Genomic DNA, 72,089 nt, shown 5'->3' on the forward strand with positions numbered 1-72,089 from the left:
GAAGAAAATTAAACTCCACTTACAAGTGATGATGGGATTGAAAAGAATCCAGTGCACAATCTTAAAAATATTCATTCCAAGTATGATATTGAATTTATAATGGCTTTCCATGGTTAGGTTATCAGTTAATGGAACCGTCCATAGTGACAGATTCATAACAAAATAAATCTCTAGACCAACTTTAAATTGTCATACCTTTTTTAAGTCATTCCACAAAACAAGTGGATCTTTGACTGTGAGATATTCTATTTTCAATCTTTTATCAAGGTGATGGCGCAAGAAAATCAAGGCCTTAACACAGTCTTGGGTGGATGCTTTAGTTTTGTCTTTAATGGCGTCTCTAAGACCCATTGCATCTAAATGGATTTCAGCATCCAATACCCATGTCATATAGTTCTAGCCCGAAATTTCAAGGGCAACGAACTTTCTTTTCATAATATCAGACATTTTAAAAAAAATACAAATTTGAGAAAAATTATACCTTAATTTTCTTAAAGATCTTCTTGAGATGGTAGAGCCTCGTGTTGATAACGTGTTATAAAATATAACCCAAAATAACAATATAGAACAAGCAAAACAAACTAAGAGATATAGATAGAAAGAGAGGAAGAGAGATCCTTATTTCTTCTTCAATTGTGTGTATTTTCCTATCTATTACAAGGTCTTTATATAGGCATAAAAAGTGAAAAAAATATGTCATGGAATATGTCATTGAACATACAAAATATGTCATTGAACATACAAAATATGTCATTGAATATGTCATTAAGCATTTGAGATGAATATCATGGGAGAAGAGTAGACATCCACCATAATGTGATATTTATCGTAACAAAAGAGAAGTTGTTGTAGAATCATCATTTTAATTTTATGGGCCTAGCGTAAAGCATCTAGTGCCAGGTGGTAGAAGCTTTAAATTAACGGGTACCAATAAAGTTGCTTCCTTTAACATAGTTACATAAATACCCTATGGGCCCAGGTTACAAAATACAAAGTCAGCATATAATAATTGGTATTTTAACTAGATTCTGGTTTTTTTGTCATTAGGACACAAGCAGCCATGTTGACCCGAAGCTCCTTAAACTGTGCCTTATTAATAGTAGGAATTTCGTTAGATGTATTATTTTCAATCCATTCAAAAAAATTAATCTCTTAATATTAAAATCCTTAAAAGTAATTTTTACAAACATATGATTATGTGATATTATTATCTTAAATTAAATTTATACTATCTAGATGGGATTTTTTTTACTTTTAAGCAAATACATAATTTTAACCAGTGATTGTTATTTGACAAAAATACTCACTAAATTTTCTTCTCTTAACCAACAAGTCCAACAAATAGTGTTGTGATCTTGAGGCTTTAATTTGTGTATAATGTTCAACTTTTACATAACATGGCTCAAATTCACTCTCATATTCTGCATCTTTAAAAAAAATAAAAAAAAATGGAACAGAATGTAAGTGATGAAAAAGTCTTAGGTACTATAGAGTTTCAGAAACTAAATACCAAATCGATGCATAGTACTAATATTCAACACTACATTTAGGCCATCTACCAATGACATTGGTTCAGGAGAGATTAAGGGGGTTGGCCAGAACTACTCTGTGAAATTTTATATAGATCGTGTTTGAGAAAGCTGAATTTTGAAATTTACATCACAATTAACGATAATCACTTGCAGAAAAATTAAAAGGTGCATCTGCAGCTATCCGGGTTGAAATCTACAAAAATCTTGAAGATACAAATCAAAGCAACAGAAACTCTTCATTTCCATAGTTCTTCCATAGGAATCCCACGGTCTTGAGCAACTTCACTAAATTGCCTCATTTGCTGAACAGCTACAACAGTGGCTCTTGCATTGTTGAGGGCATTGTTACTCCCAAGTTGCTTACCCAAGGCATTCTCAACCCCAGCCATTTCGAGAACAATCCGCACAGCACCACCAGCAATAACTCCGGTACCAGGGGCTGCTGGTCTAAGCATCACCCTTGCTGCTCCAAAGTCTCCCTCGGATCTGCAATTAAGTTGTTCAGCAATATTAGATCCCTAACAATAACAAGATGATTCTCTCTTTTCGGATTACGATGGTGCCCAAGCCAAGTTGCTTGCATCTCAAGAGTTACATGCTACCTCCAATTAGTACATCTACCAACAAAGATTTAGGCAGATAAAAAGACATCAAACGTTTTGTCTCTGTTGGAATTTGAACCTCGGACTTCGGTTTTCACCAACTTCATGGACTGGCTAGATCACACTCGGGTGCCTATAGCGAAATAATTCCTTCACGATGAGCTGTGTAATTCTATTAACGTTTTCGGAACTACATACTTGTCAAGGCAAATACTACCATAAGATTTCCTCGAGGCAAGATATGGTGGAACCTTTCGACAAATCAGTTTTTTCCTCACTAGGATGACAATCAATTAAGGAGGAACAGAAAATAAATGACTTTATCTATCATATTCAATCCTCTCAAGGCCTACCATTTCGTTCCTCCAGATTTAGCAACAGATGTGCTGGGATAATCAGGACAAGAAACCACAGCTTCAGTACACATCCTAACATATATAGCCAGTCTTCAAAAGTATTAAACATAGCAGTACTGCTAAGTCATTAATATGTTTCTCAATTCCTCAGGAAAAAGGAATTTCCAAAAACAAACACCACCTAAACAAAAGGTAAAAGATTTGAAAGAAAGAAACTCCACAGCCCCCTCCACTCCAACAAAAGAAACTGATAAATGACAATGGCAGCTAACGGCGCGAGCAGGGATTAAAAGTGAGGATAGATCAGATTAATCTCTTTCAGATGCATAAGCTAGAATCTGGAGAATCTCACATATTATAAAAAGGGCAGCCCGGTGCATTAAGCTCCTGCTATGCGCGGGGTCCGGCGAAGGGCCGGACCACAAGGGTTTATTGTACACAGCCTTACCCTACATATTTCTGCAAAAGGTTGTTTTCACAGCTCGAACCCGTGACCTCCTAGCCACATGACAGCAAATTTACCAATTTCGCCAAGGCTCTCCCTTAGACACATGAAATATTGGGTTACATTTAGATTTCTTGTTATCTATTAAATCAATGAAAACAAACACATAGACACAAAGACACAAATTTGTGCATATGTCCATTTGAATTACATAGTCAACAAAATAAGAGGTTCATTACGACACAAATACATTAGATTAAGTTCAGATGCTTAAATAGAACTTATTAAGTATGCCATTCTACAGGCCACGGTGTTGCCTAGTGGGTGAAAACCACGAGAGACCAAGGTTCAAATCCTCTCAAAGACAAAAAAATGCTAGATGATTTCTTTTCATCTGCCTAAACCTTGCTAGTCAGAGTTACCCGGTGCCTATGCTAGTAGGATGTTACAGGTATCCAATGAAATAGTCTAGGTATGCACAAAGTGGCCCCCCATGAAGGGGAAGTGAGATTCCAAAAGTGTTTGTCTATGGATAAATTCATCAAAGGAAAGGTTGAACCACACAAACTTAACTTTCTATTAAATTCTTTGCCTATGTTGCTCGAATCCTCCATAAACGTTGCCGGGTGTATGCCAGATTCTCCAAAAGTAATGCATTTTTCGAGGATCTAAAAGGGGTGTGGTGGCATCTTTTAAGGATACGAGCAACATAGCTCTTTGCACAGAGGAAACACCAATCAAGTATATCCATGACAAGCACCACATACTACTGATCTTTACACTTCCAGTTATAGGTATGTTTAAGGTCAAGGGGCACAACTAAAATTGGTGACTTTATCTTAGTAAAAGCCTGTGGCCATGTCAATTTATAATTACATAGGTTTATGGCACAATGACCAATCTATGCAAAAATCATTTCTCATGTATTACTGCAGAACCAGCACCAAGAAATCTGTTGTTTCCAGCTATGAAACTCAATATAATGTCCCCCCTCTACCCCTCTATCCTTGTCCACCTAAATACCTGCTTGGTTCAGTTTTGCATTACAAATACCAGACTTGGATTACCAGCACGATTCATATTTGTCCCGCAGTATACTACCTAAGCCCTGAGGCTGGAAGCAGAACTATTAGCAACAATTTGATCCTCAGAAGCAACTCAAATGGCAAAGGAAGCAGATAAGAAATTGATACACCACATCCTCAACCTTAGAGGGGTGAGAAGTTGCTTATACTGTATTATAGCAATGCAGGACTTCAGTAGGTCTCTCTGCCCTTGTCGAATTCCAAAAATGCATAAAATAGACCTCAAATATTTTTTTAAAGACAGTGGGACTTAGGTATGCAATTCCTGCACCTCAACTAATTCATTGGCACCTGCTACAGCCCACAAACACAAGTTCCAGTAATTATGCCTACGAAGGCTAGAGAAGATGGGCTCACGCTGAGTGTTATAAATGGTATGCAAACATGAGATCTCTATGTTATTAGTCTATGTCTCAACCATCCACTCATCATCTTGGAGAACCCAAACGTCATGATTTTATCCATAGGAAGTTTCGGAGAACCCAGTGCCACTATTGCTTCAAAAATAACCATTAACAGAAGCCATCTCAACCAATATCCTCAAGGTGCCAGAACTAAAACACATTTCGTTTAGGTTAACAATTATTACTTAGGGGAACGAAAAAGGGACAATCAAAATCGAACTCATTCCTATTGTATAAAAAACTCCCGCTGATACCACTAGACTATAAGATTTGGTGGTAAAATGCATTGAATAGACACTTGTGATCTGTTTCTACAGTAATAACCAGAATCTACAAACCAAAATTCGCACAATCTAGCTGAATTTAGGATGGAGTTTCAAGCCTTCAAACTAGCTGAAAACTACACAAGATTCTATATTTGTGTCAAAACCCAACATTTACTAGTGAAACCACATACATATTTAAAAGTTAGCAAAATTTACCTGTGGGGAAAAGTCAAGTACTTAGTCATAGGGACAGTAATGATATTCCTCCTAGCATTAACAGCAGACTTTTGGACAGCAGCAATCACCTCTTTAGCCTTACCAACTCCAACACCCACTTGCCCTTTCTTGTCACCCACAACCACAATTGCCCTAAAATGCAATTGCTTCCCACCTTTAACAACCTTAGTAACTCTCCTCACTTGCACCACTCTCTCATCAAACCCATCTTTGGCCTTCTCTTTCTTTGTTTTCCCAAACCCAGTTGTCTTTTTCACCTTAGAGTCCATTGTATAAATGTCATTCCCAAGAAAAGTCTCTCCACTGTAAGCTGGCCCATAAAGCTCTTCATAAGCTTTTGCAATGTCGTCTTCGGATTCTAAGGGGCCATCGTCGAAAGAGGGTGGTTCTATAAAGTCTTCAGGGCGTTCTGGAGGGTCAAAAGTGGAAATTTCTTCTGGGTCTGTGTTGTCAAAGAAAGTGGTTTCGACGGTTGTGGAATTGACTGTTATGGGCTTGAGTTTTGGTGGGTGGATGGGTTTAGGGAGGAAGAATGATTGAGATTGAAACGGAGAAAAGCGAGAAGGGGTTGTGTGTAGAGAGAGGGAAGAGAAGGTGGAGAGCGAAGCAGATGCTGCTGCCATTGTCTCTTGTTTTGTGTCAATGGCGAAGTACAGTGGAAGAAATGTAATCTTCTTATCTTTAACTTCCAAGTGGTAATATGGGCCTGAGTTGAGATAGGATTTGTTGACTACACTTTGGGCCTAATTTTGGGCCTCGTGTAATGAGTGGTATGTAGAAATGACACCAGATAGCCACTCTAAAGGGCTGCTATTTAGGAGTTAGCCAGTGCCTCCTGAACTTTAGTTTTTTCAGGACAAAAATATCCTTAATTGTCGCAACGATAAGATTTTTAATTTAAAATTTTAGGACAAAATAAGTACAAACTAATTCCTAAATAGCATCCCTGAAAATGACTATCTGTGCACTTGCCCCTGTAATCTTATGCTCATCTTTCAAGTGAGTTTCTGGTTTTGGATAAAAAATGAAAGATGGAGTTGACAGTGGCTAATGTCTCTCGAAAAGTTTTGGTAATTTGGGGGTCACTAGTCCATTAGCTTTCACGACATCCTACATGAATTTTTTGTTGCTGCAATGGACTTGTATAATGTCTCCAATCTCGCTCGGCTCGAGGCGATCACTTGAACAGGGTGAGATTGATCGATCCACATAAAAAATTCTAGCTTCCCTTCTTATGAGTGCATATACAAAATAAAGAGAGCACGAGCCACACTCCTACTATACAAGGGCCTTTAGCTTTCACTGAGAAGAAAAAATTACTTCCAACTAGATAATTGAAAACGAATTCACTTTCAGTAATCGGAGACAGGTTAGGGGCTGGCGGGCACACCCCCAACTTTCTTCTCCCAGCCTAGTAGTTCCGCAACTACTATCGTTGTTGTTGCCAACGGGGATCCCCCATTCCGAAAGGTTACTAGGCCGGATGTTAGGTCCAGAGTTGTATACCATTGTTACGGTGCCGATAGATTCACCGCTTCAGTGCCGTTATCGGACATTGCAGGCCGGGCATCTATTTCTCATATATCGTTCTAGAGCGTTTTTTAGGAATGTTGGCGCCTGATGTCTAAACCGAAGACATCACATCGGAATGCATCTCCCACCACAGACAAGAATCCGAACTGGGAAAATTCAAAAAAGAACTCGGCCCGAGAAAGCACTGGCAACAACAGAAAGGAAGGGGTCCATGTAGCTGCTGTGTCCGCCCCCTTCTTAGTCAATGGGGCATCGCAGGTTCGGCATCTACTACAAAAGAGAATCCACTTCAGATAAGCACGTCTCTGCTAGGCAGCGTGTGGATGACAGAGAGAGAACCTTTTTGGATATATAATCCAAGTCGAGAGTAGAGTTACAGGAAAAGACGTCTGATGGAAAACTACTTTCACGTTTGATTCAGAGAGCACTTTTTTCGTTGAGAATTCCTCGTTCCCTTTCGTGTGAATTTTCCAGCGGCGAATTCAAAAATTGTGGGGGAACCTGTAGGAAAGGGGGCCAACTTGAAGTCTTGATTTTAAAATCTCTCTCTACCTTCACAAAACTTCTTGCGCCTTTCTCGTAGTTTTGACTTGCTCTTAGGCTACCGTTGACCGGCTTCACGAGACCATTTCGGACTACACACATGGATCATATGCTAATTTTACATATATTATACAAATGTCAACTACTTTTTTGGGTAGGGGCTATATTATAGCTAAGTCATCAATTGAGATAAGGAGACGATAAATAAAAATATGTGTCATATGTTCATTGAATTGGTCTAAATATTGGGTGCAGTTAAAGTTTTACCGTCCGGTTCTTATGGACTAACAGCAAAGGTACGAAATCCAAATCCATATTTATTGTCTGAAAGGCTTCCGATCATCTAGCTTGAACTTAACTAAGTGAAATTCATGTTTGAATCAATGAAATGGGTGAATGCAGCACTAAACTTGAGGCCTTTTTCGACAAGGCATTGCGAGCGTTGACAGAGTTCCTACAAGAATTCTGAATTATTTTCTTTCTTGAAAACTTCAATTTTAATATACAAAATCTTAGCTCTCTATATATAAGAAGAAAACTTCAACAAAAAGGAGAAATGTCCACACTAATTGTACGTGGAAGCCAAGAAAGTTGAAATGAAACATCACTCCGACATAATAATAATTGCATATCATTTTTGCTTTATGTTGAGTTCTTGGCTCTTTGGTGTGTTATTCAACTTATATAACATGCAAAAGAGTGTATACAGCTCTAGTTTTATTATGATTGATGTAATTTCCAGCATTTTATGGATAGGATAAGTTTAAATCTAGGCATGCAAAGTGAATTGCATTGCATTGAAAATACCTTTCTAATATAGTATAAAAAGATATTTGAGAGTATTGCCGCTGGCGGACTATAACAATTAATGACAAATAAACTGATTCCCATAACGAAGGAAGCATCTCTTTATGAAATGTAAATGGCCAAGGTATCATATAAAAATCCTCCAATAAGAAGAGAAAGAAACAAGTTTGATTGTTGTATCTTGATCCACGAAGAAAAAGGCATCACTGCCATATCTTGATATACTGGTCATGACTCACTGAGGCTATGGTTCCAGTCGGAGGTGAATCTGCAAATGAAGAAATTATACCATCATGAGCTTGGTGTGGCCAAGTTCTGTGGCTCTGGTACATTGGATTCCACAGCTCCAGTAACTGTAAAAACACTTGACATGTTACTTTCCTTCATGAAATATCAAAAGAATCTAGGATCATCTAAAAAGTTATCTGAAACACGTTTTGAGATGGTTACATGTGATTCATGTGAGTAATCCTAGGTTACATTTGTTGTTGTGCAACTAATCAAGCCAAGTCTACAAAGAACAAATCATCTATGAGCTCAAAGCTTCAGCAGAAATTCTGTTAAGCATACCTCATGAGAACCAATCGCCAAGAGTTGAGCGCGGTCGGGGTGGAAAGTGCATGACTGGAACTTATTGCCACTGGAACGCAGTTCATGTAAACACTTTCTTCCGCTAACACACCATATCCGTGCACTATCCTCGCTCACGGATGCCAGGAAATTCCCGCTCATATCCCAACAGATAGAACGGACATCTCCGACATGTCCCTGTATATCAGAGAAAAGGAGACCGCATTGATAGGATACAGTAATGCTGCAGATAAGAAATTTAAGCCAAGCTTGATTTGGAATAAAACATCTTACTTGTAACTGTTGTTGGATGCTGTTAGTCTCCACATCAAATATATTTATAATATTTCCTGTAGAACATGCCAAAAGGTTCCCAAATCGAGGTTGGAATCTAACCTGTCTACTACCTCCCTGCGTTTGTACCAAGAGCAAATCAATAGTATCTTTCGTGAATTGAGAATCTAACTCTCTAGAAAGTCACTTTAGCACTGTACTTTCCCTTGCTGAATGTGATACCTATATCTGTCAAATAATACTATGAAACTCAACCCATTTATATCCTAAATGGCCTATTTGAATGTGTATTCACATGGTGACGACCTATTGATCTCAAAAACCTTGAAATTCCTTGCAACAACAAGAAATATTACTACAACCCAATCCCAACTCCCAAGCTAGTTGGGATCGGCTTTTCCTACATGCTAATTGCAGGAATTCATGAGCAAAACAGATACAACAATGACTTAGAATAGGTAGACAAGTAAAATTTGAAATGGAAACAGAAAAGCAGGTAAATATCAAATGGAGGAGGCTTTCCTATGTCAAGTAGAGACACTCTCTTCATCAACATTACAAAAAGAAGCGGAGACACCAACCTTAAAAATGAGTTTGCAATCACCCTCACTGACATCCCACAGTCTAATCTCGTCATTGCTATCACAAGAACTGAGAAGACCCACCTTTGTTGGATGAAAGTCTAGGGACATCACGTGATCAGCATGCCCCAAAAGTTTTTGGAAAGGGTTGCTTGGCTGGATTAAGACAAGATGGTGAAATAGGTAAGGTATCATGGTTGTAATAGACAAGAAAAATGAAGTAACTTAAGAGATTAAACAGTTATCATTATCAGAAACGTCCTGATAGCCATAGGAAAAATAAAAAGATTACCTACGTTTGACCAGTAGGTGTAAAAACAGCATAAGATGTTTTAGCAACACCGTAGATCCTCAAATATTGACTCAAATGAAATTTATTATGGAAAATAGGGGTAGTACCTTGGCTGCATCCCATATCATCACAGTTCTGTCAAAAGAAGATGTTGCAAACACCGTTGAATTTGGTTTAAAACGGATATCTGTAACGAGATGAGCATGACCTTCTCCAGTGTTAACATCATTATTTTCCAAGTCCCAAATCACAACCTAAACATAGATCACAGTACGAGTTCGTTAACAGGAGAAATTGAGGTAAGCCCTCCCATTTGACCAACAAGAATCCTGTAGAAGATTAATATGACAAACCTCGTGTCCAGCAGCAGCCAACAACTTCCCTTGTGAATGGAAGTGGCAACATAGGAGCTCGCTGTGTGTTGCGTGAAGACTTCCAATCTCTTTAATAGAGATGCCTGCAAAGTAAAAAGAACTCAATTATCCTTTGTGCTGATAACTAGCAGCTACAGAGCTTGATCTCAAATCCTAGATGCAAATTTCACAAGATATCTACAGATAACACCATCTATTAGCCACCATGAGAAGCTGCCAGATCACTACGTGCTTTTGAGCAAAGAGGTTCATGATAAAGTACAATTATCATACATCAACTATACACCTTCAGATATGCGCAATGAATCTTCCAGTAGTCCCTAAAACACTAGTGGCAACTGGAAGAATAAAGCAGTGAATAATATGGAGATAACACTATCACCCTTAGTTCCTGATGGAATTATGTACTGCTAAATACTAGTTATTTACTGGTCCTTGACAAAAGTAAGAACCCCTGATGGGATAATGTATTGCAAGATAGACATTTTCCCTCTTTTACATCACTGTTAACTGTTAGCTTGTTGTAACCTACCTTTCCATTCAGATTGAGTGAGAGCAGCAAAACTTCTCCTCAATGCAAACTAATGGTTGTCAATTATCTAATTACTACCTTTCTAATATTGAACGTTTTTTTTAACCATTAAGCTTGTTGTAACCTACCTTTCCGGTCAGATTCAATGCAAGCAGCAATACTTTTCCCCAATGCAGAGATCGAATTAAATGCACCAATCAGACCAGCATCTCCCTGGGAGAAGTAGCTGTTAATATTGCCACTCGAAATACCATCGGTAGTAGCTTTCTCTTTCCCAACCTATAGCACAGAAATATATTAAACCATACTCATTCATCCAAATGACTATAAAGGTTGACAGAGACAAGAAAAAATTAATAAAGGAAAGTCCAATCCCCAATAAGATGCAGATGACAGCGGTAGAGTGAAACGAAAACACCAGCACATGAAGGGATTTAAGAAGTAGATGCACAAAAATTATCTTACAGCTGCCAGAGAACTCAGTGAAGCTTTCCTCTTTCTGCCCCTCTGATTCAAAATACATGTAAATAAATCAGTGGTCAAACAGGGAAGATGCACGTCTCCATCAACTCTTGTACTGCTAAAATATTGCTGAAATTTGAAGATGTTCAAATAAAATCAGTTACTTTCTTAATGATCTAAGGCCAACCTTATTTGAAGACTGCAGTCTCAGCTGGTTCACTTGCTCCTGCACTGCAATTTGCTTTCCTCCTGTAGGAGCTAATATTTGCTGGTCAACTGGTAAATTTTCCAGGGTTCTTTTATTTTTATCGCCAAGTATCTGTTCAATACCAGAAGAAGACAAATAGAAGAATAGTAAGGCAGGACAAAATATCTGTGTCACATCAACATAGTAGGATAGTCTTTATTTTGTCCTCAATCTGGTTATTGCGTTGCAAATACTTTGAAGTTTTTTCCTCTTTTTCTTTCTGCTACATAGGCTCTTTCTTTTTATATTTACTGCTCTTATTTTGACAATTGATAACTTGATGTACAAAGTTTTACAAAGCGATTTCACAGAACATAAAATCCTGAATAGCAACCCATGGTCTATTTCGCGGCTAAAATAATTGCTACATGCTACAATCAATAGGAGCGACATGATTAGCTGAGTAATCAACTTACTCCTGCATGTTTGCCACTCGAGCCAGCTTGAATGAGCATACGATTGAAATCACCAGAACTTGAAGGGGCAGGAAAGTTGAGCTCATCCAATGTTTGAACTGCCACTTCTGGTAAAACATCCTGTTGAGGAGAGAATTTAGTTCTCAAAAATTGTTCCTTTTGAGTTGGTACTATTACACTAGGATGTACAAATTGATGGTTAATGACAGGGGGAACTGGGTCAACTCCCTGGGTTGAATATAAAAGGAATGAATCAACTTAAAGTTGGAACCAAACTGAAACACCATAATGGACTACACATTTCGATTGATGCAAAAGTTCAAGACACTCACAACTAAAGGACATCCTTGATGAGATGCTTGTTGGAGAGATCTGTTGTTCCCTGCAGGTACAGTGGAAGAAAGATCAAAAGAATATTTTAAAAAGAAAAGGATGAGGAGGCCTAAAAGTGCATAAAAGTACCAACATAAATATTAAAGAAAATAAAGTGGCTAATCTACTAGCCTACATTGTAAAATTTATCAACAACAACTAAGCCTCAACTATATGATGGATGGGATCATTGTAAAATCTATCTTTAGAAGTTATTTAAAACGTTGTCTATATGGTCACTGCAAGAGCATCTCATGGTGATTCTTCTGAAGAGAACATGCAAGTGCTAAGCACTCATAAAACTGATTATTTTGCTGAATGTAAGTTTAAAAGTTGTCTGCTTCCATGTTAGTTTTGCCTAGTGTCCATCAATATCAAGACTTCTAATTGATAATGAATCTAATCATCGAAGAAATGAAACTGGACCAGGAACAAAGAAACAAAGTAATTAGAGCTTGTTCAGCAAGCCAGTGGAAATTAATTCCTACATACAGCGTATCATCTTCAAAAACCAAAAGATAAAAAGAAGCAAATGAGAAGTGCATCATATCAAAATTCTATTTTAAGAACTTCATTGAATGCGGGTGCCACATTTTTTCTTTGGTATCTTAATCCCAAGCTGCCTTATGTTTATCCTTTTCTTACTTCAACCTGCAGCATGCATCTTTGTCCACATGGGAAGGAATGTCCTATATCATCTTAGTTGTGTAGATTTTACTAAAACAAATGCCTTGCTAGCCATTTGCATAATCACTAAGGAAATGAGAGCCATCCATAGATGGAAATTGGATCAAGCCGAGCTTAGTCGTTCATCCTTGAGCTCAGCTCAAGTATTATACTAGTCAACTTCAAACTCAAGCTCAAATATCAAACTAGCTTCAAGTTGGAGTTCTCACCTCGAACAAATGTAGACAAGTTCAAACACGACTCAATGTAGCAACAATCTAATTAACAACCTCAAAGTCAAGACAACCTTGAATTACACACAGTATAATAAATCTCTATCTTAGACTCAAAATGGGAGCCATTTTTAGTATACAACAACAACAAACCCGAAATCCTACAAGTGGGGCCTGAGGAAGGTAATGTATACGCAGACCTTACCCCTACCTTGTGGAAGCAAAGAGGCTGATTCCGATAGCTCCTCGGCTCAAGGAGACATTTTTAGTATAAACAATTTAAATCTCAGAATCATATTGGGAAATATTTTCACAATAATAACTTCTTTTTTTTTGATAATATAAATGTATTATTGAAGAAAATCTAAGAAAAATTTATACAAAAACAACCATGTAGTAGTTGATACTTGATACTAATGTTAACACCTCGATTTATACTTATGTCAAATAATATGTTCCAGAACTATTGATCGCAGGGTTCCACATGCCTGAATAGTAAAATATACAAGCTAAGGTAGAGCGAGTGGAAGTTGAACAACCATGTATTATTTGATAACTAAGTAATAAGTGCCACCTTAGGCCCATGTGAGCCACATTTATTAAACTACAACAACCGTCCTTCCCATCCCAGGTGGTGCCGCTAGACCACCTTAGGCCCATGTGAGCCTCATTTATAAATCTAAAACACCTGCCATTCCCATCTCAATTCGTGCCTATGTGGCTTGACCAGGTCGGGAATAGATTCACATAGAAACAACTGCTGGCCTAAAATCGTTTTCTATGTTAGCTAGCGAGACAGCCAAAATCTTAGTATATGAGTTATTCCCTTTAAGCTTGACAATGAAGCCTATCGAGAAATAGTATTTTGATGTTTATGGTAGACACATATTAATCCAAACGAAAAGGGATTTACAACTGCTACAAATTAAGACTGAGCCAGTGCTATTCGATGTATGCAATTTGTCATTCTAATGGATTTTAGTGCTAAAAGTCTTTTGCAGATAATCACAATGCACGTCGAGTTGACTTAGGAGTAAAAGTTAAATGACTGTCCACACATCCAACAATATCAATGCCAAAGACAAAAGATTCTATAAACTACATGCATAATATTTTAAGCCAAGATACAAACAAACCCGCATCAGAATGTTCTGGCCATGGAGGCAAATAAAGATTTGGTTCCATCTGCATAGGTCCTTCCAAGTTTATACCACGTCTGTCGCCCTGGAAAGAATAAAAGCTTGTCAATTATTTACAAATAACTACTAAAAAGCTTACAAATATGTTTGGGGAAAATGTAAACATACTCTGCCCTCCCACTGTGGAAGAACCGTTGGAATTTGGTGCATTGGATAGCTGAAAGACATGGACATGCATCATGGAAAATTAGAAGATTCTGATTCAATAACTTCAACAAGCAAGTAATGCTTTCACATACAAAACATGCTTGGAATATCAAGATAATGTGACAAGACTATCTCATAGTACTGGCTAAGTAGTAGGTTCCGCTTACTAGACTAAAGAGCACATCTTAATAGCCATGTTTTGCTAGAAACTATTGATATTTAATATATCAGAAACTCATAATAGCAATACAAAGACAGAATAATAACGTGATTTTGGCTAATTTTCTTTACGTTGCCTTAGCAGCTTAAGACAATAATATCAGACCAAGCGAAACAAAACCACAGAGCATCAAGTGCTCAACCTTTATCCTCGTTGAAGCGACAAAGGAAGCATTGTAAAATAGATCAAAATGTGATGAGAATGATCAGTTTAGCAATAAATATAGCATGCTATTACCCAGAGTTGCTTGCAGATGGAAGCACGCCATCCATTTTATTAATCTCAAGAAACTTTAAAATCGATGTCACGTCTCTTGGAGGAGTCATATTCTGGGCTTGCTCTTGCATTCTTCCGGGTAGCAGATCTAACGATGGTTGCCCTTGCACCATCCGAATATTTGGTCCAACAGAAAATTGAGTGAAACTGGGCTGAATATACCCTGTCCTTGGCATGATTGAACTGCCATTCTGAAGGACATCTCCCCCTGTTGGCATCATTTCGGGAGTAATAGATGCCATTGGAGGAGATAAATTTGGCAACAAGCTGGGACAAATGGATGACAACAAATCTGAAATATAGGGGTCCATAAGATCAGGACCGCTGGATGCCATCACAGGAGAGGATGCCATCAAATGAGGGGACGGCATCATAGGAGAGGATGTCGTCACAGTAGAGATGTTTTCTCCTGTATGATTAGGAGCATAGATTGAACTTACAGGACCGATATTCGACACAACGTTCTCCACTGTCTGTGAGACCTGAGAATTAAGAAATTAGTTCGCAATTATGTCATATCAGTTAACCATGAACATAACTTAGAAAAGTTCAATGGGTAACACCTTATCAAAGGATTCGGCCGCGAATAGAGCAACCTCAGGGAACCTAGAGCTGAATGCTTCATAAAATATATTCCACCACTCTTGCAGATATCCTTCAGGAGAATTGATAGCTGAAACAATATCACAAGTATCACATATCATTACTCCAAAGCTCTGTATCATGTTAACATATAACTTCAACCTAAGTTGTTCCGACAGGGCAGTTTAGGTGTCGCACCCGTATCGACGCGACACTAGAATGGGTGTGGGTATGCGATCCGTACCTGATTTGGTCAAACAAATTCGGGTACTTTGACCATGACGGACCAAAAAATTCGAGACAAGATACAATTTGATTCCCGAAATCAGAACCAAAACTAGGGTAAATTTGAAGAAAATAGCATACGTTATCTAGGAAACAATCCCTTACGTATCTACAACTTGAGAATAAAAAAGAAATCCACACTATACAAGCTATACGTAAGTATTCCCACAAACTTTCTCATAATTTAGAGATATTTTTATATTTTTGAATTATTTTTAGCCGGATCCCCGCACCCGTATCCATAATAGGATCTGTATCCCCTAATCTTAGAATTTACATCTCAAAGGATCCGACCTCTAGATCCGCACCCGTGTTGGATACCCGCACCCATGTCCAAGCAACTTAGACTTCAACTCCATTATACACGTCTCTCTAAATTACTGAAGGACGGTTAATACAGTACTTTCAAAAATCCAACAGTAGATAACTAGAATGTACCGCATAAATCAAAAAGAATGACCTCAACTTATTAGCAAATTTTCAAGAACAACACGATCAGCAATCTACCATATGGTCATATCACATATGTAAGAATTACAAAACTAAGAATGAGAATTTTACAACCCTTTCAGGTAAATAACAATCATTACTAAAACACATATCTTAATTCATTAGAGGATCAGTGTTTAGCATCTGATAAAAGAATAGAAATCTTTTTTTTCTCACCAAAAGAATAAAATTCATTAAAAGGAGTTACTTACCAACATGATTTGGATTAGCATTAATTTCTCTGGCGAATACCTCACAAGTCTGATGGAAACCTCTCTTAACCATGTAATTAAGAATGACAACTTCAAGCCTGAAAAACACAAACAAATAAAAGAAAAGCATGACTAAAACCAGTCAAACAAAGGGGAAAAATCACATACACCCAAAATCAAATGAAAAGTAGACAAGCACAGATTATCAAGAGTATCAATCATTAAAAATGTAAGCATAAAACAATTGAGACATAGTAGTTTTTGCTATAAAATAATTGGCAAACACATAAAAACTTACAAGTGTCGAGCCTCCAAACTAGCCATGATCACCAAAAACAAAGCGTTACTTAATCACAGAAAGGGGAAGGGAAAGAAGGTTTGAGCAAGAACAACTGGGAAAGATGAAGAAAGAGTCTCAAGAACCAAAATCCCACTTCGATTACAGACAGAAGAATGCAGAGAGAGAGAGAGAAATGGTGACTGTACCATGCAAAAGTGTAGGGAAAAAAAAGAGCAAAACACTTGACTTAAATAGAGAAATGGTGGCCCCTAGTATAGTGGTAAAAATGACAATGACACAGTTTTATCCTTTGACCATTTTACCTTTTATAAAGTATTCTTTTTGATTGAAAATACCATAAAAAAAAAAACAAATAAAGACGTGTTAATGCAGCTCAGAAGCAAAGTTACAATAGAAGTCAATTCTAAGAAGGAGGCACGGTAAAAGAAGATGAACGAATTGTTTGTCCGAGCCTGCGTTTTTAGGTGATAAATAGACAACAACTTTTACTCCAATATTTAACCCTAACGCTTCGAACCAAAAGAGGTCACAAAAAAGATAGTGAACCTTCTTAAATTTGAGCTAATCTAATAGACTTTTTCACAATTAGACAATCACTCGTTAATTTTGACCATTTCGGTTTCTAAGCAATTTTTGAGCTGAATTCCATGCAAGATAGTTAAAACTCGTAAATACCCCAAGAAGAAACAGCTTCTCACCCCCGGTTTTTTCTTCTTCTTTTTTCCCATTTTGATTTAACACATCCGAATTGAAAGTATAAAAATAATTTATACTGTCAGTGTAGTTTAATTTATTAACCATATTATCTACAATCTTTTTATGCAACATTGTCAAGCTTGTAGGCTATCTGTTACATGTTATAAAGTATCGTGATAGTGTAAAAACAATATTTTCACGGTAGTGTAAAGAGTAACAATTAGGGAGTAATCAATCAATTTAGAGAAGTATAAGGGTATTGAATAATTTTGAAATACTTGAGATTATATGACAACGAAAATTGAGATTAAAAGGTATGATCTAATTTAGATATGATTTAATTGTTGCTAACCACTTACACTTTTTGAAGGTCATACATTCTTTTATTTTATCCCACTAATTAATTTCGAAAGCTAGTTACCAAAAAATGGTAGTCAAGTAATTTATATCAATAAAAGTCATGCCATTGTGATTATGCAAACTCTTATTACATAATCTGAGACAAAAAAGATTGATAAGATGGTATAACTTAAGTAAGAAATTAAATTATTGTTAAATATATGTTATTTTTATTTAAGTAATCGGATTGGACAGCCAAGGGGTATTCTTGGCTATGGTGGGATGGATGGGATCCTCCCCTTAGCCAGAGCTAGCGGGTTCGAGCCCCCGGAATGAAGAAATCCTTGATATCGAGTATTTTCCCTTTAAATGGCCCTACGTTGTGTGAATCTGGACTAGTCAGCTAATAGGTTCCGAATGCCATATGGTTATACTGAAAAGAAGGCATTGGATTGCCTATTAAGATTTATCCCGTGGTTTTTAATAGAAACCATAACTAAATGTCTTCATATTTGTTAAAATGTTCAGTTGGGCCGCATATTACGATAAAGGAAGACTTTCATTAGCTCCAAACATGCATGTATGAACTCTTACAAATGTGGTAACTTAATAATAACATCTATATATTATGCAAAGATTAACATCATATTTCCATTTAAGGAGCATTTAATCATCTAGTGCTATTACAAGACATCATTTCGTCGCTTAAAGCAATGAGGCTATGCAAAGAAATGGGTTATTGCTTCATAGGTGAAGCCATGCACTTCATAGATGTGTGTGCTTCATACAATACCACGCAAAGTGACAAACGGTCAATTCTTTGAATCTCAACTTCGAGCTGGATTTGTATCGACATTATTGTTTGTTGAATGTTGAATGTTGAAAGTAGTTTTTTTAATTACAGTTTGATCATTATAATACTAAATTCATATATATTTGCTATTTTCTAATTTCGGAATAGTGCACTTCATTCCAAACAACTATGTACTTTATTTCTCGCTCTTCGATTCACGTCCCATGGACCTTATTGCGTTTTCGCTCTTTCGCTTTTAAAGACACTGGTTCTAGGTGATAAATTGTGTAACTCATTTCATCTAAATGGTTAAACTACTAAAGGAGTATACTTTTATTTACTTAATTGTGTTTCAAATAGCTCCCTCACGTACAGGTCTGAGTATTTTTTTGTAAATCAACTAGTGAATTTTTTCTTTCTTTTTACAATAAGAGATGGTGAGACTTGAACTTAGGACCTCTATCTGCTATGTTACCATGTTAGATTGTATCAACAATAAAAATCATGTTAGATTGCGTAACCATCTCGTTTAAAAACTTAATTTGTTACAGAGAATAGACTTTTATCGACTTTACTATGTCTTCAACACTACTTCCTAGGAAAGAATATGCCGTATTTGAGAAATTGTGATTCCAAAGCAAGGCAGTTTCAACCCCCATTTGACATATCGGAAAGGCTTGAGATAGGCACCAAAACAACGTAAAGTTTGATTCTTGCATGATTGAAAATGATTAAAAATCGATAAAATATGATAACTGCATTTACCATAAGTCTTAAAATCGATAAAACATGATAAGTGCATTTATCATAAGTATTAGAATTAAGTCAAATGTTATTATTTGCCCCTATGTTGATGTTAATGATTTGTCCATTTTTAGCTCTAGCATAATGTTATTTAAGAGAAAAAATATTTTCAGTAACTATTTCGACATAAAAAGATTTTAGTAAGGTAAATTCATCTCAGAATGAAGATTAACAAAGTGTATGTTATATTCCTCGATTAATCACATGATGGTGACAATATCTTGGAAAAATAGACGATAGGTACTAATTGTTTTTTATTTAGGGTGGTGATACGATGGAAACATTTTCCAAACGTTCTTCAAATATTTTCTGAATTCTTTTAGATTATAGATTGATAATAATGTTAGTGAATCAGATAGTTTTTTTATGAAATTTTTGAATACTAAAGATTGGTTATAATGTCTAAGTGTTGGTTGGAGAATAGATATGAAATTAAGAGTTGAGATAACTTCTACCCAAGAGTGAGGGAAGTCATTTTTAGACCATGTCAACTGACAAATGATGTTTACTTTGTCTGCAATACTCTTTGACTTTATCCAGTTTATATTTCCAGGAAAATGAAATATGTGTGTCTCTGCAGCTGGTAGAGAAGATGATGCGCAAAGGGAATGGAACACCTTAAGGATGATCATTAGTCCTAATGAGTCTAGGAAAACCCTTCTTTGTCCGAGATATTAACTTTATTTTCCAAAGAAATAATCCAACAAATGCTGTCAACTAGTTATATGATCTTGTAATTCAGACATTTTATCACTTATTCCAAGTACTACACAAAATCAAAGATTTGAAGTGGGAATCTATTCCTCCAAAGTAAGGATTATTTACTTATTTTATCCAAACCGATTAATCCAATTATACAAAGCTTACTTGACAGTTTTCAAGTACATTAACATGTAGGCAAAAATAACTATACACTAATGCAAATCAAGTCTACAACATTGAATAAACGAAAGCTGAAACATACCTGCTAAGAAGAAGAAAAGTACTTGACGAAAAAGCCAAGTCCAATATAACAGCAAGACACAAACCCAGCATTAAAAATGCAACTCTTTAGCGTATTCCTTGTAGGACCCTGAACCCAAAAACGAAAAATCAACTACAACAGAGGAATTTAAAGTTTAAAAACATCATATTTGCGAAGAACGGGGGAAACTATACGGACGTTGATTCCAGGAGCCAAAGCTCCAACCTGTACTGCTTTTGCCGATGATACTTCTTCTCTTCTACTCGATTCTTTCAACTCCATTTTTTTAGTGATTTGTGAGTGCTGGGGTTTTGATTGGGATTATTAACCTCCAAAAGCAGTAAGAGAACAATGAGGAAGATTTTGGGATTTGTACTGGGAATACCCAGTAAATTGAATCGGCTCAATCAGGTTATTAAATTGATTATTTGATCCTATTTCTGTTACATCAAAAGTTGATAATCGTATAATTATAAGTAGCAATTTTTTTTAAAAAAAAATAAAACAATCCCAAATCAAACCTAATAAATACTCCTCCCTAAAATGTATGAGATATAATTATATTCAAAAGTAAGTCAAATAAAATATCATTTTAACTAATAATAATATTTTTACAAACTTTCCAATTTAAGAATTTAAGTACATTAATTATTCAATTTTAAACTTTGATGTGATATTGTACTTTATCCATAGACAAAAAATTTATATTAGGTATTTCATAGACAATTCTAATTAACATTTTAAATTCAATTTCCAAACAATAAAATAGGGCAGAAGAGTACAATGTCAAGATTAAATAGAGTCTGAAACTATGAATCAAAGTTTGCGACTGTTTCTGTAGTGATTCAGCCATTCAAATAACTCATTCCAGGGAAATGGTGTGTATCCCTCAACAAAATCAAGAATACTGTCTTCTTGCTTTGTCCCAAGTAAAAGTCTTAAACCAAGAAGCATCAGTAAATTAATAATGGAAGCTGAGAGCATGGGGTATAGCCGCAGAAACTGGCATGCAACAAAGTATCACTGCCATATCTTGATATACTGGTCATGACTCACTGAGGCTATGGTTCCTGTCGGAGGTGAATCTGCAAATGAAGAAATTATATCATCATGTGCTCGGTGTGGCCAAGTTCTGTGGCTCTGGTACATTGGATTCCACAGCTCCAGTAACTGCAACAACACTCGACAGGTTACTTCCCCCTCATGAAATATTAAAAGTATCTAAGATCATCGAAGTTATCTGAAACATGTTTTGAGATGGTTACATGTGATTCATGTGAATAATCCTAGGTTACATTTGTTGTTGTGCAACTATATAGAGACATTAATCAAGCCAAGTCTACAAAGAACTTAATCTATGAGCTCAAAGCTTCTGCAGAAATTCTGTTAAGCATACCTCATGAGAACCAATCACCAAGAGTTGAGCGCGGTCAGGGTGGAAAGTGCATGACTGGAACTTATTGCCACTGGAGCAAAGTTCATGTAAACACTTTCCTCCGCTAACACACCATATCCGTGCACTATCCTCGCTCACGGATGCCAGGAAATTCCCACTCATATCCCAACAGATTGAACGGACATCTCTGACATGACCCTATATATCAAAGAAAAGGAGACCACTTTGATATGATACAGTATTGCAGCATAGTAGAAATTTAAAACAAGCTTGACCGGGAATAGACAATCTTACTTCGAACTTTTGTTGGATGCTGTTAGTCTCCACATCAAATATATTTATAACATTTCCTGTAGAACTTGCCAATAAGTTCCCAAATCGAGGTTGAAATCTAACTTGTCTACTACCTCCCTGCATTTGTACCAAGAGCAAGTTAACCAACATTTAGTGAATGGATAATAGCTAATTCTCTAGAACGTCACTTAGTTTAGACACTGTACTTTCCCCCGCTGAACGTGATTATGGATGTTGGTTCAAATAATATTATGAAACTCAACCCTTTTATTTCCTAAACTATCGCATGTGCATGTACATGTTGAGGCCTACTGATCATGAAAACTTTGAAATTGCTCGCAGGCAAGAAGAACAATAAGAAAAACATTTCCCACAATCTAAATGCAGGAATTCAGGAGAACCGACTTGAAGATGGCTTAGATCAGGTAGATATGTAAGCTCAAAATTGAAATAGAACAGAAAAACAGGTAATACCAAATTATGGAGGCCCTTCCTATGTCAAGTAGAGGCACCTCTTCATCAACGTTTTAAAAACAAAGAAGTAGAGATACCAACCTTAAAAATGAGTTTGCAATCGCCCTCATCGACATCCCACAGTCTAATCTCATCATTGCTATCACAAGAGCTGAGGAGACCGGCCTTTGTTGGATGAAAATCTGTGGACATCACATGCTCAGCGTGCCCGACAAGGCTTTTGAAAGGGTTGCTTGGCTGGATTAAGACAAAATGGTGAAATAGGTACAGTATCATGGTTGTAATAGACACAGAAGAAAAAGGGAAGAAACTCAAGATATTAGACAGTTATCATTATTAGAAAAGTCCTGATAACCATAAGAAGAAGAAAAAGATATTCTGAAGGTCTAGAGACTGCAAAAGATGTTTTGGTAACAACAAGTTCCTCAAATATTGATAGCCTGTTTGGCCAAGCTTCTTTTTGGCCAAAAGTGCTTTTTTTTTGTTGCCAAAAGCACTTTTGGCCAAAAATTGAGGTGTTTGGCCAAGCTTTTGGAAGGAAAAAAAGTGCTTTTGAGGAGAAGCAGAAGTAGTTTTGGAGAAGCAGAAAAAAGTAGCTTCTCTCCAAAAGAACTTTTTTGAGAAGCACTTTTGAGAAAAATACACTTAGAAGCAGTTTTTTAAAACTTGGCCAAACACTAATTGCTGCTCATAAGTGTTTTTCAAACTAATTAGCCAAACACAAACTGCTTCTCACCAAAAGTACTTTTGAAAAAAAGCACTTCTCAAAATAAGCTGATTTTTGCAGCTTGGCCAAACGAGCTATGAGTCAAATGAAATGTGTTGGACAGAACAAGATGATGATTCTGTACATATTAGTGATAAATCTTTTATCCTCTGAGCAGAGATAATGAATGTGGCAGTAAACGCCAATTGACAATAGTCTGAGCAGCTGCTTGCTAAAATAAGAATATATCTTCTCATCTAAGTAAAAGGAAAATAATCAGGATAATAATAGCACAGAAATTAGAAGAAATAATGTTAACCAAGAACGACGAAATCGTAGAAGTTACAACTAGTGAATACATATCCTGGTTGATTTGACTATGCTGACTGCTATTTCTAAGGTGGATGGAACTTGTAAAAGACTCATTTGCCAAGAACTTGGTATGGAAAATAGAGGTAGTACCTTAGCTGCATCCCATAACATCACAGTTCTGTCAAAAGAGGATGTTGCAAACACCATTGAGTTTGGCCTAAAACGGATATCTGTAATTAGATGAGCATGACCTTCTCCACATTTAACATCACTATGTTCCACGTCCCAAATTACAACCTAAACATAGATCGTACAAGTTCATTAACAGGAGAAATTGACATAAGCGCTCTCCCATTAAAAATCCTTTTATAAGCAAGACAAACCTTCCTCTCGTGACCAGCAGTAGCTAACAATTTTCCTTGTGAATGGAAGTGGCAACATAGGAGCTTGCTCTTTGTTGCGTGAAGGCTTCCAATCTCTTTAATAGTGATGCCTGCAAAGCAATATGAAGTCAATTATCCTTTGTGCTGATAACCAGCAATTTATCCATCAGGGTAAGAGCCTCAAAAAGTCAGAAGCTACAGTGCTTGATCTCAAACCCTAAATGTGACACCACACATTCTTTTCATTTTTTTCCCGTTTTAAGATACAATTATACTGAAGCAATATAAAATCGTGCAAATTTCACAAGAGAAACTTACAGATGACACCATCTATTTGCCACCATGAGCAGCTGCCACATCACTATTTGCTTTTAAGCAAAGAGGTTCATGACAAAGCACAAATATCATACATTAAGTATACACCTTCAGATATGTGCAATGAATCTTCCACTAGTCCCCTAAAACACTAGTGGCTTCTGGAAGAACGAAGCAGGGTATAATGCTAATAAAACCAGCACGATTGGGTTTGCTTGGGATAATGTTATTTCCTGAACATAAGAGAATTAGACGCACGACCTAGCTGGGTGAGGTTAGAACCTAACAAAAAAGGTGAGACTGGTTATGTACAGTTCAAAATCAGAGCCTAAATCTAAACTTGTTAAAATGATTCATGGAGTCCTAATGGAGGATTAATTTCTGTTGACTGTCAATTATCTAAATTAATATTTTTTTAATATTAATTTTTTTTTGACCCATTAAGCTTGTTGTAACCTACCTTTCCGGTCAGATTCAATGGAAGCAGCAATACTTTTCCTCAATGCAGCGAGTGAATTACTTGCAGCAATCAGACCAGCATCTCCCCGGGATAAGTAGCTGTCGCTATTGCCAATCATAATACAATCTGTAGTAGCTTTCTCTTTCCCAACCTACATCCCGGGAATATATTAAATGAGCAAGAATAAAGTTGACGAAGACTATATAGACATGTCATATTCGTCCAAGTGACTATAAAGGTGACAGAGACAAGAATAAACTAAGAAAGGGAAGTCCAATCCCCAAAAAAAGATGCAAACGTCAGCGGCAGAGTGAAATGGAAACACCAGTACATGAAGGGCTTTAAGAAGTAGATGCAGAAAATGATCTTACAGCTGACAGAGAAATCAATGAAGTTTTCCTCTTTCTGCCACTCTGATTCAAAACACATGTAAATAAATTAGTCGCCAAATAGGGGAAGAGGCACATGTCTCCATTAAGTCTTGTACTGCTAAAATATTGCTGAAATTTGAAGATATTCAAATCAAAACGAGTTACTTGCTTTATGATCTAAGACCAACCTTATTTGAAGACTGCAATCTCAGCTGGTTCGCTTGCTCCTGCACTGCAATTTGCTTCCCCGAATCTTTCATTTGCTTTCCTCCTATAGGAGCTAATATTTGCTTGTCAACTGGTAAGTTCTTCGGGGTTCTTTTATTTTTATCACCAAGCATCTGTTCAATACCGGAAGAAGACAAAAAGAAGAATTAGTGAGGCAGGAAAAAGATCTCAATCACAGAACATAAAATCCTGAAAACCAATCCATGGTCTATTTCACGGCTAAAATAATTGTAGCATGCTACAATCACTAGGAGCGACAGGATTAGTTGAGAATTCAACTTACTCCTACATCTTTTCCACTCGATCCAGCTTGAATGAGCACACGATTGAAATCACCCGAACTTGCAGGGGCAGGAACGTGGAGCTTATCAAACGTTTGAACTGCCACTTCTGGTAATGCATCCTGTTGAGGAGAGAATTTAGTTCTCAAAAACTGTTCCTTTTGAGTTGGTACTATTACACTAGGATGTACTACTTGATGGCTAATGACAGGGGGAACTGGGCCAACTCCCTGGGTTGAATATAAAAGGAATGAATCAACTTAAATTTGAACCCGAACTAAAACACCATAATGGACTATACATTTCTATTGATGCAAAAGTTCAAGACACTCACAGCTAACGGCCATCCTTGATGAGATGATTGTTGGAAAAACCTGTAGTTCCCTGCAGGTACAATGCAAAAAAAAGATCACAGGAAATTTGAAAATTAAAAAAGAGCAAGATAAGGAGATCTAAAAGTGCATAAAATGCCAACAGAAATATTAAAGGGAATAAATTGGCAAATCTACTAACATGATGGCACATTGTACAATCTATAAACAACAACAACTAAGCCTTAATTCCAAGCTAGTTGGGAACATTGTGCAACCTATCGTTAAAAAGTATTTGAAATGTCATCTATGTGATCACTGCAAGAACTTCTCCTGGTGGTTATTCTGAAGAGAACATGCAAGTGCAAAGCACTCATCACACGGATTATTTTGCTGAATTTAAGTCTTAAGATAGTCTGTTTATTCATACTTCCTTCCGTGTCAGTTTGCCTAATGTGTTTTTCTATGACAACTTCCAGTGATAATGAATTGAATCTTCAAAGTGAAACTGGAACTAGAACAAAGAAACATAGTAGTAAAAGCTTGGTCAGCAAACCAACGGAAATCAATTGCATACACAGAGCATCATCTTCAAAAATCAAAAGTTAAAAAGATGCAAAAGGAAAGTGCATTGAATCAGAGTTCTATTTTCAGAACTTTATTGAATGCCCCACTGTATATTTGTTCTGGTGGATCTTATTCCTAAGCTGTCATATGTTCATCCTTTTATTACTTAAACCTGCAACATGCATCTTTGTCCAAATGGGGAAGTGTGTCATATATAATCTTAGTTGTAAAGATGTTACTGAAGTTAATGCCTCACTAGCCATTGGCATAATCACTAAGGAAATGAGAGTCATCAAATAGCTACCTCAGCTAATCTGATTAAGCTGACCTCAGTTTTTCATCCTTGAGCTTTACAAGTCGAGTTCAAACATCGAACTAGCTTCAAATTGGAGTAGAGCTCAACAACAACTATGCCTCAGTCGCAAACAAGTTGGGGTCGGCTATATGAATCCTCACTTCTTTCTCTAAATTAGAGTAGAGCTCAACTCAAATATATTAGACAAGTTCAAGCATGACTTAATATAGTAACAAGCTAATTAATAACCTCGAACTCGACTTCAAGCTCAAATTACATCCCCCCCCCCCACACACACGGATAGTATAATAGATTTACATCTTAGAATCAAATCGGAAAATATTTTCACATTAATATCTATATAATCTTTTTATTCGCTATGAATGTAACATTAGAGAAAACTCTTAATGGGGTTTACTCCTAAGTTGCTCCGACACGGCAGTTTAGGTGCACCCGTGTCAACACGACACTGGTGTGGGTGTGGGTGTGAGTATGGGATTCGTACGGGATCTGGTCAAACGGTTTTGGGTACTTTTACCACGGCGGACGAAAAATTGGAGACAAGATACAATTTGATTCCCGAAATCAGAAACAAAACTAAGGTAAATTTGAAGAAAATGACAATACCTTATCTAGAAAATCAATTGTTTACTTTCTGCTTCTCCTCTTGATCGGGCAGAAAGAGTGGCAGAGAGCAACAATTGAGAATGGGGAAGACGGAGCCTTGGAGAATTTGGGAAAGCTTGACAGACACTAACTCTAATTTATATATTAATAATTAGAGATCTAATCTAAATTATAAAAATTAACATTTTAGTTTTAAATGAAAGATAACTATAAAATAGTTAACTTGTAGGAGAATCCGAGAATGGAAGAAAATCAAGAAATCATGCCTACAACTTGAGAATAATTAAGAAATTCACATTTGACAAGTTATAGGTAAGTTTTCCACAAAAATTTCTCATAATTTAGAGATATTTTTATATTTTTTAAATTATTTTTAGCCAGATCCTCGCACCTATATCCGTACTAGGATCCATATTCCCGAATCTTAGAATTTACGTCTCGAAGGATCCGACCTCTAGATCCGCACACATGTCGGACACCTGCACCCGTGTCCGAGCAACTTAGGTTTACACTAATGTCAAAATAATTATTTTCATGAACATAAGTTGACCTTAAAGTTACACATGCTTGAATTGTTAAAAAGACAAGCTAAGATTAAGCCAGTTAAGTTGTATTTCCGAACAATGTGGCTCACTTAATAGCCCTAACTAATTGAACAAAGCCACCTTAGGCCCATGCAAGCCACATTTATAAATCTATGACACGTAGTTCCTATCCTAATTGGTGTCCATGTGGCTTGGCTAGGTCAAGAAGAGATTCACATAGAGACAACTGCTATTCGAGAATCTATTTCTATGTTAGCTAGTTGGGCAACCTTTCCCATGTTAGTCCTCGTTCTGGCCATCTTGATTTGAAGATACTTGTATGTAGCAGGTCATGATAGCTCTATATGAGGGTCTTTCAAAGGCTAAAACAGCCCTCATCAATCCCTCGTCCTCTTTTTTACTCTTTTATGTGAACTTGAACAATGGCAATTTACAAGTTGTAAGAGGTCATCACTTCTTTGAGGAGAGGTAAACACCGTTACTTGTCTCATATTAGGCAAGTAGGTGCCGCATAAGTGAGATAGAAGAACTTGCTTAAAGAACCGTAGTGAATATCATACTAGCCATTCATCGTATTGGACTAGTGCCAAAGGTTAAGAAACTCAATTTGGAAACTTAGGGTGGTCAGAAAATAGATGGAAAACGATCAAGCTCTTATTGCATATAGTCCGGGTAATATTTTTATCAAGGTGGCATGACTCACCAATATATTTAGGCACATTCAAGTTGAAGCTATATATTTCAGTTCGAAAATGACTCGAGCGTGATTAGTAAAGTTAAAATACTTGAATGATTACCATATTAAGACTAGTAGAAGAAAACCTTTTGAAATGTGAAAAAGCATTTAAAAATAATATGAAACGCTATTACTGTACTTCAATTTTATGGGATCAAGATATCACTTTACATGTAAGGAAATAGGTCCAAGGTCATTAGGAACAAGCTAAAGTAGAAAGTAAGACACTTTTATTAAGATTGGTGGTGTAGATTGTAGGATAGATGATCTCTTAGGATGAACGAGAAAGTCCTATGAACCTACAAAGTGAGTGCCGATGTTCAGGATCTTTAGTTCTGAGCAAGGACATGTTGAGGAGGACTTTTTCTGCTGCATCTAATAGTCATATCGCCTGTGATGATACTCTTTATTTATGACAACTCCTCTGCAACTTCGACAAGATCGGATTTCATCAAGAAGAGTATGATTAGGAGATTCGTGAACAAATTTGGTGCGTCACAATTAATCCAAATGAATACCACAAGGGAGCATAGGGCATGCATGTCGAAGAAAAGTTTATTTTATTCCCATATTCTGTAAAATATGACTCCGGTCATGCTAATCACAGCTAAGATTGGTCAAATCGCACATGATGGGACCCTTTATTTATGACTACTCTGCAGTCTCGAAAAGATCGAATTTCATCAAAAAAGAATGATTGGAGATTCATGAACATATTCGGTGTGTCACAGTTAATCCAAATGAATACCACAAGGGAGCATAGGGCTATATGCATGTCAAAGAAAAGTTTGTTTTATGCCCATGTTCTTTAAAATACGATCCCGAGCATGCTAATCACAGCTAATGTCACTTTGAAATTCATTATCTCTTTATTGATCCAATAAAGTGGTTGAGGCAAGATTCGTAGGAGAAGGCGCCACCATATTTGCATAACAAAATATTTATATTTATGCTTATATTGGCTGGGCACATTTATTATGACTTGTATAAAAGGAAAATATACAAGCTTTCCGCTTTGGTATATACTCCTTTGCTTTTCCACACCTTTTTAAATGGTTAAAAGGGAAAGAGAAAGAATTCCTAACTGGAGGTTTTATGTATTTCTCCACCCCAACAAGTAGTAGTCATAGATGTACTTTGAGTTTCTAATTAAACCTTGCCGAAATTAGAATAATCTAAGATTAAATGATTTTAGACACTCGCAAATGAGTAAACTCTGAAATAGGTTCCCTTGACTGGAGGATACCTGAGAAGATGTAGTACTTGATCAACGTTAAGGACAATGGATTTAGACACTTTAAGATGGCTTCAAGCTGAGCCTCATTATCTGAGCTTGTTTGGAAGAGAGATCAGCTACATGACAAGATATGAAGGAAGAATTTTGTGACAGGAGTTTCCATTTGGATCGTTTCTAGCTCAATGACATAAATGTCAGGTCCCAATTTGAGAAGTCTTCTGCAGTCACAAGAAATTCCATTTGGATCGTTTCTAGCTCAACGACACAAAAGTCAGGTCCCAAGTTGAGAAGTCTTTGGCAGCTCTTAAGCCATTCTTGCTGCTCTATGAGATATCATGCGACTGCGCGAAAGACCTTAAAAGGTCAAGCTTCCCAATTAGGTGGATCCTTTACTTTTCTCTTTGCTGATAAGGTCTTGCTGGTTCTGTACCAGTGACTAACAGGCAGTGAAGTAAGAATGGAGCAGCTATCAGTGTGAACACTTCATTATGTGTGTTCGATCTTTGTTTTCAGAGCTTCAAGTAGAAAAGACTGGTAACCTATATGGAATTCAAGGGAACTGAATTCTGATCTTTTTTCCCTTTTACCAACTTAGGGAACTCTCTTCCTGTCTTCCACTTATAGTCTCCCTCCTATCCACCTTAAGATGTCAAACAGGCTACAAGGAAGTATTCCCCGTCCTTTGAAAAATAATACTCCCATTTTCCCTTTATTCTTACCTTCAACTGAATCTTGAATTTCTGAATCTTCCTCAATCATATGCATGCTACTCCAGGACACAGCTCATCTTTTTCGAGTCTGTTTCTGATTCTTCCTACCTTGAATCTAGGTTTCCCCAGTACTAATACAAGGAAGGAGGATATTCAAAAAAATCAAACAAGACTTCCCACCTTCCAAAAAGATCTAAGACAAACCACTTTCCTGAATAAACATCCACTATAGGAACGAAAGATATAGTCTTTTGCTTGGTTTTAATATTCATCTGGTTACCCCAAGAAATGCTTATTCACTAACCAACAAAGACTGTTATTATTTAATAAGCCTATAAAAGGTGGAAAGCTAATCCCGTCTGTGAAAGGTTAGTCCAAGCCACAATGGTCAATTTTCCTAATATGACCACCAATAGGAATCTTAGTCTCTCGAAATTTAACTAAGAGATCGACCATGCATTTCTCCAGCTTCATATATTCTATAAAGCAATACTACAAACTTCCAATAGAAGCATTATTACTTGATACGGATCACTATCACAACTTCTGTCTCTTCTGCGTTCCTCCATGTGGATTTACCTTCATAATCACCCATAAAAGACTACCTTCAAGAGTTCAATCTGATTTGTTGTACAACACAACAAGGACCAATTGCATTGTTGCAATATTATCACCATCAGCGCTATAACTTCAATCATACATCGTTCTAGATGTAACTATATCGTCTCAAACCTAAGCTTCAAGCCCCTGATCCTGAATCTACCAATGTACCATTACTTTACGGGTAAAAGCTAGATACTCAAGACCAAATCTACATGGTCATGGTAAGGTTACAATAGTATTGCATCCTTTTTTCTGCTAATAGCAAAAGCAATAAGAAACTTCCTGAAGAGCTTTTTCTCCCAAATCTCTATTTGATTCAGAAAATAGCAATAAATATTTAATAATTGGGAGAAAGCAGCCACTATCATTTAATGCTTAATACCTTTTGAAATGTTTGAATTGGAAGTTATTCAACACAAAAAAACTAAGGGGGTAGTCACTGGTAAAGCTGGTATTACAAGGGAGTCAAATGCTCAATATTATGAAGAATTAACAAATTGTTCATGGCACTTCATCATTTTCAAAGATGATAGGTGGTCCCTCTCTCATCGCATGACTTTCTTTCTTAAATATAGCAACTAACTAAGTAGCAGCTTTCTCAAAATATCAACTTCTCCATCCCATGCTTATAGGAAGATAGTAATCAAACAATCTTCATTTGACTAAAAGGATTTGATGCAGAGCCTGATAGCAAGAGCAGCAGAGCGTTTGTTATTAGTTTCCCACTAAAACAGAGAAATGTTTAATTTGTCCTGGAAGGACTGATAACTAACAAGTACATTAGCAAAACCTAGTTATGGTAGACATATAATAATCCAAAATAAAAAGGATTTATTATTTGCTACACATTAAAAGTGAGCCAGTCCTCTTCGATATATGTGCATTTATCCTTCTAATGGATTTGTTCTTAATGCATGTTGAGTGAATTGTAAGAGAAAAATCAATCAACTGTCACATGTCCAACATTATCAATGCTAAAGACAAAAGATTCTATAAAGTAAATGTGAAATATATTCAAAGCCAAAATATAAACAAACCCGCATCAGAAGCTCCTGGCAAAGGAGGCAAAGCATTTGCAGGGGCACGAATATTTGGTTCCAGTTGTGTAGCTCCTCCAAAGTTTATACCAGTCTTGCCATCCTGAGAAGAATAAAACCTTTTCAATTATTTTCAACTAATTATTAAAAATCTTGCAAATGTTGAGGAAGGTAAACATACTCTTGCATTCCACTGTGGAGGAACAGTTGGAATTTGCTGCAATGGATAGCTGAAGGACATGAACATACATCATAGAAATTAGAAGATTCTGATACACAAACTTCAACAAGTAATGTTTCACATACAAAACATGCATGTATTATCAAGATAATGTGAAAAGTCTATCTCATATTACCGGCTAAGACAGTTGGTTCTAGTACTAGAATAAAGAGCATGTCTTGATAGCCAAGTTTTGCAAGAAACTCTTGGCATTTAATATATCAGAAGGTCATAATAGCAATACACAGATAGAACAAGAACGTGATTTTAGTCAATCTTCTTTTGTTGCCTTGGTGGCTTAAGACGATGACATCAGACCAAGGAGAACATAGCCTCAACTCAAGCACTCAACCTTTATCCTCGTTGAAGCGACTTGGCAGACATTGTAAAATAGATTAAAATATGGAAAAATGGTCAGTTTAGCAATAAACATAACATGCTATTACCCGGAATTGCTTGCAAATGGAAGCATGCCATCCATTTCACTCATCTCAAGAAACTGTGAGCTTGATGGCATGTCTCTTGGAGGAGATAAATTTGGTAATTCACAAATGGATGACAATAAATCTGAAATCTTAGCATCCATAAGATCAGGACTGCCGGATGCTATCAAATGAGGGGGCGGAATTATAGGAGAGGATGCCATCACATTAGAGATGTCTGCTCCTGTATGGTTAGAAGCATAGGATGGATTTGCAGGACCACTATTAGACACAATGCTCTTCACTGTCTGTGCAACCTGAGAATTTAGAAATCAAGCATTTAGTTAGCAAGAATTATTTCACATCAGTTAAACATGAACATGGTATAGAAAGTTCCACGGGTAACACCTTTTCAAAGGATTCGGTAGCTAGTACAGCAGCCTCAGGGAACCTAGAGCTGAAAGCTTCAAAAAACATATTCCACCACTCTTGCAGAAATCCTTCAGGAGAATTGATAGCTGAAACAATATCACAAAATCAAAAATTATTACTCCAAAGAACTGTATCACATTAACACATCACGTCAACTCCGTTATACATCTCTCCTCTCTCTCTAAATTACTGAAGGGCAGTTAATACAGTACTTTCAGTACTTTCAAAACACAGGTGGCTCGACTATAAGGCCAGTAAAGCAATCGTTGGGCCCCAACTTTTTTGGGGGCCCGTTTTTTCCTTAAAGATGTGTTGTATATGTATTATTAAAAACAATCTGTGTACATTTAAATTTAAAAAGAATTTTTGGAGCGAAAGTAAGATAACTTTAATATGAGGATCGTTGTAATAATTAGAGAATGAAATATTTTTTTATGAATTGTTTCTTTACATGGGTAGGGTAGTTATTTTTTTGCCTCATTTATATCCTAGCAATATGCGGGCCCACATTATTATTTATATACTTACATTTTTCATTCTCTCTTTTACTATTTTTATTCTCAATATTGAAAAGTCTCTCAATCGGCAACTTACCACGGTTTACAAGTTGTCTTCTTCAAAATATCAAGTATTACAACAACCAATCATTATATTGAAGCAACGCAACAGTTTTCGATATAATTATATCAACTTATCTTGTTCAATAGTTTCTTACTCTTTGATTTCTACTACTATCTATTATTTCTTGTGCTTCGATTATCTTATTTATATGTGATAGCTACTGCTCCTTTGTAGACTACTTTATCATGACTTATTCGCTTTCGTTACTTTCATTTTCATACTGCATTAAATTGATTGTCCTTATCTAACCTGTTTTTTGTCATGCTTTCTCTTGAGCTAAAGGTCTTTGGGAAACAACCTCTCTACCTCCCAAGATAGAGAAAAGTTCATCGTACACTCTACCTCCCCAGACCACACTTTGTGGGTTTTTACTGGATATGTTGTTGTATATCAACTTATCAAATTCTTGAGCCGATTTTATAATTCTACCTTTATTTTATATTTTTTCATTGAAAATTTGTCGTTGATATTCTTACTTAGGGCCTCTCTCTGAAATTTGGCTTTATACCCCCAATCTTGTTGAGACGACCCTGTTTCAAAAACATCCAACATCAGGTAATCAAATTGTACCACATGCATCAAAGAGAGCGACCTCAACTTATTATCAAAATTTTCAAGAACAACATGATCAGTAATCTACCTATGGTCATATATAAGAATTACTAAACTAGGCATGAGAATTTTACGACCCTCTCAGGTAAAGAACAATCGTTACTAGAGCACATATCTTAATTCATCATAGGATCAGCTTTTAGCATCTGATTAAAAGAATAGAATTCATTAAAAGGAGATACTTACCAACAGGAACTGGATTAGCAAGAATTTCTGTGGCGAATACCTCACGACTCTGGCGGAAACCTCTCTTAGTCATGTAATCAAGAATGACAAGTTCAAGTCTGAAAAACACAAACAAATAAAAGAAAAGCATGACAAAAAACAGTCAAACAAAGGGAAAAGAATCACATACACCAAAAATCAAAATAAAAGTAGACAAGCACAGAGTATCAATCATTAAAAATGTACGTATAAAATAACTGGTGAACACATAATAAACTTACGAGCGTCTTGCCTGCAAACTGGCCATGATCACCAGAAAACTTAATCACAGAAAAGAGAAGGGGAAAGATGAAGGGAAAGAGTCTCAAGAACCAAAATCTCAGTTGGATTACAGTAACAAGAATGCAGAGAGAGAGATGAAAGAGAGTTGGAAGGGAGAGAATGAGAGAGTTGAGGTGAGAATGAGGTGGTGGAAATGAAAGCTGGAAGCTTTGTAGCAAGTGAAGTAGCGAGTGAAAGTACCATGCAAAAATGAAAGGAAAAAAAAAAGAATATATATATATATATGGAGTATATAGTATATATATTGGGTTTTAAAAGGAAAAGAGGAGAGAGAGAAATGGTGGCCATTGGACAATGGTGAAAATGATTTGAGTGATAAGATTTTACCAGTAATTGTGAGATCTTTACGCAAATAAACAACCGAATTAATTCATTGTTTATTTTTTCTAGTCGTTATACATGAATTATACATCGATTATACATAATTACACACATAATATACATGAACTATACATATAAGTGAACAACTATTTATATTAATTCTTCATTGGAACAATGCGCAGAATTTGAAGCTCTGCTATTTCTCTTTTCATCCTTATTCCCCTTTTTCTCCCTTTTCTTTTTATTTTCTCCTCATTTTTATTTAACCCCTAACTCTTTGTTTACCCCTTTTTTTTTTCTTTTTGTTATTTTTGGTGAAAAGCCTCAATTTTTAAAAAAAAAAAAATTGTGATGCTGTGTCTCTCCTTTTCCTTGGGTGGAGGGGGAGGGAGAAAAAAAATTTAGTTAATCAAATTATGTAAGCACTAAAATTTTAATTTTCTTTAACAAATTCATTTACATTGTAAATAAATATAAAAGGATTCCCATTGAATCTTGTTCTTTTTCACTTTGTTATCCTTTGAGTATTTTACCTTTTTTTATAGTCCAGTATTTACTTAAATAATAAATAACAAAATAAAGAGGTATTAATGCATTTGAGGCAAAGTCAGAATAGAAGCCAATTCTAAGAAGGAAGCAGAAGAAGAAAATGAAATGAACTGTTTTTTAGGTGACAAACAGACAATAGTTTTTACTGCAATACTTAAACCTCCGAAGCTTCGAACCAAAAGAGGTGACGATAAAAGTTAGTGAACCTTCTTAAATTTGAGCTAATCGAAAGTTACTTTTTCACAATTGGACAATCACTCATTAATTTTGTGCAAGTCCCTTTTCGGTTTCTTAGCAATTTTTGCTCTGAATTCAACGCAAAGTTCTGAACCCACAAAGTCATCTCTCCACAAGACGGTTAAAACTCATAAATATCTCAACAAGAAACAACCCCCATCCCCTCTTTTTTTTTTTTTTTTTTAAAAAAATGACAGTATAATTTTTTTACATTGTCAATGCATAATACTTTGTATAGAGTATTTAAAATCTATTTTAGACTAAACGGCATGCTTAATGTGGCCTATTTACAAGTTATTATTAAAGAATTATGTTTTTTTTTTAAAGTGAGTTATCAATCAATTAAAAAAAAAAGTTTAAGGGTGTGATCTAATTTAGATACTTGTAATACTTGAGATTCTGTGAGTGAAGATAATAGAGATAAATTGATGCTAACTACCTGCCATTTTCGGAGGTCATACAGTTATTTATTTAATCCCATCATATTTATTCAGTTTGGAAAAGGATAATGGTATTAAATAAATTTATGCTTGACAAATTGTGACTGTTGATAGCATAGATTAAAGGCGTGATATAATTTACATCTTTATTGTAGTTGCTATCTACCATTTTCTAAGGTCATAAAGGTTTTTTTTTTAATCCCATCAATTAGTATTGACCATCAAATAGTTACCCAACAAAAAAAAGGAATAATATCACATGGCATTGAGATTGTGTGACTCTTATTACAATCTATATGCAACAAGTAAGATGATATATCATTGGTAAGAAATTAAACTATTGTTAACTAGATACCATTTTTATTTAAGTAATTGGATTGCCTACTAAATTTCATTAGAATAATTGATTTTTAACAGTAACTTAATAATTGGTAGAATTTTCATATGCAAATTACGAAATTCAAGAAGTTCAGTAGCTCAAATCATGTTAGGAAACCATTGGATATGGTGGAAGGTAATCCTTTCACCCTTAACTATATATGTTCTGAGCTCGAGTTAAATGGGTCTTACATAACGTGAATTTGAATAGTCGAAATAGTGAATTGTAATATTAAATAATTATTTTAAAAAACGTAGACAAATATGGTAAGTTAGTAAGATTATCTAAATATTAACATAATATTCTGTTTTAAGGAGCATCACTAATCCAAAACTTTTAATTAAGCTGAAGTCAAAAGATCAATGAGCAATATTCGATTTTTCAGATTTCTAGATTTATAGTACTCCAGTAAGTAATTTGTTGCAAGCATATCAAAAGGTAGGAAGGACAGGCAGCAAAAGTACATGTCATGACTCATGATCCAATTCTACAAAAGAATGTTCGGGTCAATTTTGACTTGAGAGTCGATATGGGTTTGAGTACGGGTCACAAAATTACCAAACCCGGCCCAGTTCGATACCACTTCTCCAAGAATACATGTGTCAGAAAAATCCTCTCTATTAATTTAGTTCTTTCTTGTTATGTTATGCTTTACTAAGAGAATTGAGAAACTATTCGTCCAAAATATAGGGTGAAGAATCAACCCATTTGGTTGCATCTCAGCCAATTTTTAACCAAATTTCTTTTATCTTTTATGGATCAGCTTGGGTTTAATATTTTGACCCATTCTTATATGTCACTCTTCTAACTTTCAACACATAGGACAAGTTACGTAAATTTGGACAAATGTTGATCTACTATAAGCTAACAGTGTATGAGTCGTTTATTCCCTTTACCTCACTTCGACGTTTTCACTCGAGGAGAACTATTTTTCGATAATGCGGTGCAGGACTAACTTGCACGTCCTCAATTATTTTATCTAGGGGTGTCAATAAATATTTAAATAAAAATCGACCGAACCGAATCATATCAAACCGATTATTAGATTTTTTTCGATAAAATAGTAGATTCATATATAAATCTATAATCATACCAAATAATAAGATCAGTTTTAAATTTTATAAAAATAAACCGAAAAAAACTCAATCATACCGAATAAATATAAAACATATATTTTATATATTACGTTTAAAACTAACAAAGCATTAAAAAAAATTGGGCCTTGGAATTATAAAAATGGCTACAAGTAGGGGTGTATATAGGTCGGATTGGTTCGGATTTTACAATTATCAAACCAAACTAATTGTGTCGGGTTATTAAATCTAAAAACTAAACCAAACCAATAAAACTTGGATTTTTCAATCTCGGATTTTCGGGTTTTTCGTTTTTTTTCCGGTAAAATCTTCGTAACACAAAACATATAACTTGTGCTCAAAATATTTCTTTAATCCTAGTAAGATACAACTATATAGGATATTTTTCAAGAAAATAATATAAAATATGAGATGTGTCATGATATTATCCTAAAATATTCAATAATAAAGACAATAAAATTATGTTATATAAATATTGCTAATTAAAAAGCCACAATAAAAATAAACATAATCTAAAAGTACTAAGTCATGCTAAATAAGTAGACTAATAAGGGAGTATTAATTACTACATGACTGAACGTTAAAGAAAAAATAAAAATAAGTTATGCGTTTTTATCTAAATTATTGCAAAATAAAAAATAGATATTCAATACATTGTCGTTCGTAGTATTGAATTAATTGTCTTTTGTTAGCATTAGTATTGATTTGATTTTGGTTTAGGCTTGCGTTAGCATTATTTAAGTTAACTAATATTAATGACTATAAAACCTATTGGAACATTCAAAAGTTCTAAGTTCAACCTTGAAATAATAACTTAAAAGATAAAATTATGAAAAAGTTTAAGAAATATTTATAAATTACATCACAATAAGTATATTTATATATTAAATATATCTAAAATTTATATATATGTAATGTCGGGTTGGTTTAGTTTCGGTTTGACTTTCTTTAGTTAAAACCAAACCAAACCAATTATGGTCAGGGTTTTTTCCCAGCACCAAACCAAATCATAGTTGGGTTTTTTTCTCGCTTTGACTCGGATTATTGGGTTGGTGCGGTTTGTCGGTTTCCTTTGTACACCCCTAGCTACAAGTAATTAACACCCAAAAATTCCAACTTTTAAATCTATTCTGATACGCTTATTGAAACTAAATTAGTTCCAACATTTTGAATAACAACTAGCAAGCCACAAGGTATTAGATATCTTTTCCCTCGTATGATTTAGATTTCTCTTGTTGGATGCTAATCTTGTAATAAACTCTATTTTTGAGTTACAACTTGATTACCATTTTTTAAATAGTAAAAATGTCTTTAGAGTTTTGCCAAAGTCCTATACAAGTACATATTTATGGCATTCTAACTTCTACTAGGGACTCTTACATGACATTTTAAAAAAAATACCGAAAAATTAATCGAACCATACCGATACCGAAGAAAAATCGAGATGATTGGGATGATTCTGAAAAGTCTAATTGTAACACCCCGTAAATTTGAATCAGTTGTGGATGCATTAAATGAGTATTAATATGATGGTTATTAATTGGTTGTGATAATAAGTGTACGAGGCATATCATAAGTGATTTGGGATCCAAGGAAAGACCTAAGTCTAAGCCAAGTTGAAAAATTACATGATAAACTAAAATTCTAAATGAGCACGCACAAGACTATATTTTGGACGAGCATATCTACATTTATACAAGGTATTATGTGATTCACAATCTATCAAATGAAAGATCTTTGAGTCTAGTTTCTAACGCTTCAAACCGTTCGTCATTTGGACACTCCTACCAGAAGTTATGACCAAATTACCAAAAGCAGCACAGACTTTTACACTATCGTGCTGCCCCATGTGCCGCCTCATGCGGCGCGGCTGTGTAAATTAACAGAGCACCTCCAAATTTCGATTCTAAATACATTTTTCATTACCACGCCGCTCCATGCGTCTCCCCATGCGCCGCGGCTGTGCAAATCTTCGTTTTTTGTCAACCGACCCTATTTTGATATAAAACCTTCGGGGGTTATTTTCCCCACTTCATTTGGACGAATTTTAGGGTTTTCCTCCACCATCTCAAGACCTCCAACCCCTCCCACCTTCAAGGTAAGCAATCCCCATTATCTTGGTATGAATTCTATAATTTATATACTAGTATTGATGAAATCTACACATAAAATACTTAGATCTTCAAGAACTCAAAAGAAGGTTTTGCAAGATTTCTTCCAAAAAGGTAATCCTACACCCTTAGACTTTCATGTATAGATTTAATAAGGGAATATGAGTATGAATAAGTATTGAAACTTTTGGTATGGTGATTGGAAACCATAAGTTCCCAATTTGATTAAACAACTATTATAGAGATTGAAAGATGTTTATTTAATGGAACTTTGTTAGTTAAGGGTGTTGTTTAATGGTCATATATGTGATTTTGGAAGATATAAATTGGTTAATCAAGATGGTGGGATAAATTGTTGATGAATGGTGGTAGTTAGATGAACTAATTATATGGCAATGAGATGTAGAGATTTATGTCTACACTGTGTTTGATAATATGCCTAAATGACTTAAGTTATGGAATTTGTTACTAATATTAGTTCCATTGGATGTTCTATTGTAGATTGAAGGTTCTTAGTGTTGTGGATCATTGTAGTATCACTAAGGGGTGAAATTGAGGTATGTGAGGCTAACTCTCTATGTTTGAGAAAGTTAATGATTCTCCCTACACTACGTTTCTTTTATGACGTTACTAATTGCCTCAGAAATATAGTTAAGCCTAGTTCCTTGAACAGTTGTAGAACTTCTATTCTCTAGCTTCATAACTCGCTCATGACTTTCATTCAGAACGTGTGAGCTCGGTGCGTATTCAATATAGACTTGGGTTGATGCTCCCGAGTCTTAGTATAGATTACTCAGTATGCCATATACAGTTGAAATTTCAGTATTCATAATCAGTTCAAGAATACATGTCTCAGTCTAGTCCCATTCAGTATTCTAGTATTATGTAACCCAGTATGATCCAGTATTCCAGTATCATGTAACTCAATGTGATTCAATATTTCACTATCATGTATTGCAGTATGATTCTCAGTTTCTGATTTTAAATTCCTGAATGTTGAACACCTGTATTTGGGCCTGAGGCCGTAGTTTATATGCTTTATGCATACTTGGGCCTGAGGCCGTAGTCTATGCTTTATGCATGTTTGGGCCTGAGGCCGTAGCTTATGTTTTATGCACGTTTGGGCCTGAGGCCGTAATTTATGCTTTATGCATTTTTGGGCCTGAGGCCGTAGTTATGTATACGTATACTTGGGCCTGAGGCCGTAGCTTGTGCACATATATATTGGGCCCGAGGCCGTAGCTTATTCAGATAAACATGTTGTTCATCATTCAGAAGAGGGAGTATTCATATTCTTACTTTCCTTTTTCCAGTTTAGTTATCAGTTATCAGTTATCAGTTCGGTTATCAGTTCAGTTTCAGTTTCAATAGTAATCATTTCAGTTACCAATTATCAATTCCCAGTTATCAGCTTAGTTTCAGTTTTAGCATTTATAATTCTTTCTTTCAGTTGCTTTACATACCAGTGCAATTCAAATGTACTGACGTCCCTTTTGCTCGGGGCCTGCATCTCACGATGCAGGTAATGATTTACAGGTTGACGATTCAGAGTGCTAAGATTCTCGTACCAGCTATTTGGTGATCCCCAATTTTTTCGAGGCATTATCATTACTACAGTCTTCAGTATTTACAGACAGTCAGCGTTTTCAGTACTCAAATAGAGGCTTCATATACTAGAGTATCAATTAGACAGAGTCACAAGCTTTTGTGTTAAGTAATGTTGGCTACAGACAAGTTTCAGACTTGTATTAGTGTTTCCACACTTTGACTTTTATCATTCAGACTTTCAGTATATCAGCATGTGTTAGTTTATCTTTCGCATTTAGTATGTTATGATATCACATATTGATTCAGCCTGCCAGTTGGTTCACTTGGTCATATGTAGTCAGGCACCAAGTGTCGTATTACGTCCAGGTCCAGGTTCGGGGCATGACACTAATTTTGGTTATATAAAATGGAAAAATCGAAAAATTGGTGTAGTACTAATTTTATAAAATAACTGACTGAACTGAACCATTGACACCCCTAATTAGGGGTGTACATAGGTCGGGTTAATTCAGATTTTACAATTACCAAACCAAACCAAATGTGTCGAATTATTAAATCTAACAACCAAACCAAACCAAACCAATAAAACTCGGATTTTTCACTCTCGGGTTTTCTCGAATTTTCAGATTATTCGGGTTTTTTTCCCGGTAAAATCTTCGTAGAACAAAACATATAAATTATGCTCAGAATATTTTTAGTCCTAGTAAGATACAACTATATAAAGTATTGTCCAAGAAAATAATACAAAATATAAGATATGTCATGGCATTAGCCTAAAATATTCAACAATAAAGACAATAAAATTATGTAATATAAATATTGCTAATTAAAAAGCCATAATAGAAATAAACATAATCTAAGAGTACTAAGTCATGCTAAAATAAGTAGACTAATAAGGGAGTATTAAATACATGACTAAACGCTAAAGAAAAAATAAAAATAGGTTATGCATTTTTATCTAAATTATTGCAAAACAAAAAATAGATATTCAATACATTGTCGTTCGTAGTATTGAATTGATTGTCTTTTGTTAGCATTAGTATTGATTTGATTTTTGGTTTGGACTTTTGTTAGCACTATTTAATTTACTAATGTTAATGGCTATAAAGCTTATTGGAACATTCAAATATTCTAAGTCTAACCTTGAAATAATACCTCAAAAAATAAAATTATGAAATCTTTTAAGAAATATTTATAAATTACATCACAATAAGTATATTTATATATTAAATATATCTAAAATTTCTATATATGTAATGTCGGGTTGGTTTGGTTTCGGTTTGACTTTCTTTAATTAAAACCAAACCAAACCAAACCAATTATGGTTGGGTTTTTTTTCCAACACTAAACCAAATCAAACCAACCCATAATTGGATTTTTTTTCTCGGTTTGACTCGGATTATCGGGTTGGTACGATTTGTCGATTTCCTTTGTACACCCCTGCCCCTAATTCCAACACCCACATCCCTCTACCAGTAAAAGTAGGTGATAACACTTACTCATCAAAGCTTAAGACAGAAAGAGAAAAATCAATTAAGTTTTTTAATTATATTCAATCGCAAACATAATCTTTACCGTCTTCATTCAAACTTCATCAAACATCAATTGTTAAACTATGCCCGCAAGTACAAAACTAAAGTTACATCATACATATAGCTCTAATAAAGGGATTCCTTAGAGTGACTTTTTTGAAATAGTTAACTCTCAATAAAACGTTGGTTTTAATAGAATCTCTCATGTAAAAGCACCTTCGTAGAAGATTTTGAAAATTGTAATCAAATACGCACTAGTAATGCAGCATTTTATGCCAGAAACTAGAATTTCACGGCAGAATAGTGCTTGAGAAAGATCTCTTATGATCCGTTGAAATTTGAATAGAAGAAAATTAAGTTCTAAAATTTCATCTTTAGTTGGGGGTTTCGATTCAGAAAAATATGATGCGACTAGTTCAAATTCAATGGAGGATGATCGAAGAGACCAAAATTCTGATCTCTTCTCTATGGCGAGAGGTTTTTCTTGTATCAAGAGTTTGTTGGGGAGGCCAGGGAAGATAGATTCGATCGAAAGGCAACGCTTATGCCTCTTCTTATCGATAGGATTCCCGCCATTATTAACCCTACAAAAATATGTTACTATGTTTTATTTACCAATCTCATGAGTTATATTTTATTGATCTCCAATGAGAATCCTATCGATAAAATAACGTTTTAAATGGAATATAAGACCAGTCTGCCCAGTTTTTTAGTGCAAGAAACTAAATGAACCATAAAAATTTGAATAGAAGAAAATCGGGTTCTAGAATTTCATCTTTAATTGGGGGTTTCGATTCATAAAAATATGGTGCGAGTCCATCTCTCTCTTGACTAGTTCAAATTCAAGGGAGGATAAAAATTTAATTCTCCTCTATGGCAAGAGGTTTTTTTTCGTATCAAGAGTGTGTTGGGGAGACAGATTCAATCGAGAGGCAATGCTTATGCCTCTTCTTATCGATAGGATTCCCATCATTAATAATCTTACAAAAATATGTTACTATGTTTTATTTACCAATCTCATGAGTTATATTTTGTTGATCTCCTATGAGAATCATATCGATAAAATTACATTTAAAATGGAATATAAGACCAGTCTGCACAGTTTTTTTAGTGCAAGAAACTAAATGAACCATAACTAATAAATATTTGGATCAAAAGGTAAAATACGGAACCTAGGCCTCCCCTATCTTGACAGCAGGTGACTTTAGGTATATGTCATTGAGAATTTTCAATTCTGCGTTAGAAAACAGAACACTCAACGAGATTAACTTACTGTTATAACTTTGTAATAATATTAGTTTTAATAACATTACCAGACGAACAAAATTCAAGTATTATAATAAATCGTCAACTCATTCTAGTTCTATGACCAAAAAGATAATACTACTATATTGAATGATAGCTTAAAGATTTGGACTTCCTTGAAAATAACTTATGGTTTGTATTAAGAAACCTTACCTTTGAAGAAAGGAAAGCGAAACGAACCATTTTTCCTCTGGCATACATCAACTTGGTTAGCTTATGGCTCCTAAGAAAGGCATCTTCTTATCTGTAGGGAATAGGAATAGAATCACAGGAGAAAAAAATAAATAAAAGAGAGAATACAGATCAAGGGCAGGAAGCCCTCATATATACATAATGATTTTCAGTAACATTTGTGGTGACTAAAGAAGAGAAAAATGAAATTCCTGTTGCAGCTTCCTTGCTGTTTGTGTTTCTGCTTCATCAAGCAGAAAAAAGGAAAGTCGAAGGAGAAGGAACCGAAGGAAAATTGAAAGAGCTGTTCAGTTCAGGAGCATTTTACAGGACCTTGGTTGGAGGATAGCATATATTGAGCACAGGATTTACGTCGCCCATTCTTTTTTTTCTCTAACAAGAAGGTCAAGGTCGAGCTTTCAATCATCATGATAGTACCGTGCAAAATGTAATACTCTTGGAAACGTCATGACATGTAATGATAAAATCTGATTATAAAAGCATCAACTGGTTTTCTTGCTTTTATCTTCATCTCTGGGTGCTAAGCCTATTTCCTCCATTTGATGTTCAACAGAAACAAACCCAGTCTCTGCTAGAAACCTAAAGGAGAAAAAAACTATGCATTAAATCTTTGCAGTAAATTCAACTATTGTCATGTGATTGAATAATATAATTGTTCATAGGAGCAAGTGAAACTTAAATTTAGTAACAATGCAAAAAGCTGGATGCTATGTTGAATAAGTAGCAGTTTTACACACTGTAGGCAAAAGCAGGCCTGCCACACCCAGCAACTGCGGTAAGGGGGAAACGAGAGAGAGATAGCAGTTTCTTTAACTCCAAACTACCATGAAAGTTGACAGTTAATTTACAACAAAACTATGTTAAACAGTTTCTCTAATGACCTAATGAGTTACTAACAAAAAATTAAAAAAAAAAAGGAAGTGACCAAATGAATTCCATAACTTGTTTTTAATAACCAAGAAATTGCCGAGAGCGAGTGGAGCACGGTTCGAAACTCGATGAATGGTGGGTTCCGTCCCTCTACCTTTCTCAACTTAAATACCAGACTCTTGTCTATTGTAGGGTCGAAGTCATGATGTGTGCCTTACTCACATGTCAGATGCTGCGCTCTTACCACTAGGCCAAAGCCCCGGCGGGCCAAAATGAATTCCAGGACTGGATGAAGCAAATTACTCATCCAAAATAACACACATGATTTTAGACTGCTCCACACTGGAATGAATGAGGCTAGCACAAGCTTCACAACTATTTTCTTTGACGAGTTGTGACAATGTGAAACAATTTGGATTCAACAAACTACAAGATAGCAGAATGTAATCTTAGCTACTTGATCAGCTACTGACCTAGATTTGTAAAATAAGAGCTGAAAGTCAAACAACTATTCAATCTTAACTTAGAGGTTTGTCCTTTACTTGCATTTACAACAATCAGAATGCATTTTCACCTCAGACTCAATCAACATATCAGATTCATGTCCAATATCGGAAACAAGGCAAGTTATCTCCCTTTCTCACCATTAACCAGAGGTTTGATCAGAAGATTCTCAGATTTCAAAATTGAAATTTTCAATAACAGAACATTAAAGTTTCAACTTTCTACAAAAGAATATCAAGTCAGAAAAGATTTTCTAGTCCAACAGTTTTACTACTACACTACGCAACAAGGTCAAACACACATTAATGAACAATCTAATTAACAGACAACAAGACCATGTCAGCTAACAAACAATGTTTAGTTTCTCCATAGTACTTTTGACTTTCCCAGTTAATATTTGTGTCTCTGCATTTAGTAGCAGCAGATGATCCACGGAGTCAAATCACCTCGTAATAACGGGTTACATATTTATTTATATAAATCCTTTAATCTAGCAATACAAGTTTAGGTAACAAATTCCAAGTGCATTCACATGTAGGCAAAAGTAACAATACAAAAATAGAGCTCAAATGTCAACATTGAACGATAAAAGCTGAAACACACCTGCTAAGAAGTACGAAGAGGGTTCCAGTTATTAAAAAGAGGAACGCAACATGGAGAGTCAAAGACAAGTCACTTGAGGAAAAAGCCAAGCCCAACATAACAGCAAGACACAAACCCAGCATAAAAAATGACATCTTTAGCGTATTCCAAGTAGGAGCCTGAATCCAAAAGCAAAAAAACAGTAACTTGAATCAATGAATTTAAAGTTTAATTGAATTGTAAATAAAAGAACAAGAACAATGAGGAGAAGGGGGAAATTGTACAGACGTTGACTCCTGGAGCCAAAGCTCCCACTAATACTGCTTGTGCTGATGATACCTCTTCTCTACTTGATTCTTTCGACTCCATTTTTTGTGATTTTGAGAGTGATGGGATCTGATTGCGATTTTTTTCTTAACCTCCAAAAACAGGAATAAAATAATGAGGAAGATTTGGGAATTGTGATACCCAGTAAATTGGATCAGCTACACTTGGGCCCAAACTAACTCAGGCCCTTTTCTGAAGAATTAATCCAAATAGCCGACCACCCGATCACTTAAACAAAAAATAGTCGGTGAGTAAGAGTGGCAGATGGACGGGTCGGGTCGAATATGGTTCGGGTCAAATGGGTAATAAAAAACGGGTAAATTATCCGATTCGACCCATATTTAATACGAATAAAAAACGGGTTAACCGGCGTAATATGGGTAACCATATTATCCATCACTTTTTGGGAGAATTCTTAGTCTCCCTAACTTGAGGAGCCCCTAATTTTGAGACTTTATAAATGTAAAAGTTAGACTCATTGGTTATCCATTTTATAAATGGATAATATGGTTCTTATCTATATTTGACCTGTTTTTAAAAAGTTCATTATCCAACCCATTTTTTAGTAGATGCTTAACTGTTTTCTTTTAACCATTTTGTCACTCATACCGGTGAGATATAATATATGCATAATTTATGTATTATATGTGTATAAGTGGATATAATCAATGTATTATCTATGTATATGGCTAGAAAAAGTAAACAATGAATATGTCCAATTATTTGCGTGAAGATCTTATTTTTTGACTTCTTAACCAATGAAAAAGGATGAAAACAAAAGAAGAGAAAGATAAATTACATGCTTTGTTTTTTCACATGAATTTTATTTGAAAAAGAAAAGGTTAAATTGTTCTAGTGAAACTCATTATTTTACTTGAAATAGTCCTCACATAATTTTTTTCAACTAAAAATTCTTTATTTTAAATTGAAGTAATATTTCAAGCGGTGTTTTAAAAGGCTTTCTTGGGACTCGTCACGGGGTGCTATTGCACTGAGGCTCACATGTGGGACTTAGTTCCGAGATTTGCGCCCCAAGTGCCCGTTCGTCCGCCCAAGATAGGGCTAACGTTCATCGCTTAGAACTTGCCTACCAATTCCTAACGCTATCATGCTTCAAATTTCCTAATTAGCACTGTTGATCCTAAAAAATATTTTAAAAAAAAATAAAATAAACGATTCAAGTTCTATTCATCTCTAGAAATATGAAGATCAAGAGTAACCCAAAATAATGAGCCAGAGTATTGCGTATTTACCAATTGAGAACATTGAAGATTGAATATCATTTGAGTAGTGAAAATTTATAATTTTTCTATTATAAACAATTGTATTTACTCATAAAGAGCAATAATTAAATTACAAAAATTGATGATGTTTACTGATTATTAACTATTAGAGAGATAATGTCACGACCCCGGTACGCCCTCCGTGAACCATCGTGACGACACCTAGTCTCTACTACTAAGTAAGCTTAAATTGCGGAAGAAAAACCAAAATTTGCGGAAGTAAAACAATTTAAAAACAGGAATAAAGTAATAATAGTGTTTAAATGTGTCACTCGGCATACACCATGTTTAACTCTCAATACCAACACATAAATCTAAGACCCGGAAACCCATGAATCACAAGCTAAGATCAATACTACATAGCTATAACTCCGGAATGTCTAATAAGAACAGAAAAAAAATGCAGAAGGGCTAAATACTAAAAGCAGGAATAGAAAGGGACTTCTCGGTCTGCGAATGCGACAGATGTACCTCGAAGTCTCTAGAGCGTTCGCCTCCTCAAGGATGATAGGCTTGAGTAGCGGTATCTGGATCTGCACATGAAAATCATGCGCAGAAGAGGCATGAGTACAACACAGCGGTACTCAGTAAGTGCCAAGCCTAACCTCGGTTGGGTAGTGACGAGGAAGGTCAGGGCCCTACTGAGATTAAATAAATATAAAGATGGCAGTATAAGATAAGCAGTACAATTGAGAATCTACAGTAAGAATCTACACATGATAATAAGACTACAATAACGGAAACAGAGATGAAGGCAAATCACAAGGAAGTACCACTCATAACAAGGATGATAACTGGGGATCTCTTGGTATTCCGAGGATCTCTTGGTATCCTCAATATATGCTAGGGATCTCTTGGTATCCCGAGGATCTCTTGGTATCCATCAATATATGCTACGGATCTCTTGGTATCCCGAGGATTTCTTGGTATCCTCAATATATGCTAGGGATTTCTCGGTATCCCGAGGATCTCTTGGTATCCTCAATATATGCTAGGGATCTCTGGGTATCCCGATGATTTATTGGTATCCTCAATATACGTGCCAGGGATCTCTTGGTATCCCGCATCTCAGTTCAAATCATAAATACATACAGGGGATCTCCCGGGATGCCATCCCGTAGTCCCAAAGTAAAAACACACAGCAACAACACAAGAATACTCAATTAAGCTAAATTTCGTACCAAGTAAATAGTTAATTCTAGCCTAACATGCTTCACGTAATGCAATTAAAGTAGCTTAAGTAAATAGGCAATTAAGTCAACTAAACATGCTTTTCTAAACTAGCAACAGGCTAAATTCACAAGTAGAATAAAACAAGAAAAAAGAACTCAATTGAAATACTTAAGGAAAAATCGGATTTTCAACAATTGGCTCAAGTACGCGCTCGTCACCTCACGTACAAGATATTTCAATTATCAAATATATCATATCCTAAGGGGAAGGTCCCCCGCACAAGGTTAGACAAGCCACTTACCTCGAACCGGCTCAATAATCAACCCGAAATCACGCTCTTGCCACGAGTACTTGACTCCAAATAACCCAAATCTATTCAATCCAATCGCATAATGTAAATAACACTTCGAGTAACTGATTCTACAATTAAATTCTAAGCTAATACGCGAAATTATGTAAAATAACCAAAATGCCTCTCGGGACCACGTCTCGGAATCGAGCAAAATTTATATTTCCAGAATCCTTACACTCTCACGAGTTCAATCATACCAAAAGCATCAAAATTGGACCTCAAATGGTCCCTCAAATCATCACTCAAAGACCTCCAAATTAGTCAAGCCCTAACCCCAAATTACCACTGATTTTCCATAATTATTCATGCTTAAATTGATAAAAATCATTCCAATAACGAGTTTCGGGACCAAAGACCTTACCCCAATGAACTCCTCTGAAAATCCCTCTTGAAAAGTGCTCTCTAAGCTTCTTCCCGTTTTGAAAAAAGATGAAAAATGGCTAAATTTCGCGAAGGCAAGAATTTATATGTTCTGCCCAGTGATTTCCGCATTTGCGGCCCTGGGACCGCATCTGCGGTCCCGCTTCTGCGGAGCCAAGGTTGCATCTGCGACTTTTTATTAAATGGCCAATTTCTGCACCTGGGGTCTCCAACTCGCAGATGCGGGTCCGCTTCTGCGGAAAATCCCCCGCATCTGCGGGTCCGCTTCTGCGGAAAATCCCCCGCATCTGCGGGACCTGCTGACCTCCCTCAATTTCACTTCTGCGGCGCCACACCTGCAGAACCCAAACCGCATGTGCGGTTATGACAGAACCAGCAGCTGAAGCAGCAACTTAAATTCAAAAATCTTTCCGTCAACCATCCGAAATCATCCCGAGGCCTTCGGGACCTCAACCAAAGGCACCAACAAGTCACAAATCGCTATCCAAACTGGTACCAATCCTTAATACACCTAAAACAATATCGAAACCTCGAATTAACCATGGATTCAAGCCTAAGAACTCCAAAACTCTCAAAATACGCTTTCGATCAAAAAGTCTATCAAACCTCGTCCGAATGACCTGAAATTTTGCACACACGTCACATTCAACACTACGGAACTACTCCAACTTCCGGAATTCCATTCCGACCCTCGGATCAAAATCTCACTATCGGACCGGAACTTCAAAAATTCAACTTTCGGCATTTCAAGCCTAATTTAGCTACGGACCTTCAAAACACAATCCGAACACGCACCTAAGCTCGAAATCACCCAATGGAGCTAACGGAACCATAAGATTTCTATTTCGAGGCCGTCTTCATACTGTTCTGACTATGGTCAACTTTCTAACACTTAAGTTCTCATTTAGGGACTAAGGGTCCCAAAACTCTCCGAAACTCGACACCGAACATCCTGACAAATCAAAATAGCAGAATTAAACTTGGAGAAAGCAGTTAATAGGGGATCGGTCCGTTAATTCTTAAGAAGACCGGCCGGGTCGTCACATCCTCCTATACTTAAACATTCGTTCGTCCTCGAACGAGCATAGAGACATACCTGAAGTAGTGAAAAGATGAGGGTAACAACTGCACATATCCTGCTCGGTCTCCCAGGTTGCTTCCTCAACCGGCTGACCTCGCCACTGAACCTTCACTGATGCAATGTTCTTTGACCTCAGCTTTCTGACCTGCCTGTCCAATATTGCCACTGGCTCCTCAACATAGGATAGATCTTTGTCCAATTGGACTGCACTAAAATCCAACAAGTGCGACGGGTCACCGTGATACCTCTGGAGCATCGAAATGAAATACCGGATGAAACCCTAGCAAGCTGGGAGGTAAGTCAAGCTCATAAGCAACCTCCCCAACATGCCTCAATATCTCAAAAGGGCCAATAAACCTCGGACTCAACTTCCCTTTCTTCTCAAACCTCATAACGCCCTTCATAGGCGAAACCCGAAGTAGAACCCACTCTCCAACCATATAGGAAACATCGCGAACCTTCCGATCCACTTAACTCTTATGTATGGACTGGGCTGTACGGAGTCTATCCTGAATCACCTTAACCTTCTCCAAAGTATCCTGAACCAAGTCTGGGCCCAATAGTCTAAACTCTCCCGGCTCAAACCACCCTACCGGAGATCTACACTGCTTACCATATAAAGCCTCATATGGTGCCATCTGAATGCTAAACTGATAGCTGTTGTTGTAAGAAAACTCCGCCAATGGCAAGAACTGATCCCAAGACCCTCCAAACTCAATCACACACGCACGGAGCATATCCTTAAGAATTTGAATAGTGCGCTTGGACTGTCCGTCCGTCTGAGGGTGAAATGCTGTACTCAACTCCACCCGAGTACCCAACTCATGCTGAACGGCCCTCCAGAACCGTGATATGAACTGAGTACCTCTATCTGAAATGATGGACACTGGAATACCATGCAGACGAACAATCTCCTGGATATAGATCGCCGCCAACCGTTTTGAGGAATAAGTAGTACACATAGGAATGAAATAAGTAGACTTGGTCAGCCGATGCACAATCACCCAAATAGCATCAAACTTTCTCAAAGTCCGTGGGAGCCCAACTACAAAGTCCATGGTGATCCGCTCCCACTTCCACTTCAGAATCTCTATCTGCTGAAGCAACCCACCCGGTCTCTAGTGCACATACTTCACTTGGTGACAGTTGAGGCACCGAGCTACAAATCTAACTATATCCTTCTTCATCCGCCTCCACCAGTAGTGCTGCCTCAAATCCTGATACATCTTCGCGGCACCCGGATGAATGAAATACCACGAGCTATGGGCCTCCTCCAGAATCAACTCCCGAAACCCATCAACATTGGGTACACAAATCTGACCTTGCATCCTCAATACCCCATCATTACCAATAGTCACATCTATGGCATCACTGTGGTGAACCTTGTCCTTGAGGACAAGCAAATGAGGGTCATCATACTGTCGCTCCCTAATACGGTCAAATAATGAAGACCGAGAAACCACGCAAGCTAGAACTCGACTGGGCTCCGAAAGATCCAATCTCACAAACTGGCTGGCTAAGGCCTGAATATCCATCGCCATAGGCCTCTCCGATGCTGGTAAATAAGCCAAACTCCCCAAACTCTCCGCTCAGCGACTCAAAGCATAAGCCACCACATTGGCCTTGCCCGGGTGATATAAAATAGTTATGTCATAGTCCTTCAGCAACTCTAACCACCTCCTCTGGTGCAAATTTAGATCATTTTGCTTGAACATGTGTTGCAAGCTCCGATGGTCAGTATAAATCTCACAAGGCACACCGTATAAGTAATGGTGCCAAATCTTCAGGGCGTGAACAATGGCAGTTAACTCAAGGTCGTGAACAGGGTAGTTCTTCTCATGTATCTTTAATTGTCTGGACGCGTAGGCAATTACCCTACCATCCTGCATCAACACCGCTCCGAGGCCAACCCTCAAGGCATCACAATAGACCGTATAAGACCCCGAACTTGTAGGCAATATCAAAATTGGGGTTGTGGTTAAAGCTGTCTTGAGCTTCTGAAAGCTCGCCTCACACTCTTCCGTCCACTGGAAGGGAGCACCCTTCTAGGTCAACCTGGTCATGGGGGCTGCAATCGATGAAAACCCATCCATAAAATGACGGTAGTAACCTGCCAAACCAATGAAACTACAGATCTCTGTGGCTGAGGATGGTCTGGGCCAACTCTGCACAGCCTCTATTTTCTTAGGATCCACCTGAATGCCCTCACTCGATACCACGTGGCCCAAGAATGCAACTAAATCCAACCAAAACTCACATTTCGAGAACTTAGCATATAATTTCTTCTCTCTTAGAGTTTGAAGCATAGTCCTCAGGTGCTGATCATGATCTTCCCTACTCCGAGAATACACCAGAATATCATCAATAAAGACAATGACGAACGAGTCAAGATATGGTCGGAATACACTGTGCATCAAATGCATAAAAGTTGTTGGGGCATTGGTCAATCCAAATGACATAACAAGGAACTCATAATGACCATACCGAGTCTTGAAAGCAGTCTTCGGGATATCTGGCTCCCGAATCTTCAATTGATGGTAACCTGAGCGCAAGTCAATCTTAGAAAACACCAGTGCGCCCTGAAGCTGGTCAAACAGATCATCAATACAAGGCAAAGGATAATGGTTCTTAATTGTAACTTTGTTCAACTGGCGATAATCAATACACATACGCATAAAACCATCATTTTTCTTCACAAACAAGACAGGAGCACCCCAATGTGATACACTGGACCGAATAAAACCCTTATCAAGCAATTCCTGTAACTGATCCTTCAACTCCTTCAACTCATGAGGAGCCATACGATACGGAGAAATAGAAGTGGGCTGAGTGTCTGGCAACAGATCAATGCCAAGATCAATATCTCTATCAGGCGGCATGCCTGCAAGATCAACTGGAAACACATCGGGAAAATCCTGTACTACTGGAACTGAATCAACTGAAGTGTTATCAATACTGACATCTCTCACATAAGCTAAATACGCATCACACCCCTGTAGACATGTGATTTTTGACCCTCCCCAAGATTTTTTATATTTTAGCATGTAAATATTTAATTTAGGCCTAATATCGCTATTTCAACTAATTTTGACTCTTTTACTTTATTTTATTACAAGAAAATGAAAATTACAAAAACAAATATATAGTTTCATTAAGGTTTTGTAGTCTTTTTTTAATTTGAAAAAAATACCAAAAAATAGTTTTGTTTTAACGATCATTCTTATTTTAATAATTATTTTTACTTAAGTTAGGCTAATTAATATTTTTGGCAATATTTATATATGGATAGATTTTTAGTTAATTAAGCTAATTTTAAGCAAAGCTAGTCATAAAGGCTCAAGTTTCTAGCATTTCTTGAGCCCAATACCCTTAAACCCAAATAATAACCTAGACCTAACTTATTAATAGACACTCTACAGCATCAGCTGGAAAAATACAAAAAAAGGAGGCTAGACCAAAATGCCAAAAAAATCCTTACACATTAAAGAGCAAAATCGTCAACCACTTTCTGAGGAAAAAGAGTAACCTTCATATTATACAATCTCCTCAATAAGCCATTTAAGAGCAAAAATTGCCGACAACATTCTCAACCAAGAAAGAGGATTATTTATTTGCTTCCTAAGCGTTTAGGAAAACAATTTTTTCAAGAAAAGAAGCTGCTCTTGCCATTGGATTTGACACACAAAATTGGAAGGAGCAAGTGGAGAGGGGCGACACAAAGAATCGGCTCTTGGACGGAGAACACTCATCTTCAAATTCTTTCTCTTCGTCATCATTCTCACGGGTCCATACAATATTTATCATATATTAAATCTTAAAAAATCACAACCACTCTTCTTCACCGTCTCTTTTGCAATTTCACAAGCACTTTTTTTTCTCAATTGTTTCTGACTTTCCACTTTCGGTGAAGTTCCCGTTTCTCCGACGAAGCTTTCGGTCTATTCGAGGTTCCCCGACAAAGCTCCGATCGTGGTCCAAAATTAGATCCGGATTTCCGTTCGGCGAAAGCTCCTCAAGGTCTATTTTTAACTTTCTTCTTCAATGTTTCTTGTATGATCCATGTGAACGAGTTTGATAAAGATGGTTATTGTCTATGCCTTAAAATTTTATTTTTAGTGTGCAATTTGGTTAAATTAGATCCGCTGCTAATGTGCGCTTGTGCTAAGTTGTGTTTGAGGAAAGTCATTTGAATAAACACATTAAGTCATCAAAAATGTGAATTAATCGAGGTTTAATTTCTTTAAGAAGTTTGATTGATTTGCTAGAGTTGAATGTTTTATCTTAGTTGAATAGGATGTATTGGTTTAATAGAACTTATGATAAATGTTTGGCCATGAGCTTGTCACTAAATGAAAGGAAATTAGAGTTTATTGTGTCTACTGCTTATTGTTGGGCCACAACTTCTAATAATGCCAATAAAATAAACATGTTATAAATCCGGATGTGCATTTCATGTGACCCGATTCTAATCTCTAACAAGGTTAAATAGAATGTGTCGTGAATCGCAGGTGCATTTCATGTAACGCAGTTTACGATGTGTTTTAAAATAACCTTGAATTTTTCCGAAATACTAAGAGCGGCTAAAAAGGTTAAAAATGCACATAGGTCTAAACATGTATAAAAATCAGATAATAGGTCAATTATAACAGTTGATGCGACCATGCTAAAATCACGGAATTCGGAAATGCCTAACACTTTCTCCCGGGTTTATACAATTCCTTACTCACATTTCTGGTTCGCAGACTGTAATACAGAGTCAATCTTTTCCTCGATTCGGGATTTGAATCGGTGACTTGGGACACCATAAATTATCCCAAGTGGCGACTCTAAATTTCTAATAATAAAATAATTCCATTTCAATTGTCACATTAAGCTGAAAAAAACTCCCTTATACACTCCTTCCCGGGGGTGTGGGTAAAAAAAGGAGGTGTGACAACCCCTTCTCAACCAAACGCTGAGCTTTAAGAAAAGAAATAACTCTACTAGGAGTGTGATCTAAAGTACCCCTCCATTCAACACGCGGTACACCTGGCATAGCCAGTGTCACAGTTTTGGCGTGATAATCAAAAATAGCATAATGGGGCGACAACCAGTCCATGCCTAAGATAATGTCAAAACCTACCATGTTGAGCAACAATAGATCAGCTCTGGTCTCAAAACCACTAAGAACAACCAAATACGACTGATAAACACGGTCCACAATAAGAGAATCTCCCACAGGAGTAGAAACATAGACAGGGGACTCAAAGAATCCCGAGATACACCCAAATACGGAGCAAAATAAGAAGACACATAAGAGTAAGTAGATCCTGGATCGAATAGAACCGATGCATCTCTGTGGAAAACCAATATAATACCTGTGATGACAGAATCAGAGGCAATAGCCTCGGTACGGGCAGGAAAGGCATAGTATTTGGCCTGGCCTCCACCTCTAGGGCAACCTCTATCTCCCCGACCTCTACCTCTCCGACCTCCACCTCTAGCTGGCTGAGTAGGTGGGGTAGCAACTGGAGCTGTAATCATAGCTTGAGAACTCTGTGGGACACGCTGTGGCTGAGAAGTCTGTGGAGGTGCACTCCTCCCAAGTCTAGGTCAATCCCTCACCACGTGGCATGTGTCACCACACTCAAAACAAGCTCTAGGAGGACGTGGCGGCTGTGACTAGCTTGGACCAGGTCTACTGGATTGATCTTTGAAAGCACCTCGCGCAGGAGGCGCACTAGAAACCGGAGGTGCATAATAAGGCTCCTGAGGCCTAGGAGGAGCTGGAGCACTACTGGTTATTGGAAGAGCTGAATGAATAGGACGACTCATATAACCCCTACCATAACGACCTACAGCTGGGGTATAAGTACCAGAATAATGGCCCGACTCTCGAGACCTCTTGGCCTCCTTCTCCTCTTTCTCCCTAGCATGCATACCCTCAATCCTCCTAGCAATGCTCACCACCTGCTGATAAGAAATATCCATATCCAACTCACGAGCCATGCTAGACCTGATGCTGGGAATAAGCCCCTCAATAAATTGGCGAACCCTCTCGCGGACAGTAGAAACCAAGGCTGGTGCATGCCTAGCCAAACTGGTGTAACGAACAGCATACTCTGAGACAGTCATAGCACCCTGGTGAAAATGCTCAAACTCGGTGCGCCATGTATCCCTGAGGCTCTGAGGAACATACTCTTTCAGGAACAGATCTGAAAACTGAGGCCAAGTCAGTGAAGTAGCCTCATCCGGATTGTCTAACTCATAGGTGTGCCACCACTCATAGGCGGCTCCTCGAAGCTGGAAAGTAGTGAAGGAAACCTTGCTCGATCTTGATATACCAATGGTATGGAGAATGCGGTAACTCTCGTCTAGAAATCCTAGAGCATCCTCCGATGCTAGACCACTGAATATAGGAGGCTTGTACTTCTTGAACCTCTCAAGCCTCAACTGCTCCTCCTCGGAAGCCGCTGCCCTGTCCTCGGGCTAAGCTGGCACTGCAGGTGGCACAGGAATAATCTCAAGGACCTGCTCAACATGCACTCGCTGCTCAGGAGTGCGGGCAGTGGGAGTCTGTGCTCCTCCCCAAGCTTGAGATGTAGCTGCAGCAAGGGGAACCAACCCTGCCTAAGCCAGAGTGGTGTATATGCTCATGAACTGTACCAAAGTCTCCTGAAGAGCTAGAGTAGTAGTAGAAGTAGGCATATCAGGTGCCTGGACTCCAGCTGGAACTGCAGGTGGTACCTCGGCGGTAGCTTGCACAGGTGCTCTAGTTGCACCACGTGCGCGTCCTCGGCCTCTACCCCGGCCTCGGCCTCTGACGGTTGCAGTAGGGGGCGCGGGTGCTTGATCATCTCGGGTAGCACGTGTCCTCACCATCTATGAGAGAATAGAAGACAGAAGTTTAGAATTGTGATGTCAAAATATCGGACGACAAGGAATCAAATGAAGTGGAAATTTTCCTAACAGTTACATAGCCTCTCGTAGATAAGCACAGACGTCTTCGTACCAATCAGCGAGATTCTAATAAACCGGCTTGTGATCCATGACTCTTATGAACCTAGAGCTTTGATACCAACTTGTCACGACCCCAGTTCGCCCTCCCTGAACCATCGTGACGGCACCTAGTCTCTACGACTAGGTAAGCCTAAATTACAGAAGAAAAATAAAAATTTGCGGAAGTAAAACAATTGAAAAACAGGAATAAAGTAATAATAGTGTTTAAATGTGCCACTCGGCATACACCATGTTTAACTCCCAATACCAATACGTAAATCCAAAACCCGGAAACCCACGAATCACAAGCTAAGATCAATACTACATAGCTCTAACTCCGGAATGTCTAATAAGAACAGAAACAATACAGAAAGTCTAAATACTAAAAGCAAGAATAGAAAGGGACTTCTCAGTCTGCGGACGCGACAGATGTACCTCGAAGTCTCTAGAGTGGTCGCCTCCTCAAGGATGATAAGCCTGAGTAGCGGTACCTGGATCTGCATATGAAAAACATGCGCAAAAGAGACATAAATACACCACAACGGTACTCAGTAAGTGCCAAGCCTAACCTCTGTTGGGTAGTGACGAGGAAGGTCAGGGCCCTACTAAGATTAAATAAATATAAAGATGACAGGATAAGACAAGCATTACAATTGAGAATCTACAGTAAGAATCTACATAGGATAACAAGAGTACAATAACGGGAACAGAGATGAAGGCAAACCGCAAGGAAGTACCACTCATAACAAGGATGATAACCAAGGATCTCTTGGTATCCCGAGGATCTCTTGGTATCCTCAATATATGCTAGGGATCTCTTAGTATCCCGAGGATCTCTTGGTATCCATCAATATATGCTAGGGATCTCTTGGTATCCCGAAGATCTCTTGGTATCCTCAATATATACTAGGGATCTCTCGGTATCCCGAGGATCTCTTAGTATCCTCAATATATGCTAGAGATCTCTTGGTATCCCGAGGATATCTTGGTATCCTCAATATACGTGCCAGGGATCTCTTGGTATCCCGCACCTCAGTTCAGATCATAAATACGTAAAGGGATCTCTTGGGATGCCATCTCGTAGTCCCAAAGTAAAAACACACAACAGCAACACAAGAATACCCAATTAAGCTAAATTTTGTACCAAGTAAACAGTTAATTCTAGCCTAACATGCTTCACGTAATGCAATTAAGGCAGCTTAAGTAAATAGGCAATTAAATCAACTAAACGTGCTTTTCAAAACTAGCAACAGGCTAAATTCACAAGTAGAATAAAATAGGAAAAAAGAACTCAATTGAAATACTTAAGGAAAAACCGGATTTTCAACAATTAGCTCAAGTACGCGCTCGTCATCTAACGTACAAGGCATTTCAATTATCAAATATATCATATCCTAAGGGGAAGGTCCCCCACACAAGGTTATACAAGCCACTTACCTTGAACCGTCTCAATAATCAATCTGAAACCACGCTCTTGCCACGAGTACTCGACTCCAAATGGCCTAAATCTATTCAATCCAATTGCATAATGTAAATAATACTTCAAGTAACTGATTCTACAATTAAATTCTAAGCTAATACGCGAAATTATGTAAAATGACCATGCCCCTCGGGCCCACATCTCGGAATCGGGCAAAAATTATATTTTCAGAATCCTCACACTCTCATGAGTTCAGTCATACCAAAAGCATCAAAATCGGACCTCAAATGTCCCTAAAATCATCACTCAAAGTCCTCCAAATTAGTCAAGCCCTAAACCCCCAATTGTCGCACCTCCTTTTTACCGCGCCCGCGGGGCGCGTGGGGAGTTTTCTCCAATTTAAGGACAGTCGAAACGTGATTTATTTAATTATTTCAGAGTCGCCACCTGGGAATTTTAAGGCGTCCCAAGTCACCAATTTTTAATCCCTGAATCGAGGAGAATATGACTCTGTTTATTATTCTGCGAACCAGAAATCCTGAGTAAGAAATTCTGTTAATCCGGAAGAAGGTGTTAGGCATTTCCGAATTCCGTGGTTCTAGCACGGTCGCTCAACTGTTTTTACTATTGGCTTAATTACCTTGACTTTTACTAAATGCATCCTTATTGCATGCTTTTTACTACCGCTTTTATTTATACTGCTTGTGATTAAGGGCCCTTCTTTGAATCGAATCACGCGTACGTATATTCGTGTTATAAATAAAAAATGCGGAATTGTGTCACGCGCACGTGTACACGATAATCTTGATAATATATTTATTAAAAAAAATGATTTTTCGAAATTGTGTCGAATCAAGAATATTCGTCTTTCTTAAATAGTGAACCGCACATCTTGTGTTTTATGAAATAAATTTAATATTTTCCAAAGAAATTCGTTTTTTTATTAAATATTCGCTCGAAATTACGCGTATGCATAATCCGAATTTTTGCTTTTAAAAATATAATCAGGGTGCGCGAACGCATCCCTGATTGCGCAAAATCTTTGTTAATAATATTATGGACTTTCCCCAAATTTTTTATTATATCATGAGAAATATCCATTTAAGATACCTTTGAACTCTTGAAAAGAATTCACAATTTATTAAATGTTGCCCGTCGATTATAATTCCCGCGTATAAATTATATTTATCCAGACTATTCAAATTCAAAGAAAAGAATAAAAATATGATTAACACTATTTTCGGCAAATACAACATTATATATCTACCAAAGAGTGAATTGCATATGAAACTAAAAAAAATGATTCATAAAGGGAAGAAATATTTTCCAAGAATTTTCATTATTTTTATTTAGTGCAAATTCTATTTTTTACTTACCATTGATTTAAAGTGTTGCAATCTGTGCATGTACATCTCAACTTATTCTCATATACTCGTTTTTAATCTAATAGGCGAAATTATTTTAATTAATTATGCTTATGATTAAATGTAAGATATATATATATAATCAAACCGATATATATATATGTAAGATATATATATAATCAAACCGATTGGATTCTCAATTTATGTGAACCCTTGTTACTAACTTTCACATTATAACATTCCTAGGCCATTTGTTATTTTAAGAAGAAGAACAAATCTACCTAATTGACTTAATAAAGTGATATTGCATCCAACATTATTCGCCCTATTTTTGACGTTTGCAAACATAGCGGAGGATACTAATGCAACTTCCGACTATTGATGTTAACCATAATCATTATTACACTCTATATGAATAAAATGCAACCAATCATCATCTAGCCTTAATCTACAATCAAACAATCGAAATACACTAACCACGCATTTTCTTGATATTCCCAGAATACTTTATACCTGTCTAACAATGTCGTAAGACTTAATTAATAGCCAACTTCATGCCATATTCCCTATCTTAACAACTCAACCATAACTATGCTTTAATGAAATTCTGGAATAGGTAATATTATTACAACACTTATATGAATTTCAAAAGAGAATGATCAACTGATAATTAACATGTCAAGCATACTTCTATATGAAACAACATGAAACAAAACTGAAATTTATAATAACAAACTTAGATAAATGGAAAAATAAAACTGCAAATCAAACTTCATTGATTTGTCATGCTGAATCTCTTTCCAACATAGAATTTAGAAGATAAGTACCTGGAAATGAAGGTAGAAGAAGTAAGTTTTCAGCAGTTGTAGCAGTAACAAAATACTGGCAGAATATCAGTATTTCCACAGATTTGAGCAATAATAAGACCCGAGAAACCCAGATTCACAAGAGCAAAGCTTCTTAAAGAATTTCAGATTTTAAAACCAAATAATGTCAATACACAGACCCGGACAGATTCCAAAAGAACAACAAGGTTTCGGATTTTTCTTTTCTTTTCTATTTTTCTGTTTCAGCTTCATTGTGTGTGTGTGTGTGTGTGTGTGTGTGCGAATACTCTCTTTTGGTTTCTTTTTTGTTTCTTCTTCCTCTTCAGATTCCAAGAGGAATCTGATTTTTCTGCTTGATTTTTTCTTTTATCTCACTCTAGGTGTATTTTTCTTAAATTCTCTCTTAAAATCTGCTTTAAAATCTGATCCTCAAATCTCTCAATCTCTTCCTATTTTTTCTTCTGAACTCTCCTCTTAAAATCTGATTTTTTTCTTCTCCTTTAATCCCTGTCCAGCTCCCTCTATTTATACAGGGCTGTCCTATACCCTTATAGTGCTTCTTGGACCCCTTTCTTCTTTTAAAATCAGAAAGTTCCATTACAAACTACTTTTTAATACTTTAAATGATCCTATCCTGATTTTAAGCAGCCCCATTACCCTTTGTTTCCCATTATCACTTTAAATAATAGCCACTAACTTTCCACTTTCAGCCCATTATACTATCATATTACCCTTATTGTTCTGTCCCAAAATGTCCCAGATTTACTGTTTTCTACTGGTATTACTGTCTCAAATTTTAACTAGTTATCTGAATCTAAACTTGTCTAGCAGCTACAACCAATTCCTAATGATTAACCTCCTAATACAATTGTATTTACCCAACCTTTGTAAACTTGAATTCAGAACTAACATCATAACAACATACCACTGAAATTATTATAACAATTCAGACTGGACTTCAACATTGAACCAAGATCAAACACACACAGGAGCATTGTCAATATACTGACAATGCCCTGTTCAGAAAACAATATATACACAACATTTATTTGAATTTACTGATTTGCAAACAAACATGATTTAATTGACGAGTATTAATCAGTTGACTATTTAGAACATTTGTCCATAATCAGTCTAAAACAAAAGAAACAGACTGTTTCAATCAGCATTTTCAGAAACTAGATTTATAACACAACTGATCGACGAACTTAATCGAGTCGATCACACACATTGTAATTAATCACAACCAACAGAAACAATTCATTTATTTGACTAATCATACGGGCATGAGACAAAGATGACAGAATTAACCAAATAAAAACATGAAAAATTAACAGGTTATTAAACACACAATTATTCATGTAAGAAACAAAAAAGAAATAAGGAAAGTACCTCTAATCTTTAAATTCAACCGGACTCGAACTCAACTTGGATTTGGACTTTGTTTGAAATCAAACAGACCTTAGTCGAAGTATTTTCCACTGAAAATACTTCGACTAAGGTCGATTAAACCTCAATCTTTATTTAATTTGGGCAGAATCCAAAAGTCTAGTATTTCTAGGGTTCCTGAAGGTTCGATAAGGGACTTAACCATTTCTGGTCAGATTCGAGGGGGACCAAATACGACACACGGGTGAGGGTAGCCTAGGGGTCATTTGGTGTCAGTTTAGAACAGATCTGAGTTTGTTCTTGTTTGGTCCGAACCTTCAAAAGAAGATTCGAAGAGTTCTGAGGGGATTCGAACCAAACCAACACCAGATCCATAACGAGGCATGCTAGGGGGTGCTATGGTGTTAACTAGGGGTTGTTTGGTTTAGATCTGAGCTTGGCTCGAATATCTGGATAAAGGATGTTCAGGGGGTTCTGGGGTGTTATTTTGGTGACCGGCGGCGTTGTTGCCGTCGGGTTTCAGGCGGTGGGGAATAAGGGCGGCTAGGGTTAGGGGTTTGGTTTGGGAACGATGATGAACAGTGAGAGGAGGGGGGGTGTTAAGTTAGGGGCTGGGGTAGGGGTTTGGTCCTTATATAGGGGTGGGGTGGATTGATCTCATCCGTTGGATCAATTAAGATGCACGGTTGAGATCAATCCACTTAACCAAATGTTGTCGTTTGGTCTAAGTTCAGGGTCAGCCTGGATCGGGTCAAAGGGTCGGGTTACGGGTTACGGGTAAGAGGGTAAGATCTTAACCGTTGGTTGGATTTGATCCAACGGTCCCTGAGAAGCTACGACCAAACGCTGTCGTTTTGGCTCATCTGGATTGGACCGGACTTGGGCTGCCTGGATTGGGCTAAGGGGGGGGGAGGTAATTTGGTTTTGGGCCTGGATTTTAATCCAGGTCCGATTTTCACATTCTATTTTATTTTATTTTATTATTTTTTAATTATGACAACGTAAATATTTACGGACATAAAACAAATATTTAACAAACACCACGCAAATTCAAAAAAAATTCACAGTAAAAGAAATTTATTTTATTTTTGATTTATTTTGGAGTAGTTTTCGTAAGGCAAAAATCACGTGCTCACAGCTGCCCCTCTTTGTGCGGAAACTCGAAGAGTTTTCGTGCAAAGATAAAGTGAGCGGATACGAGCGATTTTTGCCCGTTCAAATACTCCGTGGCTATAAAGGAATCAGGTCAATGTAGTTCGGGAAGTTTTGGGTAGCTGGGACTACCATGGGACTGTGATGTTACTGCTGCTTCGTGCTGTTTTTACTGCTTGCTGACCTCCTTATTACACCTTACTTCAAAGGTAATACAAAAAAGCTAAACTAGACTATGGTACATGAATTATAAAAATCTTATCTAGATCATGCCCTTGAGTTTCTTGTTGTCTTGATATCTTGGTGATTCTTGGGCATTTGACTTATTCCGTTTTCCTTTTTATTGTGTCCCGTATTTTCTTCATCTGTTTGGGACTCTTGTTGTTTCTTGCTGGGGATTTTGTTGGATTCCTCTGCTTTATTGACTCTAAATGTGCTCATTTCTCATATGAGCGGGTTTTTGATTCCTACACTTCAATTGTATTCCCTTGTTTTCCAGGTGTGTGCCTGACTGCTTCTTTTCTTTGTCCTCATTCTTCAGGTGGACGCCTGACTGCTTCTTTTCTTTATCCTCATTCTCCAGGTGGACGCCTGATTTCTTCTTAACTTCTTCATCCTTATTCTCCAGGTGGACGCCTGACTTCTTTAATTTTTATCCTCATTCTCCAGGTGGGCGCCTGACTTCTTCAATTCTTTGTCCTCATTCTTCAGGAGGACGCCTGACTTCTTCTTTTCTCATCCTCATTCTCCAGGTGGACGCCTGATTCCTTCCTTTCTCATCTTCATTCTCTAGGTGGATGCCTGATTTCTTTAATTCTCATCCTCATTCTCCAGGTGGACGCCTGACTTCTTCCTTTCTCATCCTCATTCTCCAGGTGGATGCCTGACTTCTTTAATTCTCATCCTCATTCTCCAGGTGGACGCCTGACTTCTTTAATTCTCATCCTCGTTCTCCAGGTGGACGCCTGATTCCTTCTTTAATTCTTCATCCTCATTCTCCAGGTGGACGCCTGACTTCTTCAATTCTCATCCTCATTCTCCAGGTGGACGCCTGACTTCTTCTTTTCTCATCCTCATTCTCCAGGTGGACGCCTGATTTCTTTAATTCTCATCCTCATTCTCCAGGTGGACGCCTGACTTCTTCAATTCTCATCCTCATTCTCCAGGTGGACGCTTGACTTCTTTAATTCTCATCCTCGTTCTCCAGGTGGACGCCTGATTCCTTGTTTAATTCTTCATCCTCATTCTCCAGGTGGACGCCGAACTTCTTCAATTCTTATCCTCATTCTCCAGGTGGACGCGTGACTTCTTTCTTTAATTCTTCATCCTCGTTCTCCAGGTGGACGCCTGACTTCTTCTTTTCTCATCCTCATTCTCCAGGTGGACGCCTGACTTCTTCTTTTCTCATTCTCATTCTCCAGGTGGACGCCTGATTTCTTTAATTCTCATCCTCATTCTCCAGGTGGACGCCTGACTTCTTCAATTCTCATCCTCATTCTCCAGGTGGACGCCTGATTTCTTTAATTCTCATCCTCATTCTCCAGGTGGACGCCTGACTTCTTCAATTCTCATCCTCATTCTCCAGGTGGACGCCTGACTTCTTTAATTCTTATCCTCATTCTCCAGGTGCACGCCTGACTTCTTCTTTTCTTCTTTACCATGTATTTCCTGACACAAATATTGTCTTTGCCCCTGTTTTAAATCAAAGAAAACTTCGTTAGTTTAAAGCAGGGTGGTTAACTGGGGTATTCTTGCCGATGGTGAGGCTTCTCTTCGTCTCTTTTTTATTGCCTTGGAATGATTGAAAAAGATTGTTTTGTCCTTGTAATTGATCCTTGACTATAGGATTCCCCTCTGTATGTTTTCCTTCATACCCTTTTAACCGTAATCATATGTCTCTCCTGACATTGTTGATCCACTTTTGATTTCACTTTTCTTCCTCCCATATCTTATTATTTTTATCTCCCGCCTTTCATGGCTTTATTTTGCATCATGTAACCTTGAATCTTGGTAGTATACCTTGACATTCCTTCTTATTTGCTTGGAATAAAACTTATCTCAAAGCTTTTAGAAAAGTAAGATTATTAGTGACGAAACATGCTGATTTCGACAATTATAGAATGAAAAGAAAAAACCAAATTTGGATGACTGTTGGAAAAGGAATAAACTTATCTGATTGGAGTCACTGGCGCCAATGATCAGGGTATGCATTTTGGATTAATCAACCCAGTCTTTAATCAATCTCCTTTCAATTGTCTCATTTTTGTTTTCCCCAAAATTTTCGTAATCCAACTTCATTTTTCATTTTACAGACCTGTTGGACTTGTATTATCTCAAAGAGTTCTCGCCGACAAACCTTCCTCATTTGTTCATTTCTCACTTCCTTTTCGCCCTATGGTGCCTCCGAAGGTTTTCACCAATAAGACTCTCTCATTTTACTTTTCTCTCAACTTCCGTCGCCTTATGGTGCCCGTGTGGGTTTTCACCTATAAGACTCTCTCATTTTTACTTTCTTTTCTTGTTTGTACCAGAGTGTTATGAACCATCTTCATTTGCTTGTCTCAGCATTTTTCTAAGATTGATCGAAAGGTCTTTTTGGTATGGGGTTAGAAATGGAAAAGGTATTAAAAGCTAAATAGCTTTGGTATGGGTTTAAAATTACAACTCTTGGAATCTTTTTCTTATTTCCAATACAGTTCTTGCCCCAGTTTCTTGATTGGGGTCGCTTGATGTTTCTTTTTGTGAACATTATGTATATTGTGCACCCTATGACCGAGCTGTGAGGCGCCTACGTATCCTTCTTTGAGGAATCAGGTCAAACGTAGTTCACCAAATAATAGTGATTTTCTTTTCTTCTTTTTTTTTTTAATTATATTTTTTATTGCATATTTGATTTTCATTGATTCCAAGATAGGGTAAGAAAGAAGCGAATATGGCTCGAAGGGGAAGCAAATGCTATAGTGTTTGGATAGCAGAATAAATTGCCTTTGTCATTCCAATCTTCGAAATAAATGCTAAATACAAACATTCAAAAAGTTATGCATAATATCTCTTTACCGCGTCAGAATTGATCGCCATGTCTATGCATTTGCCTTCAATATCTGTTAAGCATAGTGCACCATTCGATAATACTCTGGTCACAATGAATGGTCCTTGCCAATTCGGGGCAAATTTGCCTTTTGCCTCAACCTGATGTGGAAGAATACGTTTCAGCACATGTTGACCCACTTCGAACTTCCGTGGACGCACTTTTTTGTTGTATGCTCTTGCTATTCTTCTTTGATATAATTGGCCATGACATACTGCGGCCAATCGTTTTTCATCAATCAAGTTTAACTGTTCTAGACGGGTTTTGACCCATTCATCATCATCAATCTTTGCTTCGGCGATGATTCTAAGGGAAGGAATCTCAACTTCTGCAGGAATTACTGCTTCGGTGCCATATACCAACAAATAAGGCGTTGCTCCTACTGAAGTGCGCACAGTAGTGCGGTATCCCAATAATGCAAATGGTAATTTTTCATGCCATTGTCTTGAACCTTCTACCATTTTCCGAAGTATCTTCTTTATGTTTTTGTTGGCTGCCTCGACTGCTCCATTCGCCTTGGGCCGATACGGGGTAGAGTTGCGATGTGTAATCTTAAATTGTTGACATACTTCCTTCGTTAAGTTGCTGTTAAGATTAGCACCGTTATCTGTGATGATCACCTTTGGGATTCCGAATCGACATATGATATTTGAGTGGACAAAATCGACCACAGCTTTCTTGGTCACTGATTTGAATGTCTTGGCCTCAACCCATTTGGTAACATAATCAATGGCTACTAGAATGAATCTGTGCCCATTGGATGCTGCCGGCTCAATTGGTCCAATTACATCCATGCCCCAGGCAACGAAGGGCCATGTTGCCGACATTGTGTGCAACTCGGATGGTGGAGAATGAATCAAATCTCCGTGTATCTGGCATTGATGACACTTGCGCGCAAAACTGATACAATCTCGCTCCACGGTAAGCCAATAGTAACCAGCTCGGAGGATTTTCTTTGCCAACACATATCCGCTCATGTGGGGTCTGCAAACTCCCGAATGTACTTCAGACATGACAATTGTAGCTTGTCTGGCATCTATGCATCTTAATAATCCAAGATCCGGTGTTCTTTTATACAAAACTCCTCCGCTTAAGAAGAATCCATTTGCCAATCGCCTAATGGTCCTCTTTTGATCTCTTGTGGCTTGTGCGGGATATATCCCCATCCTGATATACTCCTTGATGTCGTGGAACCATGGTTCACCATCAAATTCTTCTCCAACCATATTGCAATAAGCGTGCTGATCGTGGACTCGAATATGTAGGGGATCCACATAAGCTTTGTCTGGATGGTGCAACATTGATGCCAAAGTAGCCAATGCATCGGCAACCTCATTATGAATCCTCGGAATATGCCGGAATTCCACTGATTGAAACCGCTGACTGAGATCATGTAGACATTGTCGGTATGGTATGAGCTTCAAGTCTCGGGTTTCCCATTCTCCTTGAATTTGATGTACCAAAAGATTTGAATCTCCCATGACTAAGATTTCTCGGATACCCATGTCTGCGGCTAGCCTTAATCCCAAAATACAAACTTCATATTCAGCCATATTATTGGTGCAATAAAATCGCAGTTGAGCCGTAACAAGATAGTGATGCCCTATTTCAGAGATGATTACAGCTCTTATCCTGACTCCTTTCATGTTAGCGGCTCCATCAAAGAAAAGTTTCCAGCCAGGTTTTTCAATTTGCTCCACCTCGTCGATATGCATTATTTCTTCATCAGAAAAATAGGTTTTCAACGGCTCGTATTCCTCATCGACCGGGTTTTCGGCTAAATGATCGGCCAGTGCTTGGGCCTTCATTGCAGTTCGAGTCACATAGATGATGTCAAATTCTGTGAGCAATATCTGCCACTTTGCAAGTCTTCCCGTTGGCATAGGCTTTTGAAAAATATATTTCAATGGATCCAGACGAGAAATGAGGTAAGTAGTGTAGGATGACAAGTAGTGTTTCAATTTTTGAGCTACCCAAGTCAGGGCGCAACATGTCTTCTCCAGATGAGTATACTTAACCTCATAAGCTGTGAATTTCTTGCTAAGGTAGTAGATGGCCTATTCTTTTCTGCCAGTGAGGTCATGTTGCCCCAATACACAACCAAATGAATTTTCCAAGACCGTCAAGTAAAGAATCAAAGGTCTTCCTGGCTCTGGCGGGACCAACACGGGTTGGTTCGACAAGTACCCTTTTATCTTATCGAACACTTCTTGACACTCATCGGTCCATTTGACCGCATCATCCTTTTTCAACAATTTGAAAATTGGCTCACAGGTTGTTGTGAGCTGAGCAATAAACCTGCTGATGTAATTTAACCTTCCCAGCAAACTCATTACTTCAGTTTTGTTCCTTGGAGGTGGCAATTCTTGGATGGCTTTGATTTTTGATGGGTCTAGCTCGATGCCTCGTTGACTGACTATGAATCCCAGCAACTTTCCAGATGGAACTCCAAATGCGCATTTGGCAGGGTTAAGCTTGAGGTTATACCTGCGAAGTCTTAAGAAGAACTTCCTCAAATCCCCAACGTGGTTGGCCTGATGCTTTGATTTTATGATCACATCGTCCACGTATACCTCAATCTCCTTGTGTATCATATCATGAAACACTGTGGTCATCGCTCTCATGTAGGTTGCTCCGGCGTTCTTCAAACCGAACGACATTACCCGGTAGCAATAAGTTCCCCATGGTGTGATGAATGCCGTCTTTTCTGCATCTTCTTCATCCATTAGAATTTGATGATACCCGGCATAACAATCCACGAAAGATCCTATATCATGCTTGGCACAATTATCGATTAAAATATGGATATTGGGTAATGGGAAATTATCCTTCGGACTGGCTTTGTTGAGATTGCGGTAGTCGACGCATACTCTAATTTTGCCGTCTTTCTTTGGCACAGGAACGATATTAGCTAACCAAACAGGATATCGAGTGACTCGAATGACCTTTGCTTCTAATTGTTTGGTGATTTCTTCCTTGATTCTCACACTCATATCAGGCTTGAATTTTCTCAGCCTCTGCTTGACAGGAGGCACCGTTGGATCGGTGGGCAATTTGTGAACCACTAAATCAGTGCTCAGGCCCGGCATGTCGTCATACGACCATGCAAAAACATCTTTGAATTCTATGAGTGCTTTAATTAATTCTTCTCGGATCTTTGGTTCGAGATGGACACTTATTTTAGTTTCCCGAATATTACTCGTGTCCCCTATATTGATGTCCTTGGTATCACTCAAGTTAGGTTTGATTTTTTCCTCAAAGTGAATTAACTCTTTACTAATCTCTTCAAAAACCTCATCTTCATCATATTCTGATTCATAATCACAATATATTTCTTGAATTATTACTTCGGAACTAGATTGATTTTTAAGACTGGGCTGTGGATTCCTCATGCATGCCATATCACTAGAGCCAGCGTAAAAAGAACTGTACAGAAAAAAGAAGAAAAAGAAAAGAAAACTATCAGGAATGATAATAAAAAGGAAACTGCTTTTTATTGGATGATGAAAGATAACAAGGTTTGCACACTTCAAACAAACTGTAAGATAAGCTTTGGGATTACAACCCTAAAGTAACCCAAACAAACTTGAAAGAAAATCAAAATAAACTACCAAGACTCCTTTCGAATGGGGAGAGGAGTGGCTTTCCAATTATTAAGCTTTGTTTCTGGCCCAATGAATTGAACTTCTGCGTTGCTACACCCTTCTCCGCTTTCCAACATATTCACATCATCAAACAATTTCTTGAATCTTTCAATTAATTCTTCCTCGGGATTGACCCGGGATTTAGGAATTGTTGTTATCGGGCGGTTTTTAGCACCAGTCTTGACAAAAGACTTTGACAGACATGGGACCGGTTTTGGAAGAACCCATGCCTTGTGTTTCAACTTTCTGGCCTTTATCACGTTATTGACAGTGGGTATGAACCCCAAACCGAATGTTCCCCAGTTCTCGGGGAGAGATACTGGTTGTATAATTCCTTGCAAAGATGAGCCCAGACCTTTGCCGGGTATGAAACCATTTTTTAACATTTCATAAGCTACCATGACTGAGGCAGAGGTTATCTTTGGATTCAGAAGGTATTTCCCTTCTGGAATTTTCTCTACCGACACTGTGTCGGACACTTGGTATACCCATGGTCCCTGGTCATTTTCTGTTCCCTCGACCGGTACAATGGTACTGTTGTGAGCATTTAAACTTTCTTCCCCATGCACAACTATTTCTTGATGATCCCATTCAAACTTGACAGCCTGATGTAATGTTGACGGGATTACTTTAGCAGCATGGATCCATGGTCGACCCAATAACAAGTTGTAAGAAACAGTTATGTCCAACACTTGAAATTCCATTGTGAATTCAACTGGCCCTATTGTTAGTTCCAACACTATGTCGCCAAATGAATCTCTTCTTCCACCGTCAAACCCCCGTACGCAGATACTATTCTTCTGGATCCTCTCCTCTTTAATTTTTAATTTGCTTAAAGTAGAGAGAGGGCAGATGTTTGCACTTGACCCATTGTCAACCAATACCCGGGTTACTATGGAGTTTTCACATTTCATGGTGAGGTAAAGAGCTCTGTTGTGCTCGGTACCTTCCACAGGCAATTCATCATCAGCAAATGTAATTCTGTTTGTCTCAAAGATTCTGTTGGCTATTCTTCCCAAATGATTTATAGAGATTTTTTCAGGAACATGAGCCTCATTCAGGATTTTCATCAAAGCCAGACGGTGCTCCTCTGAATGGATCAGTAATG

The 72,089-nt window shown here is 37.2% G+C and overlaps 3 protein-coding genes across 4 annotated transcripts; all 3 read right to left on the bottom strand.

Annotated features, from left to right (window-relative positions):
- Positions 1-1,591: 1,591 nt before the first annotated feature.
- Positions 1,592-5,619, bottom strand: LOC107825867 (small ribosomal subunit protein uS5c-like). The gene is made up of 2 exons (XM_016652786.2): positions 4,907-5,619; positions 1,592-2,018 (listed from the first exon to the last, which is right to left on the bottom strand). The coding sequence occupies exons 1-2, from the start codon at positions 5,548-5,550 to the stop codon at positions 1,769-1,771; spliced, it is 894 nt and encodes a 297-aa protein (XP_016508272.2). The 5' UTR covers positions 5,551-5,619; the 3' UTR covers positions 1,592-1,768.
- A 2,176-nt stretch (positions 5,620-7,795) lies between these two features.
- On the bottom strand, positions 7,796-20,597 carry LOC107825865 (uncharacterized). 2 transcript variants are annotated; one of them, XM_016652783.2, is made up of 18 exons: positions 20,355-20,597; positions 20,157-20,264; positions 16,260-16,357; positions 15,255-15,364; positions 14,653-15,173; positions 14,157-14,205; positions 13,986-14,073; positions 11,911-11,960; positions 11,579-11,698; positions 11,103-11,234; positions 10,919-10,960; positions 10,582-10,732; positions 9,901-10,004; positions 9,655-9,801; positions 9,256-9,411; positions 8,675-8,791; positions 8,381-8,578; positions 7,796-8,163 (listed from the first exon to the last, which is right to left on the bottom strand). In XM_016652783.2, exons 2-18 carry the CDS (start codon positions 20,225-20,227, stop codon positions 8,014-8,016), a joined length of 2,304 nt encoding a protein of 767 aa, XP_016508269.2. In that variant the 5' UTR covers positions 20,228-20,264; positions 20,355-20,597; the 3' UTR covers positions 7,796-8,013. The 2 variants fall into 2 exon arrangements, with proteins under 2 accessions (XP_016508269.2, XP_016508270.2); XM_016652784.2 differs by having other exon boundaries at positions 14,653-15,164; positions 20,355-20,549.
- A 284-nt stretch (positions 20,598-20,881) lies between these two features.
- On the bottom strand, positions 20,882-46,975 carry LOC107825866 (uncharacterized). The gene is made up of 20 exons (XM_075250276.1): positions 46,811-46,975; positions 46,544-46,701; positions 44,879-45,145; positions 44,528-44,618; positions 34,538-34,635; positions 33,095-33,204; positions 32,711-33,003; positions 32,226-32,274; positions 32,045-32,147; positions 25,711-25,760; positions 25,379-25,498; positions 25,056-25,208; positions 24,868-24,909; positions 24,497-24,647; positions 23,722-23,831; positions 23,489-23,635; positions 22,402-22,557; positions 21,847-21,963; positions 21,553-21,750; positions 20,882-21,326 (listed from the first exon to the last, which is right to left on the bottom strand). The coding sequence occupies exons 4-20, from the start codon at positions 44,569-44,571 to the stop codon at positions 21,177-21,179; spliced, it is 2,091 nt and encodes a 696-aa protein (XP_075106377.1). The 5' UTR covers positions 44,572-44,618; positions 44,879-45,145; positions 46,544-46,701; positions 46,811-46,975; the 3' UTR covers positions 20,882-21,176.
- Between the last annotated feature and the right edge of the window lie 25,114 nt (positions 46,976-72,089).

This window comes from Nicotiana tabacum, chromosome 3 (assembly GCF_000715075.1).
Source record: "Nicotiana tabacum cultivar K326 chromosome 3, ASM71507v2, whole genome shotgun sequence".
NCBI lineage: Eukaryota > Viridiplantae > Streptophyta > Magnoliopsida > Solanales > Solanaceae > Nicotiana > Nicotiana tabacum.

Coding starts and splice junctions, on each gene's coding strand:
- LOC107825866 (XM_075250276.1), bottom strand. CDS start 44,571: ATGCCAGAGGAAAAATGGTTCGTTTCGCTTTCCTTTCTTCAAAG. Junction 34,636..44,527: donor TCGCTTTCCTTTCTTCAAAG/GTAAGGTTTCTT, acceptor TGTGTTTTTCAG/ACTTGAACTTGTCATTCTTG. Junction 25,761..32,044: donor GCCAGGAGCTTCTGATGCGG/GTTTGTTTATAT, acceptor TTGTACCTGCAG/GGAACTACAGGTTTTTCCAA.
- LOC107825867 (XM_016652786.2), bottom strand. CDS start 5,550: ATGGCAGCAGCATCTGCTTCGCTCTCCACCTTCTCTTCCCTCTCTCTA. Junction 2,019..4,906: donor TACTTGACTTTTCCCCACAG/GTAAATTTTGCT, acceptor ACTTAATTGCAG/ATCCGAGGGAGACTTTGGAG.
- LOC107825865 (XM_016652783.2), bottom strand. CDS start 20,227: ATGCTGGGTTTGTGTCTTGCTGTTATATTGGACTTGGCTTTTTCGTCA. Junction 10,733..10,918: donor CACTGAGTTCTCTGGCAGCT/GTAAGATAATTT, acceptor TCTGTGCTATAG/GTTGGGAAAGAGAAAGCTAC. Junction 8,579..8,674: donor GCATCCAACAACAGTTACAA/GTAAGATGTTTT, acceptor TCTGATATACAG/GGACATGTCGGAGATGTCCG.